At 46.2% G+C, this 56638-nt stretch overlaps 2 pseudogenes; both read left to right on the forward strand.

The window, feature by feature from the left end:
* LOC143680095 (ly6/PLAUR domain-containing protein 6 pseudogene) overlaps positions 1–367 on the forward strand; it is a 503-nt pseudogene extending 136 nt beyond the window's left edge.
* Positions 368–6849: 6482 nt separating this feature from the next.
* On the forward strand, positions 6850–30678 carry LOC143680101 (lipopolysaccharide-binding protein-like; annotated as a pseudogene).
* The last annotated feature ends 25960 nt before the right edge of the window (positions 30679–56638 follow it).

The following is a 56638-nucleotide window of genomic DNA, read 5'->3' on the forward strand; positions in this document are numbered from 1 at the left end:
TCACCTGTGAAAAGGCAGTAGACAATTATGAGTGCAACCAATGAGCTCCAGACATCTATTGTCCTCGAGAGACCAGATACTGCTATACTTAGCACCCAATGGAAGTCATGGGAAATAGCTTCTCTGTCACCAAACACTTTGTGCCGCTGGAAGAGTGCTTATCCACTGGCTGCAGAGACTCTGAGCATGAAGGCCACAAGACATGCACTTCCTGTTGTGAAGGCAATATCTGTAACTTGCCAATCCCCAGAAATGAAATGGATGCCACATTTGTTACAACGTCACCTATAAATCAGACAAATGGGAATCCTCACTGCATGTCCGTGATAGGTCCCACCTGTGGGAGTGGTGGGGACTCACTTTATAGCATCTTGGGGCTTCGTCTACAGTAGCCATCCATGGGAATCGATCTCAGTGGTCCACGGTCATGCATGAGTCCCTGGCCTGACAGTGGTCACACGTCCGCGACACAGCCCACAAAAACCATCATGGCCGGGCATCATCGCATATCATTAGGAATAAGCATGATGTCGATGTGGTCATTTCGAGTCTAGACAACACTCTATTGACGCCAACCTGCCCCCAATACAAACCTGGAATTGTATGCCACACACCTTTGTTTCGCTCCAAGAAATAGTTACATATTTAAGATCTGAGGTTCTTAATTTGAAATACACTCATGAGTTTCAGGAGATCCATCTAACCCTCTGAGATGTTAGGCGACATGTTATATGGACATGAATAAGTGTGTGTTTTACAGGAGGAAAGTAAAAAGCCACGGGTTTAAATGCACTCATAAATTCACTTATAGCTTTAGAATGTTAAAACTTCTACTCCAAAATGGGTGGACTATTTCCTTGGAGATTCTGACTGGGAAGGTATGAAGCGATTTGTCCAATTTTCTCCAACATTCTTCTCCCGGTGGTAGGATTTATATTTCCTCTCTCTGTGAGGGAAATAAAAAGGCAGTCATAGAAGTATAAAGTATGGGTAGGGGTGCTGGAGAAGGATATTCTCTCACCGCAATGGAACCAACATCCACAAAGTGGCTAGATTTATCCCTTCATATAATTAGTGAGATTTGCCTTGATTTGGCATCAAATTAAGCTCCCTGAGAGGCTGGATTTCACCTGGAACAATGGGATTAGCCTTGGTCCAAAGAGTCCCAAAGCAGGATGCAGGCTTTTTTCTCAAGGTAGGGTTTTCTTCAGGCATAGCTAATCTACCAGAGATGATTTCTGGTACGAAAGGAAGCAGATGGGTGGAGGTTGATGCTGGTTCACTCTGAAGGCTCAGGAAGTGGCTCAGCCTGTTTCTTCCTCCAACTGAAGCTTATCCTAAGACCCCTCCCCATTCTCCTCCAAATCTCCAGGGACTTTAGTGAGAAGGCTCTGCATTGAATTGCCTCATAGTTGATGGAGAAAGCAGTATGCTAGGATGAGAACAGGTGGGGTGATAGTGAAACTAATGAGGAGATCCAGCCAACTTTGTGATGGAAAATTGGTTTCATTTCAATTGCTTTTGAAGTAAATGATGAAACTTTCACCATCTTTCGTACATTTTTGGCACCCCAAGTTACTATTTTTTCTCCTTCTTTATAAATTATTATATGATATTTATTTTTGTATGGCATAACTATCAGCTAAAATATGTTGTAAAATATTCTTTATTCTGAACAAAATGATCAAATTGAGTACTTATTTTTTCAACAGTGGTCCAGCTTGTATGTTTGTTGAAAGTGATCTATTATACTTGCACCAGTATTGGAAAAAGTTAACTTATGTGGTGAGAGAGAGGAGTGTGTTTGCTTGAAGGCTTTTGTTCATGGCTTCCTCAGAGGTGCTGTCCCAGAAATAACGCAGGCCGTGAGCAACGCTGGTATGTGTTTCTGTGCGGGGCTATGGGGTGTGTCTGCATAAAACTTGGTGGAGCCAATGCTGATACAGAGACAGTGTTGTCAGGGCCCTCTGCCCCCACAGGAAAATGTCGCTGGTTCATAAAATGGAATGCCCTTAAGGACCAAAGATGAACCGACAGTGGTAATGCTGACATAAATTATCTACTTCAGACTTTGGTCACTCACAATTGTGAGGGGGAAGTGGTGGGAGAGAAAGCAAGACACATATTAAGCACCTCCTGTATGCCAGGCACTGTGCTAAGCATTTTACCTAAATTAGTCATATAATCCCCTCAAGAACCTTATAAGGTATATTCTTGGTATTAACATTCTACTGACGGAGGTACTCAGGCTCAAAGAAGCTCAAAATGCAAAGCCTTTTTAGATTTAGGATATATGGGTGATGCAGGATTAGAGAGGAAGGGGAGGTGAAATTACCACCCTTAAGAAAACTGTCAGGCCTGACTTTTTGGAAATTTACCCATCTTATTTGTGAATTTTATTAAGCCCACAAAAGCCATTCTGCGTGTGTCCCCAGATGATATTTGGGAAGGGTGGGGTGGGTATGGCTTCCTCATTCATCCCTCTTGCTGAAAGAAGACACAGAATGGTTCTGCATCTAAAGATGCTATAAGATATAATGAAATTTGATGTTGTACTTGTCTACAAGTGCCATTTTTGTGCATGGTCACCCTCCATTGACACTTTCCAAGTAGTGCATGCTATTTGAGTAAAAGACAGTATCCGAATGCTGGTTCTTAATGAGAAGGGGGCCATATCAAGCCTCTCTGGCTTTGGGGTGCAGGGAGCAGGTCCACAGTGGTGCACATTCATCCACCCCCCCGGGGGTTCCTGGTGACTCTGCACAGGTGTGTCTGCATTCATCCAGTTGGCTTGGATATCAGAATGGCTTGTGTTCAATTCCTAAACAAAGTGATGTGCTCGCCATCTCTGGCTTCAAGGAGCCAAGGAAGAGCCATTCGTGTGGCAGATCCAGGACCTGCAGTCATCTGACCTTTCCCCACATTAAACCTCCAATTAAATGCCACCACCAGTGGCGACTGGAAGTGCAGACAGCAGCAATGTGTATATTAGCCTCTGTGCCACATTTATTTTTAGGCTCCCGATAGTATTTTCGTATCAATGTGGGATTAATGCCTAAATTTTTAAAATACTGTACATTTTGTAAATCAATGAATAAAGGTTTTAAGTGTAAAAAAAATGTTCAGGTGGGAGAATGTGACAATTTTCTGGAGTTTGATAATCTTCCATTTTCCTTGATGATCTTTCAAGGGGTCTCACAACCCAGCTGGGGCATTAAGAATGAGTCCCCAAGGCTGCTGGGAAGGTGTTGCTGGTCTGTGAGAGAGGACAGGGAGGGAGGGAAGTTGGGGAGAAGGAAAGAGGAAAAGATATTACAACTTAATTCATCTTTAGAATTCTCAATTCTAAAAAGTTCATTGGCAATGTTGATGCTGCTGGTTAGGGAACTACACTCTGAGAACATCAACCTCATCCAAAGCCAGCTTGGAGACAGTGCACCCCAACCTGATAAAGTGTTTTGCTGTTGACATGGGGTAGGCAATGCTGCTACTTCCAAAGAATCCTTGTACCCAGCAGCCAGGTGCATCTGTTTGTTGCATCCTGTCAACAAGTCCCTGAGGAAGCTAATGAGCAACTTGGATCCAATTCTTTCTTGTCTGTCAGGATAGGCATCTGTGCTTGTTATTGAACTTGATGTCTCTGCCAGGCTCTGTGGCCAGAATAAAGCACCTTGTCAGGTAGCTGGCAAGAGCATTCCTTCACAGTATTGGACCAGAAAGCCTAACCAAGTGATATTTTCTTGAATAGCACAAGTGTACATCCCACTGAATTGGGAGAGCAATGGACAGTCTTCTGCTCTCAGAATCCCGTTCATTTATGTCCGTGTTGATGTTATGGAGGACAGAAGAGGATGCCCATGTCATGCAAAGGCTAGGATGTAATGGCCACTGCTCCCGTACACCCATCAGCATTTAGTCTCTCATGAGCACAGTCTGACCCTAAAAGGAGGACTAAAAGTGGGACCAGAGAACACTGATCAATGCATCAAGGACCAACCCCAAGGCTAGGTCTGTAATATTGAGCCAAGCTGGGTGTATAGTGAGGACTCAAGAAATGTTAGCTGTGATTATTGCGGGTATAAGTGTCCTAATGAAGGTCTTGGATAGAATTCTCTCGTGTCATATAATCCACAGCCTCCTTCTGGGAGGAAATTATTGCATTCCTGATAAATGCTTAAGCAATTTTCTGATAAACTTTAAAAAGATTAAGAACTCTTCATCAGCTATCTAAATATTCAGCTGGTTGTCAGACATTCTCTGTCTTCTGTTCAGTTTAATAATGAGTATCCAACCATTCTCTTTTTCTGTGAGATGTTATCAACAAGAGAAAACTATTGACTTGGCTTTGTGGCAAATTTGAAATCAAACTTTGACACATCCTTATAGCTAATTTATCTGCAAAAAGTTTAAAACAGCCATTACAGTGATAGGACATAAAAAATAGTCAACATTAAGGATTTGCTGCTTGCCAGCAAGACTGCATAGCTCAGCTCATGGACTCTTCATAATGAGTTGGCTTATAAGAGCTCCATTTTACTTATAAGATGCTCAGAGAGGTGAAGTGACTTTCCCAAGGTCACACAGCCAGTAAGAGGCAAAGTAGGGTTTTGAACCCAGATTTGCCTGAATCCTGAGCTAGTTCTAGCAACAGCTATATTCTTCTGCTTTTGCCAAGGAATTATTTGAGGAGAGGGAGAGTGGGGTAGACCCTGAGAGAGGAACAGGTGTGGGGTTGTGAGACTGCAGAGGAGGGAGGAGACCGTCCCAGGTGGGGGCTTGAGAAGAAGCCATGGGGGAAGAGCTGGCTCATCTGGGAAGAGAGACTAGGAAAGGAACACATGACAACAGTGAAGGGCAGGCTAGGAGGAGCCCCGAGATGGTTAGAGGCAGAACCAAGAAGCCAAGCATGTTTAGAGTTCTAGAGACTAGAGCTGCAGCAGTTGTTCTTGGTTCTTCAATGGGGAAAACTCTACTTCCTCAAGTGTTGTGTACCCTACGAGCTGCTAGTGAGACTTTCATGACTGGATTCAGAGAGCACATCCCAGTTCCACCTTTTACTGGCTGTGTGACCTTGGGAAAGTCACTTCACCTCTCTGAGGTCAAAGTTTCCTCATCTGAAAAACTGGGGTAATTTGAAACCCTCATGTATTGTTGGTTGGAAAGTACAGTGGGACAGCCACTGTGGAAAACAGTTTGGCAGTTCCTAAAAAAATTAAACAGAACTACCATATGATCCAGCAATTCCACTCTTAGGCATATACCCAAAAGAACTGAAAATGGGTCCTCAACCAAATATTTTTATTTAAATGTTCATAGCAGCCCTAGTAACAATAGCCAAATGCTGGAAACGACACAGATATCTATCAACTGATAAACAGATACACAAATTGAGGTATATCAGCACAATGGAATAATATTCAGCCATAAAGAGAAATGAGGCACTGATACATGTGACAGCACACATGAATCCTGAAAACATGCTAAGTGACAGAACCCAGACACACAGATGAATTGGCAAATCCACAGAGCCAAAAAGATGATTTGTAGCTGTTGGTGTAAGGAAAGAGGGGGAATGGCGGATGGTTTGAAGAATACAAGAAAAAAATGTAAAACATGAAAAAATAAAATAAAAAGATACTTCTGGCTTCTGTATGGGTAACTACTCAGCAATAAAAATGAATGAAGGGGGCGGGCCACGGTGGCTCAGCAGGTAGCAGTGCTTGCCTGCCATGCCCGAGGACCTGGGTTCGATTCCCAGTGCCTGCCCATCTAAAAAAAAAAAAAAAAAAGAGGCCCTATTTAGGGCGTGCCACAGTGGCTCAGCAAGTAAGAATGCTTGCCTGCCATGCCTGAGGACCTGGGTTCAATTCCTGGTGACTGCCCATGTTAAAAAACAAAATGAATGAGGTACTGATAGAAGCAGCAGCATGGATGAATCTCAAAAACAGAAGGCTATATGAAAGAAGCCAGTCACAAAAGAATACATACCGTATCAGACAAAAGAATCTATGATAACAGAAAGCACATCAGTGGTTGTCTGGAGCAAATGTCTGGGGAGATTGGCTGGGAAGATGCACAAGAGAACTTTTTGGTGTGGTAGAAATAGTCTTTATTTTGATTATGTGGTAGTTACACCAGTGTACCCATGTGCCAAGGCTCGATGAATTGCACACTTAAAATGTGTACATTTTATTGCATGTCACTTATACCTGAATAAAGTTGATTGAAAACAGATGCAGGCAAGAGAAAATGTGAAAGTGTCTGGGGCCTAGCGTTTCAGACTCCACTCACTGTATTTGTGACCAGACTTGAGATGGTCTTGCAAGTGACTGAAGAGGGGGGAGCATTCCAGGCAGGGGAAGAAGGGCAGACAGATATGAGAACGTGCATGATATAAGAGGAGAACAAGCAGGATTCCTGCAGAGCTAGAGTGCAGGGCTCAGGCAGGCTGGGGCAGTAGAAGCTGCTGAAGTGGTCCACTGCAGTCAAGCCTTCACTGCCAAGTGAGTGACTGGATTTCAGACTGTAGATAAGAGGGACATGAATGGAGGATGTTCAAGTAGAGAGAGGTCTTCAGGCTAGGGAAAGTTCCTCTGGCTTTCCTGGGCAGGAGAGCTTGGAGGAGGAAGAGATTGGAAGCCACTTCTGTTACTTTCAGACCAGAGATAAACCTCAAATGGCTTCACAAATAACTTTCTCCCCATCACGAGTTGCCGGAAACTGAGCTGCCCCAACGCCTTGAAAGTTTCCCCTTCCCAGCTGGCTAAGTTCCTCATCTGACCCCGGGTTTAATAAGCATCCTAGACTCCGCTGTCAAAGAGATCCTGACCACTCTTTCCAAGGACCAGGATGATGTCCAGACCATACTTTGTGGTGGTGGCCCTACTGCTGCTGGCAGAGGTCTCCAGCTTTGGAGAAGAGACCTCTGACCCTGGGCTTGTGGCCAGGATCACCAGAAAAGGCCTGGAATATGGTAAGAGGGGTTGGTCGTTCCTTCTGGTACCTATTGTTGCCCACCAGACTGGAGCGGTAACAAGGACAAAGAGCCATATATTGGGATTCTGTCACTGCCTGGCTTAGAAACCTTGGATACGGCACACCCTGGGCTTCAGTTTCCCCATATGGAGAACAGGAAAGTAAGGACAGGGCCAGTTCAGCATTTTTTCTCATTCAGATTGCTGGGACATCTCTCTCTCTAAGCCAACTCAGCAGGTGAACTCACTGCCATGCCCCCCTACATGGGACATGACTCCCAGGGGTGTAAATCTCCCAGGCAATGTGGGACAGAAATTCCAGGATGAGCCAGGACCCGGCATCAAGGGATTGAGAAAACCTTCTTGATCAAAAGGGGAAGAGAGAAATGAGACAAAATAAAGTGTCAGTGGCTGAGAGATTTCAAACAGAGTCAAGAGGTTAGCCTGGAGGTTATTCTTATGCATTATATAGTTATCAGTTTTTATTTTATGATATATTGGAGCAGATAGAGGGAAGTACCTGAAACTGTTGAGCCATGGTCCAGTAGCCTTGATTCTTGAAAACAATTGTATAAAGATACAACTTTCACAATGTGACTGTCGGATTGTGAAAACCTTATGTCTGTTGCTCCTTTTATCTGGGGTACAGACAGATGAATAAAAACATACTGATCATAAATAAATAAATAATATAGGGACAAAGGGATAAAATAAATTGGGTATATGGACATACCAGTGGTCAATGAGAGGGAGGGGTAAAGGATATGGTATGTATGAGTTTTTTCTTTTAATTTCTTTTTCTGGAGTGATGCAAATGTTCTAAAAAATAATCATGGTGATGAACACACAACTATGTGATGATATTGTGAGCCGTTAATTGTACATCATGTATGGAATGTGTGTGTGTGAAGGTTTACCAAAAAAAACGTATTTTTAAAAAATTGCTGGGACACATGTTAAAATACAGATTCTTGAATCCACCCCCAAACTGACTGCAATTTGGCCAGGGTATCTGTGTTGTTAACATATGGCCCAGGCAATACTAAAAAAACCTATAGTTTTTTTTTTTTTTACCAAAACTGTGGTAAGTGACTTCTCAAAAGTCCTAGTGTATCCTATCATTGCTTCCAAAATCTTGTTGAATGAATTAATAATGATTGCCATTTATCTAGCACTTTGAGTTCATGAACTAATTCAATTCCAAGGCTCAAGTTGGAATCGCTATTAGCCCTATTTAATAGATAAGGAATCTGAGGCTCTGAGATTTTAAGAAACGTGCTTGAGGTCACAAGAGTATGTGGCAAATCTAGTGTTCGTTCCCAGTACATGCATCCAAAGCCATCCAACTGTTAATGCTACTCTGCAGCCCTGTAAATGAGCTAACTCAAAACACCTTTACTTTCTTGCCAGCCCACCATCATGGATTTTCCATACTGAAGAATGAGCTTTCCAACAACAAGTTGCCTAATTGTTCAGGAATATACTCTATTCGTTGGATTGGACAAGTTTGAACTATGACTTCCACAGGCGAGGTCTCTGCTCTCCAACACAGGGACAACAGAGGAGGAAGGTGGGGCTCTAGGGTTGTGGGAGAGTATGATCAAGAGTTGGGATGGGGTCAACTCCTATGCTAAAGACAGAGGCATCATGGCCAGCTTGTCTGGGGCTTCTGGAAAGTGCTAAAATGTTTGTTTCATCAGGACAGAAGGGATATGCTTAGAAGCCACTCACCAGTGCATTGGTCCTGCAGAGACTCTAGTCCCGGATTTTTGTTCTCCCAGGATCACTGGATAGTCTCATTGTTGCCTAGATTAGGGATCAGCTTGAGTTATGCCATCCGTCCATCCATCCACCCATCCATCCATCCATCCATCCATCCATCCATCCATCCACCCATCCATCCATCCATCCATCCAACCATCCACCCATCCATCCATCCATCCATCCATCCATCCATCCATCCATCCATCCATCCATCCACCCATCCATCCATCCATCCATCCACCCATCCATCCACCCACCCATCCATCCATCCATCCACCCATCCATCCATCCATCCATCCATCCATCCATCCAACCATCCACCCACCCAGAGCCTGTTAGGGGTCATAATCAAGGACTTGAGAGTTTTGGGGAAGCTGGTTATATTTTAGTTGTGTACTCTGTCTTGGAGGATCGTATCCATACATATCCCCAGTAAGGAACAAAACAGACCCTTCTCGTCCTGAAAAACAAGGCCTGGTTCCTCAGCTCCCTTTCCTGAACAACTTAACTGACCTTACATCTCCTCCCTGCTTTCGTGCATTCAGTTTTCAGAGGCATCACCCTTTATTCTTTTTTCATTCATTCCTTGGTTATGTGGATTCCACCCACTCCCCATCAGAGTCCAGATTAACTGTGAGGGATAATTGAGCCATTACTGATAGAAAAGGTTGACTTTTGGAATCCTCCAAGGTCTCCTGAGACAATTCCTGAAGGTAGTAGGGAAAAAGGAACTATCAAACTCACACACACACACACACACACACACACACACACGCGCGCACACACACACACACGCAATATCCAGGCCATGGCACTTGAGGGAGTTGCCCCTCCCCACAGCCCTAGAGCACCCCTCGTACACAGGAACCACCGTAGGTTACTGTTGTCTGCTCACACATCCATCACACCTGCTGCTGACTGCGCTTCTCAAGACCAGGGACTGAGTTTTGAATCTCTGTGATCTACTTATCTGGAGGGTTTGACAGACCAGGATTGTTATGAATGTTTGCTGAGTGACTGAATGGGTATTGATCAGACTCGTCACTGACTTATATGGCCACACGGGCCTAAGGGTGATGAGGATGAGTGTATCAGGCACAGACACTATATCAGAGACCAGCCAGGAAAGCAGAGCCTGCACTAGGTATTTCCATGGAGGGAATTTGCATCAAAGCGTTAGATGTGGTGATAAGCCAAAAAGCAACCGATGAGACCATCCAGGTAAGGGGTTGTCCAGCAGCATCTGGCACAACTGCGGAAATGGAACCACAGCCAGAGACACAATTCTAGAGGAGAAGAAACACCCCAGTTTTTCCCCTCTTCCCACCTACTAATCTCCTCCTCCCGCCATGCCTCCCATCGGACAATTCTAACCAGGGCCAATTTCAGGTGAGCCTTGGAAATCTGTCCTTTGTACAGATCAGTCCCATTCAGTGTAGGTCAGGGAAAGGGATGGACAGGGAGCGGATTGGAGAGCAAACAGGCAAATGGCGGGAGGTTGTACTTACCTACAGGACACCTGCCCCACTTATAGGGGGGCTCCTGCAGATGTACACATTCTCTTTTGATTCTTTCAGAAGAATTCTGACATCCAGATTTTTTAGTGTAAATTTCCCAATTTTAAAATGTTAGCAAGTGAATCAAATTTTTAAAGAAACAAAAGCATGTCTGTAGGCACATGTGGCACAGAGGTTATCAGGAGGTAATCTCTGATGTAAATGGGGACCCAAATTTACAATTCCTGGTGTGGGACTGTGGGGTGAGGATAGGCTCCTATCCTATAGGCACTCAGAACCAGCTGTGGGGATGGACACACAATAGAATGTCAGTCACAGACCCCTCACAGATGTGAAGGTCAAGTGTCAGGGAGGACAGGAGGGGCTATGGGGGGCAGAGGTAACCAAGGAGAGAGGAAGGTCTTCAGTCTTGGAAGGTTGGAGTAGGCTTCCCAGAGGCGGCAGAGCCTGAGCAGACCTTGAAGGAAGTGGATGAGATGATTTGATTGCCCTTTGTGGTTTAGGTCAATAAATTTGAAAAACAGCGTGCGACGTTGGAGGGGACTCTGTGGACTCATTGAGGGGACTGATGTGCCCCTGGTTTGTCTGGAGTTGACAGTGTGCCTTCCTCCCCCAGCCTGACCATCCACCGCTTTGAACTTCGTCACTTGGAATTGAAACTACTCCCATCGCAGGGTGTGAGAGCTTTTCTGTTCAGTAACTTTGTGTCTCTCAGTGGGATGTGGAAGGTGGAAAAGGCTTTCATGTGAGTAGTATTTGGGTTAGAACATGTCAGCTTTGGGCAAGGGCACGTCCTCCCATCTCTGCTTGCATTCCTATGTTCTCACAGCCCAATGTATTAGCGGACACAGGTCTGACTCTCCTTAAGCCCATTCATCACCAGTAAAATGGAGTTACTAATAACCCACTTTAGTAGATGCAAATGAGGATTAAATAAAATCACTGAAGTAAGGCATTCGTAGTGTACCTGATACACAGAGAACACTCAGTAAAGATCGGCTGGATTGTGGTAAGCTGAGGCTCTGGGGGATGCACGCATAGCAGGGACTTGGGAGTCAAACCTGGGTTTGTGTTTTTTTGTATTCTCTTCCTGGAGCTTCCCCTGGTTATATAATCATTCGCTTCGAATTTCTCCCAGCCAGTTGTCTGACAAGTTCCTTTAATTTGAGCGTGGATGGCATGCTCATGTCAGTCTCATGGAGCTTGGGCATGGGCCGCTTTGGAAGACAATTGCTTCTGTGACCCCTGCAGCAGCACTGCTGGCCAGGTCAGCACTGACATTTCTGCAAGCCTAAGGTAAGTGACCCAGCATCCATGCTGTGGATGAGCAGAGCTGCCTCAGTTCCAGCCAAGCCAGATGCCCCTTATCAGGCATAAGAGCAAGACGTTAGGTCCCTCCAAGTAGGGACGGCAGTGGGAGGAGAGAAGGAATGTGTCCAGGCATATTTTGGAGGTTGGATTGAATTAGGGCAACAAGAGGTGGAAGGAATCCAGGAGGACTTGATGGAGTCCTTGATCCATGGACGATCTCTTACTATGTCAACCTTTTGAACTTTGGTGCAATATGATGGCTATAGAAGAGGACAGCTTTGGAAGCAATACCCCATTTAAACTGCCGGGGATCCCAGCCATGGTCTCTTTGGCAATGGCCAGGGAGCAAGTATCTGTTTGAGAACAGGAGCTGGGCACCAGGCACTGAGGTTTAGCCTGGCTAAACCTGGGCTTGCTCAGGGGACAGAGCCTGACACTTTCTGCAGAACCCCAGGAAATGCTTATGTCTGATTCCATCATATTAATTTCTTCAGCAGAAAATGAGGGAAAGAATCATTAGGGCAAAAAAATCCAGTTAACTTATGAGTTGAAAATTTAAAAATTCCAAACATAAGCAAATGTCTAATAAAATTTCAAAAGCAAACCTGTATTGCTGAGCATGATTGATAGAATATACACTGACATTCACTCAATTGGTCCGCACAAATGGTAAAGAAGACTTCATGGAAGAAAAAGATTTTTTTAAAAAAAATAATTCAACCAACTTAGTTCTTTTATTTCCCCACCACCTCTCGCCTTCCCTGTAGAAGGAAAAAGGGCCCATGTGGGAAGACCTGCCCTGGGCCATGTTCCCAGGGAATGGGGTTGGGAGGGGCTCAGGGGGCAGCTTCATCTGAAGTGGGCGAGACTCACATCGAGAATGCCATGAGGTTAGAAGGCAAGTCTGCCTGTTCACCGCAGTCCCCTCAGCACCTAACACAGGGCTTAGCATGAAGGAGAGGCTCAGAAAATGTTTGTCGAATGACTGAGTGAGTGAGTGAACAACTCATTGCTGGACTGCTAGATAAGTTATTAAGAGAATATGAATAGATCTTACTAATCCTTTATACATTTCAAGTTTTAAAAAATGTTTTTGAGTGGGCAATTCAATCACATAGTTCATAATTCAAAAGCTGTAAAAGGGTACAGAGTAGAAAAAATCACTTCCCATGCTTGTTTCCCCTGCAACCAGTTTCCATACCAGAAGTAACCAATAGTACAGTACCTTGGGGATTGTTTCCGAGAGAATCCATGCCTGCACATCTACATATTCTATTCTTTGGCTTTTTCACAAATGGCAGCATGCTAAATACAGTATTAGGTCCCTAGCTTTTTTCACTTAACGATGTATTTGGAAGTCCTTCCACATCAAAACAGAGGAGCTCCCTTTTCAAAATACTCCATTATATTATGAAGACATTGTGACATATATAACTAGCCCTCCATTCACAGGCTTTTAGTTAATTTTTCTTCCTAGTTTGTTTTTTTTTTTTTTTTTTTTTTTTTGCATGGGCAGGCATAGGAGACAGGCATAGCAGGCAAGAGTTCTGCCACTGAGCCACCATCGCGCCACCCTCTAATCTTTTGGTAGTACAAATAATGCTACAAAGGCTAACACTGTGCACGACATCCTTTTGCAGTTGGACAAATACATTATAGGTTAAATATATTAAGTGGAATCATTGAATCAGATAGTATGTACATTTTGTGATTTTAATATATTCTAACGAATTGTCCTCCAAGAAGGTATGAAGTCAAAACTTTTCCCTTTCCAAAATTCTCAAGATTTTTGACTTTTCAATTAATCCAAGTTGTAAACTACAAATATGAAAACCCCAATCAGCATCACTCCTGTTGACTCTTAAGAAGAGCTAAGTTCCAACTGAGTCTCTATACAGGTTTCATGCACTAGGTTCGCCTTCCTAGAACATATAATTCCTGGAGGGTTCCCAGGTCAAATGAATCCTGAAACTCAGAGGACCCAGACTCTCCAGGATTATCAATTAATTTCATCCCCCTATCCTTTAGTATGGGCACCCCTTCTTAATATGTAAAAGTCAGAACAGGCATTGCCCAAAGATCCCTATAGATTGGGAGGAAAAATTAAAGGAGAAGGAGGAGGTATAACAGACAAAAATGGGATTTAATCAATGAGTATGGCCACTGAATCACTATATTCATATTCCTTCTGGCCTCCAGCGTTTTGGAGCAGCTAGAAGGAAAAATCTGAGATGATGGAAGGGTAGCCATGACAAACTCTAGAATCTGTTCTGTAACTACTTGAAATGTGCTGTGAAAATTATTGCTTCTTTTCTTTCTTTGCCTTGTATATATAATTTACAATAAAAAACATTTAAAGTGTGAATATGAAAATTCAATTCAGATGTTTAAGCACTGAGGGACTTGACTGGCTCCCATATGACTGACAAGTCCATGGTTGGTACAAGCCTATCACTGGATCCAGGTGTTCCACCAGTGACACCGGGAGTCTCTCTGTCTCTTGGATCTGACTTTTATCTCTGTTGGCTTCAGTCTCAGGGAGTGACCCTAACTCTTAGAGTGGCTAAGATGGTCTCCAAGAGCCCATTTCCTTTGCCCTTAGTGCTTAAATCTCAGCAAAGGAGAAAAGTGGCTCCACAACAAATCCAAGAAAAGCCCTGAAAAAAGCTGTGTTGGGTCACACGCCCAGCCCTGGATCCATCATCGTGGATATAGTCAACTGAGCCCAGGCGGAAGGGCAGGGTCAGCCCCAGTGAAAAAGGACTGAAATGGGGAAGGAGTGAGTTTCCAAAGAGGGAAGAAAAGGATGCTGGAGAAATAAAATCCACAGGGGTACATCTGTAACAAACCCATCCTCAACCAGCCTATACCCACTTACTTTTCTGATTTGGGGATTACCATGGATCACCCTCCTTGGATTAAAGTTATCAGGCTGCCTCCCTTCTGGGGCAGGACGGGGAAAGGAAAGGCCCATGGCTAGCCCTCCTCACAGAAATTAAGTTAATCATAAAGTGTAATTTGACCATCTTTGCTTTTTTTCTCCAGTTGGATGCTGAGCCTCTTCGAAGAAAGAATTGAAAAGAACTTGCAAAATATGTTGGATCAAAAGGTAAAATGGATAAGGAGATTTGAAGTTACACACCATTTGCATGTGCCTGACTGATGTTCAGAAACAGCCTTTTCTATTAAGTACCTTGCCACTTGAATTTGCTTAGCAAAACCATTCTCATTTGTGGTACAAAGACAAGTTTCAAATAATTCCCGAGTTCCTGTGACTACATTGGTTAAACTAGCATTTGGAACCAATGGAATGCTATTCTATTAGTAGCTGTGGATAAAATTGGAGACACATGGGGGAGAAATGAGTTTGGATCCCTCCCTCACACCATACATAAAAACCAACTCCAGATGGTCTAAGAATTTAAATGCAAAAGAAATCTTAAGATCTTTATGGAGAAAACCAAGTAAATCTTGCTTATCTTGATATAGGAAAATACCTCTTGAACAGGACATGGTAAGAAAATGCGAGGCACACTGGGAACGGCAGTGGGGGTGGCCCTCAGTGTCACTCACCTCTGGAAAAGCCGGGAGTATGAAGGAAAAGAGGGGTCCTTGTCCATTTCCCTGTGTCTCTGGGCATGCTTGTGCACCCCCTGCAGCCTCTCCTAGTCTTGAGTGGAGTGGGGACGAGGCCCCGACCAGAAGCGCTGGTGAGGAGCAGTTAGATGCTGTCACGGAGCCGCTGGTGCACAGTGTCTGCTCAGAGCACTCATCACTGCAGTGTCAGGGCCGGTTGTCAGGCGGGTTTCACCCCCGGGACTCTCCCTGCGATGGTGAGCCCCAGGCAGACACGCTGGATGTCAACCCCAGCTCTGCCACGGGGCTGGCTGTGAGGCTCTGGTGACCGGCTCACCTCTCTCAGCCACAGGATTCTCTCTGCAAACAAGGAATAAGCATAGCGCCCACCTCATAGCTGATGTGAGGACGGAATGACGTCGTACACAGGGACACTCACTACCTGGCCCAGTGCATGGGGCGAGGTTCCTATCACTGCCATCTGTGCTCTCTGATACCCACGAAAGCTGGTGGCTGAGGCCAGGGAGGGTTGTTGTCTCTGCCCTACCAATATGGGAATGGAGGGCCAGAGAAATGTGGATTCCATGTAACTGGGGCTGGGGGAGGCTGACCCTGCGGAAGGGACAGTTCGAGAGGAGATGGTCATTGGTTTCAGGCTCCATGGGGACAATGGACAAAGCTCTCACTGGCTGTGCAGGAGAGGAGACCTGACCAGGGGGCTTAGCTGAGGACAGGTGCTAACCCCAGGGAGTCCACACACCCCAGGCCCAGGGACTGTGCTGGCAGCGCTGGCCTCGCTCGGGGCTCAGAGGAGGCCATTCGGGTGCATGTGCCAGACGTGCTGTCGCCTGCTTGGAGCACGTACTCAACACTGATCCCAGAAAGGGGAAGCTTCCCTCAAAATGAGAGCTGAGGCTAAGTGATGTGAACCTTGGTATTAAATCATGCAGAAAACAGAATCAACAAGTGATTCTTAGCAGTCCTCTTCCTCCTCCTTCTTACGTCAAGGGAAACTCTCAGTTTGAGAGTAGTGAGTCCTGAATACTTCCCTTTGTAACAAAAAGCTGGCAATAACGATCCAGGCAACAGGATCTACAGAGACATCCTTAGTGTTCCCTCAATTCCCTTGTATTCATTTTTCCAGCTTATCCTATTCATGACAAGGGATCCCAGTTTTCCACTGATGAGAGCATATAAAGTTGCTCTGTGTTTTGTCAAGCCTAGGCAATTCTTTAGAGGCTGTATTGGCGTAGAGCAAATAAGGAGTAAGTAACGACAGCAGCAAAGTGGGAAAAGATGAATCTCGAAGCTGGTATAGGAATAGCCGAGGTTAGGGAGCTGCAGGACTAGGGGCTTCCTGGACCTCCCCCAGCTGGAATCCCTGCCTTCCCCAGGAGGAAGCTAGTGGAGGCTGAGGAATGGGATACTTGGGTTGACCCTCCTGCTGGCTTTGCGTTGGCTCCCTCTGGTGGCCGCAGTCGGTACTGCCTGCAGACCAGGCCACACTCCTTGCTGGGTCCCTCATCTTCCCAGATGGCCTTGGCCATGTCGTGGCAATGGTTTCAGGCATCTGTGAGTAGGCAGAGGAGGCAAAGGGGCTGGGGAATGGGCTGGTGGACCCAGAGTCAAGAGCTGCCTCCTGTCCTCCACGTCTCCCCTCTGCGCTCTAAGAAACACCATGTGTCCTGTACCACCTGCCACGGTAACTGCCGAGACACTGAACTCAGGACCGTGACAACAGGAGGCGCTGGGCAGTATCGACTTTACCAGCATCTGCTTTTATTGTGTGTGCCCCAAATCCCAGGAGCTTTAACCAGGCCCAGCTGCGTGAGGCCAGCCCAGATGAGCCAGTGACCGGTTCGGTGTGCTGATGGGGACAGTGACCCCTTCCCCCTTCTCTCCACCCCTCCACATGTGCCTGTACAGGGCGGGGCTGTAACTATGGGTGCTGGAGTGGGAGTGGGGAAGTGACACCTTGCCAAGGAGAGAGGAGGGGCTCACCTGGTGTTCTCACCCAATTCGGCAGATCTGTGAACTGCTCAGGACAGCAGCAATCTTGGAACTGCAGCCCTATCTTCAGACTCTGCCAGGTTTGGAGCCCCTTACTTCCCTGGGTGTCATCAACCGCCGCGGTGTCCAGTGTCCCAGAACCATCTCACCTCAAGGGGCCTGGGAACCTTCCCCGTCAAATATATCCCCATCCTATAGTTAGACATGGGGTGTCCCATTCCCTGGGGGTCTGCTGTCTGGCAGTGGTGGAGGGAGGGTGGTGGGTGAGGGGATCAGAGGTTGTGACGGAGAAACCTGCTGGGAGAATGAGGATGTGGGCAGAGGATTACAAATGCATGGTGGAATCTAGTGTTGGCTGTGTCGTGGCTGCTGTGACCACACAGGGCTCCCGGTGTAGGCCTGGGAGACCTCCCACTCCTGCCCTCTGGCTGCCACTGAGACTTTTCCAATCACACATCGGGCCAGGTCAGCCCCCCTTCTTGAAACTCATGAAAAGCCCCTCTGCTTCTCAGAAAATTCAGCCCAACGGGGAGCAACAAGGCCGTGCAATGATCTGGGCTAGCCCCAAACCCATTCTTCCGGATTCATCTTGCTCCCCACCCCAACTCATCTTCTGTGCTCCAGTCACATTGGCAGCAGGAAGTTCCTCTAATCTGCCATGTTCCATAGTCCTCAAGGAGCTCATAACATGCCATTCTCTCTCCCAGGGATGCCCTTCCCGTACATCCAATCCCCTTCACCCATTCATTAACATCTATTCCTCCTTCAGTTGTCAGCCCAGCAACACCTCCTCCAGGAAGCCTTCCATGACTCCCTGCCTAGGTTAGGTACCCCCTGCCCAACCTCTGTTTTTTGCTGCTGAATAATATTGTAATGATTGAATGAATGCATGAATGAATAAATGAATGGAGCAATCTCTTTCCATGTGTAAAGGTATCATTGATCAACCCCAGCACCATCTGTACTCTCCAAAATCTCTAATTCATGTGAATGGAATTCCCTGTGATTGGGCAGTACACAACCTACCCAGCTGTGATTGGCCACCCTGTCCATAACCCTGAGTCTGTCATGTTCTTCAGTCACCTGGATGATTGATGAGGTTGCCGGCATGGACTACAGGCTGGTAGGCACCCCCATAGTGTCCTCTGAAGTCCTGAACACCCCCTTCAAGGTGAGAGACTGTAGGGAACAGACTTTGACTGGCAGGAGATCAGCTCAGGCTCCCAGAATTAACCCCTTCCTCTCCAGTCCATCTGCCTGTCTGTCCACTTTCCTGACCGGTGCCCTCGGTGGGCAGACCTGGTACCAGGCAGTGTCGGGCACACCCTAAGACCGGGTCTCCCCGCCAACGTGGTAAGTCCATCTGGAGTCCAGAAGTCCTGACTTCAAATCCTGGCTCCACCATTTTGTGCCCTGGGACCTTGGGAGAGTTACCGAACGTCTCTGACCCTCTATTAAATTGAAGTATTACCCATAGGCTTACTGCATAAAGTTGTGGTGGGAATGGAGCAAGACGATGTGTATGAAAAGCAGCTGGAACTAAGGTAAATAAGAACACGCGGTAGAAGATGGCAGTGTATGTACCCTAGAGCCTCACCTACTGCTACACCGAAGGCAGAGAGGTTTATTGTGTCTAGAATCTAAGCTTTCTGTAACGCACAATATAACTCAACCTGTCTGGACAACTCAGACAAAACAACCCAAAACTCATGGAGCCTAGATGGGAATGAGACCTTATAATTCTGCATAGCTTAATGTAATACCCAGAGACATCTCAGACTATGATGGCCTTATAATTCAAAAGTATTGGTAGATTCCCTTGAGGACCAAAGAAAAACATATGGTATTACTGAAGTTTCCCTTCTGGGAAGCCCCTGGCACCCTCTCAAACATTGGGTTTACCAATCCGGTCCAGGAACTCTCTGGAGATTATAGGAAATATAATGAAACTCAGAAGGACCAGCCTCTCCAAGATGATCAGCTAATTATATCTCCTTATCCCTTATTGTTGACACCCTTATCAACTTGAAAAAGTTAGAATGGGCATTGCCCAAAGACCCCTATAGGCTGGGAGAAGGATCAAAGGAGAAAGAGGAGTTGTGATAGAGAAATAGAATTTAACAAATGAGTATGACTGCTGAATCACTATATAGATATATCTTTTAGCCTTCAGTGTTTTGGAGCAGCTAGAAGGAAAAATCTGAAATAGTAGAATGGTAAGCCATGACAAACTCTGAAATCTGCTCTATAACTACTTGTTAAAATGTACTTTGAAAAATACTGTTTTTTCTTTCTATATATGTTGTACTTTACAATTAAAAGTAAAAAAAAAAAAAAAAAAAAAGGGCGGGCCATGGTGGCTCACTGGCAGAGTTCTTGCCTGCCATACCAGAGATCCCGGTTCGATTCCTGGTGCCTGCCCATGTGAAAAAAAGAGCTCAGGAGGGGCCTGGCACATATTAAACGTAGGAGGTAGCACTATTGTTACTACCCCCCTCAGCCCTTGTAGGCCAATCCCTGGTACCTGTGTCTATGTTACCTCATGTGGCAAAAGGGACTTTGCATGTGCAGGCAATGTAAGGATCCTGAGGTGGAGAGGGGCTCCTGGATTATCCTGGAGGAGCCCAACGTCCTCACAGGAGTCCTTAGAAGAGGGAGGCAGGAGATCAGAGGCACAGAAGTCAGTGAGAAGACAGGAGCAAGAGTAGGAGGGGAGCAAGTGAGTGGAGTGAGGAAGGGGCCGTGAGCCCAGGAGTGCAGGCGGCCTCTACAAGTTGGGAAAGCAAGGAGCCAGATTGTTGGGTAGAGTCACCAGAAAGGAACAGGGGTCTGCCAACACCCTGATTTTACACTTCTGACCTCCAGAACTGGAAGAGAGTAAACGTGTTGTTTAAGCCACTAAGTTCGTTTTAATCTATTACAGCAGCGGTAGGAAACTAATGCACCCCTCTTTATTCCTGTTGCCTCCACAGCTCCCCTTGCGCTGAGCCAGGCCCCAGAGCTGTCCTCACCACTCCACAGTTTTATTTCACCCACACTTAAGTGCCTCTTATTATGTGCCAGATGCCTTTCTGTTTGGACAAATGTTAATACATTTAAATTTCATGCCACCCTGTGAAGTAGAACCATTAGCATCGATCCATTTTACAGGTGAGGAAGTTGAGGCAGAAGAAAGCTGGTGACTCCCAGGTCCTACGGCTGGTCAGATCCAGGATTCACACCCAAGCCTTGCAGCCCAGAGCCCCTGCCTGCGCCCCCAGGCCCTGCTTCCTTGGCCACTTCCTGGGACCTGTGGGAACACAGACTCACTTCCCCGCTGCAAAGGAAGGAGCTCGAATAGCGGGATTCCGGGCGGCTGCAGGGCCTGCATGTCACGGGGAGGGAGGGAAACTAGCAGCACGCCTGGGCCCCATTCCGGAGAGGACCCGCTTCCCAGGCCACCAGCTCGGGCCCAGGAGGCGTCTCCCCAGGAGGCTGTGGCTGCCTCTGCCTGACACGCTCTGTGGTAGGACCCTAGGGTGACTGACATGTCCTGCCGTCGCCAGGGTGAATTCTTCAGCCGAAAAAGGCACACCCCAGCCCCCACGGAAGTGCCAGCCATCGAGATGCCCCAGAAGAAATCCCGCATGGTCTACTTCGCCGTCTCTGATTACGTCTTCAACACGGCCAGCTGGGTCTACCAACAGGCCAGACAGATGCATTTCAACATCGAGACGACGCAGGTACGCAGTGGGGGGGAGGCTGGGGCTGAGCAGGGAGCCCCGGGCGGGGCTGCAGCCCGGCAGCAGGGGCTGGAGGGAGCAAGGGAGGCACGTGGAATTTGGAGCCTTCCAGACATAGGTTCCAATTCAAGTTGTTCCTCGGTTTCTTTCTCTGGCCACGTGGATCCTGCTAGTCCTGGCCCTGGGATTATGTGAGATATTGTCAGTAAAGTGCCATAATAGAGGGATTCTGACACATAATGCACATGGCTGTTTTTAGCAGTATTTTTAAAAGACAGACTGGGGTGTGTCATATCAGCCCCCCGAGAAGCATTTGCCAAGGGCATTAGGCTCGCAGGAGACTGGTTAGGGAAAGGCCTGGGAAGGAGCAGCCAGAGAGGAAGGACGAGTTGGTGGGGCTGGCCCCAGCCCAAGATGTGGGTGCAACATCTGTGAAGGAGAGAGAAGGGAGTGGGGGTGGGGAAGGAGGCTCAGGCTGCACCGCTGGAGAGAGTCTCAGCCCCCTGAGATGCTCAGTTGGACCAGTGGGCAAAGACTTCTTATTCGAGGAGATCCAAGCCAGGCAGACATTGCAGACCCTGTTAGCTACCATGCCCAGCCCCGGGCTGCAACCCTCTGGGGAGAGCGTGGCTGCAGTGTGAGCGGTGCGGGGCTGTGACACGAGGCAGCTGGTGGCGTCAGCTCCCTGCCCTCCTCGTAGCCGAGCCCCCTGAAGGGTGAGCTGAGCGGGGCCCCTCCACGGCCACCACACAGAGATGAGTGCCCAGGAGCAGGCCGGGCAAAGAGGGAGGTCAGGAGGCAGGAGCTCAGGGAAGGGGATGTGGACAGGATAGACAGGGTTTGCCTGGCAGAAGGGTCAGCAAGTGATGGGTGGGTCTGGCCTGGGGGGTGGCTGGATAGGCTGACTGGGGCCCCTGTTGGAAGGGCATCAACAGCTCGAACGTGACGGTGATAAACTCCACGTGGCTCTTTAGGGACAGTCCCAAGAAATAGTAAATAACAGTGATGGTCATTTACTAAGCATTCACCATGTGGCAGGCACTGTCCTTATTATTTATATTCACTATATACTGTCTCATCTAATCCTCAGACACCTGAGAGATAAATGCCATTTGAATCTCTTTTTTACAACTGATGAACCTAACAGAGCTGTCCAAATATCGGTTGACTTAAAAAATGGCAGAATCAGCATTCGAACCCAAACTGTCTGACTCAGGTGAACACACCTCTGAGTCCTTTTCTATCCGGCATCTCCAGTAGCTTCCTGCTTCTTATGCCGCAGGTCCCCATGGGATCTCCAGTCACTGCACACCAACTCGTTCCAGGTCCAGATTCCTAAGGTGAGTCCTGGGTCTCCTCATCGTAAGGGAGAAGGCAAGTTCCTGAGCCGAACCCGGTCTGGGCTTGCATTTGGACACCAACGTATGTGCGTAGACTTTGTCCAGACAATCATCTCACCTATTAGAACAATGGCTGTGAATAAAAATGATGAAAGTATGTTTTTGCTCAAATTCCCATCGTCCTCTGACTTCTTTTGGCAAAAAGACACTGAGTCTGGATTCAGACTGCATGGGTTTGAATCCTGAATAAGCTATTATCCGGCTATCTCTACCAAGCTAGCTGGCCCTTGGTTTCTTCATTTCCAAATGGGACAATTGTACTATCCCACTGGTCTGCTGGAGAATCAAATGGGAGATGAGAGCCTTAACTAGTGCAAATGTACAAACATCCTTCCAGGGACAAAAGGCAGCACCTGAGCAGGGTAATAATTAGGAGCCAAGGCAAATGTGTTGATATTTGCTTGATGATTTTTAGAAGTATTGATGATAATTGTAGGGCTGGAGTGGAGCGGAAACATTCAGGTTCCTCTCTCTTGACCCAGGCAATTCAGCTCTGGCCCTAAACTTGCACACCAGTCAACACCAGCTGGCCTGCAGAGAAGGCAGTGTGGTGACCATCTATTGCTGTTTGAACATGCCCTTTTGGGGGTGTCTCACCTACCCCAGATATTTTCTCAAAGTTTACCCTTCCAAGCATAACAGTTCTCTCTTGAAAAAAAAAAAAGAAAGAAAGAAAAAATTCTGGAAAATGTAGCTACTTTCTCCCTGTGACCTTTCCAGTGCTGATTTAGGGTCTTTGGAGATTTGAGCCTTGAGAACCTGTCCACTTGGCCTTGCCCAATCCAGGTCATGGCCCATCTGTTTTAGTCTCCTGCCCTCCCCCAAGGCTCTGCTCTCTCTCTCTCCAGCTGGCCAGTTTGTACCTCAATACGGAAATGGAGCTTGAGGTATCACCTGAATCAGCACCATCCCTGATATTCACCCCTGGAAATGTGACCTAATGGCATTCATGGATGTACAGGCTTTCACTCTCCCGCCCACATCTGCTGAGCGCGCGCCACTCAGGGCGGGAAGTCTGGTCCTGGCCAGGGCAGCAGAGGGTCATGCGTGCCATGGGAGTGAGCCCCTCCCTCTGCAGTGCTGGTGGGGTCCTCAGCTGAGAGGCTGGGAGACTGCACAGCAGGTGGATGCTGCAGGCTACTTATGTGATGAAGATTTTAGCTTTATCACTCAATTTTGTTTGCTGTAAAATTTAAAAGCATAACCGTACTTACATTGCTGCAAAGGAAAATCGTAAATGACCTTTTCGATCAGGGTATAAAGTTTCAAGAAGTCTTAAGTTGGTAATATTCCCCCAAACTGATCTAAATATTCAGTGCCAATCCCTAGAAAAATTCTAGGTGGCTTTTTAAAAATAAATTCATAAGAGGATCTTAAAATTCATAGGAAAATGCAGGGTACCTGGAATAGCCAAAACAATCCTCGAAAAGAAAAGCTCAGTCATGCCTATGGGCAGAAGGTATTCCTATTTGAATGTTCCGTGTTTTCAGCTTGTGCTTATTTCCGTTTTCAAGTCTTTCATCAAGATGGAGATCTCTGAAACATTGGCTCCACCTTTCTTTCTTTCTTTTTTTTTTTAACTTTTTTATTCTATACTATAACATATATATGAAGCAAAGAAAGAAAAAAGCAGTAGTTTCCAAAGCACTCTTCATCAAGTTATTACAGGACAGATCCCAGAGTTTGTCTTGGGCTACTATACCATCATCTCAGATTTTTCCTTCTAGCTGCTCCAGAATATAGGAGGCTAGAAGGAATACTTTTTTTTTTTTATCATCACAGTCGACTTCGTTTTTCTTTCTTGTGAAAAATAACATATATACAAAAAAGCAATACATTTCAAAACACAGCACAATAATTAGTTGTAGAACAGTTTCAGAGTTTGGTATTGGTTACAATTTCACAATTTTAGGTTTTTACTTCTAGCTGCTCTAAGATACTGGAGACTAAACGAAATATCAAAATAATGATTCAGCATTCATACTCATTTGTTAAACTCTACTTTCTCTGTATAACTGCACCATCACCTTTGATCTTTCTATCCCACTCTTTAGGGGTATTTGGGCTATACCCATTCTGAACTTTTCATGTTGGGAGGAACTGTCAATAATATGGGGTAGGGAGATGGAAATAGCTGATGCTTTGGAGAGGCTGGGCCCTCTAGGTTTCAGGGCTTATCTGGTCCATGGACCCATCTGGAGGTTGTAGGTTTCTGGAAAGTTACCCTAGTGCATGGTCCACGGTCCATCAACACTCTCAATTTTAGATAATTTCATTGTTCCCAAGAGAAAGATAATAAACAACCCTCACCAAATAGGAAATCTAAACCTCCCCTTAACGCTTGTCCCTTCCGCCATTATTTACCTCTGCTGATGCTGTGGTAGTGCTGATGGTTTCCTGTCAAACATAGCCCGTAGCATGCAATAGCATTTTCCCCCTGTATCCTGGACTTAAACACTCTTTGTACACAAAACATACCTTTGAAGTCATTCCTGCAAGAACTAAATTATATTTCTAGTGTGAGTCAGTGGGACACATGGGTCTATACAACTCCTTTCAATCTTGTTCACCTTCAGTGTGGTGAACATACATTGCTGCAAAGGAAAATCATAAATGATCTTTTCAAAAAGGGTATAAAATTTCAAGAAGTCTTAAGCTGGCAATATTCCTCCAAATTGATTCAAACATTCAGTGCCAATCCCTAGAAAAATTCTAGGTGGTTTTTTTTTTAATAAATTAATAAGATGATCTTAAAATTCATAGGAAAATGCAGTGTACCTGAATAGCCAAAACAATCCTCAAAAAGAAAAGCTCAGTCATGCCTATGGGCAGAAGAGAACTTTATACACCCACCAGAGAACTTTTCTTAAAGTCAGCTGTGCAGCTACTCATTTCCTGTGCCCAGTCCATAAGCTTTGGGTAGCTGATTTCATATGTCCCACATCTGGCTGTGCTTTCCATTTCTGGAAATTTGTCTTCAGAGCCAACAGGATACCCGAATTGCCTGAGGCATCTGAGTCACCCTCTTTTACTTTTCTAGAAAGCCAGCATCTCTGTTGCCATTGATGTACGCTCCAGCAGAATCTTTGGTTCTGTGACCACAGGCAGGTAAGAGGCCATGGGAGAGGGGAGGAAGGAGGGTCGAGGGGGGCTTCCTTATAGCCGCCTGAACATCCAGTCTGGGTGAGGGATGGGCCTTGGAAACCAAGATCCTCACTGGAACTGGCTCATCCTCTAATCCGAACAATCCTCGGGAAAGGCATGTTGTTGGCACTTCGGGGGAAAATACAGACGCTGGGAAAAGTCTTCAGGTAGCAGAGGTAACTTTCAGGTCCTCTATCACTTTGGGCTCTTTGCTTGCCACACTCAGGTGTCGGTGGAGGAGCTGGTTCTACAAAGGAGGCACTTGGTGATGATACGCAGGCTGGGGGAAGCTGGGATTAGACTGTTTCCAAGGACTTTGCAGATAAGATGGAGAAAGACAGTCAACTGTACAAATCAAAACCTGGAGAGATTTTGGATGGAGGGTTACCGGAACCCCCAAGCCACTCCTTACTGACTCCACTGCCCAGATACCCAATCGATATGCAGGTATTTATTTAAATCAGTGAGTCAAGGGAGGAAAAGAGTTTGGGCTTTAGAGCCAGATTGCCCTGCATTTGAATCCCAGCCCTGTCCCACACCTGATTTGACCTTACTCAAGTTTCCTTATCTGAGCCTTAGTTTCCCATCTGTGAAATGGGTCAGTACGTTCCCTCACTCACTGACAGTGGCTGCCAGGGGTAATGAGGCACTGCTTGTAAAGAGCGTGGCATGTGGCTTGACACTTGGCAAGTGGTCAGTGTACTAGCGGCTCTTCCTGCGCTCCTACTAGGTGAGAGCTCCTGTGCTGCACACTGTGGGTGTGTGCTAGGGGAAGGTGCGAAGGGTTCAGAGGCCCAGCGTCCTCAAGAGGCTCAGAGATGGGGAGCAGAGGCCATGTCCTTACCTGGGGAGCCAATGCTCACCCGAGTGGAGTCTTCTTGCCGAGCCTTCCCCTGTCACCCATGTCTCAGCCACTCTGGTTCTGCCCCCACTGAGGCACACATGCAAGGGAATCATCAGATGGACTGATTCCTGGTCTTGGGGTTAGATGCCTGCTGGCTGATAGAATGCCCTGACCCCATTAAAATGAACATCTCCTTAAGAGGTCTTTAAAAAGAGAAGATACTGGTTTGCATTTGGGGCAGTGTGGAGGACAAGCAGGGAGCTGTTTTGGCACAAATGGATTCCTGGAGGCCCCTGGAGTTTGAATTTATGTATAGACCTGGCTGGGGGTCTCTGCACTGTCAGAAAAGATGGCCAAGGGTATAGACAGAAAGCAACAAGGACTTTGATGAGGCTTTGAGAGGACCTTACTCAATGACGTCACCAAGGAAATATCCAAACTAGTGTCCTTGATGGGCAGAAAGCGAAGAGATCTGTGCAGGGTAATTAGAAGGTAATTAGAGGTCCCAGCAGGCCGGAAGACGGCCTGTCGGGGGCGAGAGCAATGGGCAAATTGGGTTCAGCTTCTATAGCGACAGAGGTCAGGTACCCTGGGCAGCTCTGCCTTCCTTCCCTCCAGCGGGTGCCCATGCTTGCCAGCACGGTTTACAAGGCCTCTCTTTTCTGTTTTTGTTGTCTATTTCCAAATGATAAATAAGATGCATGCTCATTGCAAAAAAAAAAAAAGTTTGGGAAGTACAAAAGTGTGAAAAAGCAAACTAAATCATCCACAACCTTGCCAGCTAGACACCACCATTCTTTTTTAATATTTTTATTGAGAAATATCCACATACATACAGTCCAGCCATACAATACAATCAGTGGCTCACAATATAATCACATAGTTGTGTATTCCACACCATGACCATTTTTAGAACATTTGCATTACTCCAAAAAAAACAAAGAAAAAAAAAGTCATGCATCCCATATCCCTTACCCCTCCCTCTCACTGACCCACAGTATTTCAGCCTACCCAATGTTTACCCTTTATCTCCCCCCATATTTATTTGTTTTTTGGTTTTTTTTTTTTTACTCATCTGTCCATACCGTGCATAAAAGGACTATCAGACACAAGGTTTTCACAATCACACAGTCACACTGAAAAAAGGTAAGTAGTTATGTCGTCGTTTTAAGAATCAAGGCTCCTGGAACACAGCTCTCCAGTTTCAGGTACTTCCCTCTAGCCTCTCCATTACACCATAAACTAAAAAGGGATATTGATACAATGCATAAGAATAACCTCCAGGATAACCTCTCGACTCTGTTTGAAATCTCTCAGCCACTGAAACTTTATTTTGTCTCATTTTTCTCTTCCCTTTTTGGTCGAGAAGATTTTCTCAGTCCCAAGATGCCGGGCCCCAACACATCCCTGAGGTGACTGCCATTCTTAATGGTTTATATGTTTCATTCAGTCTTTTAAAACACGTTTTTATACATAATTAGAGTCATACAGTGCATGCACTTTTTCTAAATAATACATGATAATCATTTCCTCAAGTTATTAAAAATGCTCAGTAAACATTATTTTAAACAATACTGTTTCTTAAAGCCTAAGCCCACAGGCCACACACTACAGAGAACCTCTGGGTTCCCAGGCGCCAGATTGCCCTTGACCCTAAGCACCGCACACCTGACAGGGTGAACAGTGAGAAAGGACCAACCGTGGCAGGAGGTGAGCCGTGATTCTCTTTTTCTCTACACAGTCGGCTGAAACTGTGGACAATTTATTTTTCTCTGCATTCCTTGAATGTGTCCTCCAAGCAGGGCTGTATAGGCTCCAGGAGAAACAGCAAGGTCCCTGAAAGGGATGCACTGCAGTTTCAGAGGGAACAGGACACCCACATCGGAGCATTAACTATCCACGAGGGTCCCTGTCTGGGGGGGCTAACGGGGTGACTGGATGTGGCCATTAAGGGCGTGAGCTTAGGAGTAAGATAAACCTGGGTTCTTGTACCACCTCTGCCACTTTCTAGCTGTGTGACCTTAGGGAAATCACTTAGCCTCTCTGAGCCTCAGTTCCCTAGTCTGTGAAATGGGAATAATAAGAGTACCTACCTAAAATGGGGGTTATAATATGAAGAGAGGGAGTGAATGGAGAAAGACGCCTTGATGAGGCATGTCACACCTGGTAAGCTCTCGGTGAGTGGTCTTGCCTGTGACAGTGGTGCCCACGTGCACTGCCCCAACTCCCAGCCCTGGTAGGTTTCAGAATGGAGAATTTCAGAGAATTCGGGAGAACCCTGTGCAGTGCTCTGTGGTCTAACACATGACACTTCTGTGATAAAATGTATGAATATTCTCATAAACTGGAATAAAGAAAACAACAAATAGCCTTGTGACAGTTCTTGTCAGATTTGCCATAAAATGGGCCTCATGTATTTATGGAAAGTTTCAGAGATTTGGAGGCTTGGGAATTGTGAATAAGGGGCTGTAATTGTGGTTGTCAAGGTCAACCTGTATTTCGTAAATGGATGGCATGTCGTTTCCAAAGGTGGGAGACAAGTGTTCCTCCTTTGACTCCTGTCTTTATTCATGACTATATTTGATTCCTTTGCTCTGGCATCCCCTCTGCTCCAGGTGCGGCCAATGGAAACCATCCTCAATTACTATGCACAGCACACCACAGACCCCTCTCTCAATGGTAAGGAACAGCTGCTACTGGTTGCTCCATGCAATGCTGGATTCTACCCTGCTGTGGGCTTCATGATTCATTCATTCATTCATTCATTCATTCACCATTCACGAAGTTGAGCCTCTCTTCGGTCCCAGCTGGGGTACTGGCAAGGGTATTCCTTGCCCCATGGAGTGCACACTCTGTTGGGAAGGCAGACGTGTAGCAGGCAGTGACAACACAGTGTGCTGAGTGAGGGAAGGAATCCCGGGAACTGCGGGAGCTAGAAGCAAGCACTGAGCACAGGCTTAGAGGTCGGGCAAAGCTTCCAGGAGGCCTGAGGATAAGGAGCCAGGCCGAGGGAAGAGGCGCATTCCAGGTAGCACGTGGACAGCACCTGGCATTAGTGCATTAGTGCACCTGGTTGCTGGATGACCTTGAAGAGGCAATGCTCGGGATAATGAACACCTGAGAACCCACCCTCGCTCTGCCTTTTACAACAAAGAGATGACAGCATCATAACTGTTCTGGAAAAGAGGAAGCCAGGGAGATGGCGGTCTTCGGGGACGAGTCCATGTTACAAACACAGCATGCCCCCGCCCTGGTCACACTGGGGGTTGGGTAACGGCTGGATCTCAGACAGGCCGACAGAGCCCCAAGATGCTGTCCACCTCGGTCCATGCCCAAAGGGGCTGCATTTCCCAGGCCTTTACCTCGAGTCCAGCCATGGGTCCAGTCACCTGCAGCATTTTGGAGCACCTGAAATGCACCTGCAAATGCAATGCTGTGTCCGCACACATCCCCAGTTTTCTCTTTCCAATCCGCTCTCTCTGATGTTTGTCTTCCAGCAAAGCTTGAGGAGGGTCTCCCACTCCCTCTGCCTGGGGACACCTACCTCAACTGCTTGGTGCTTCGCATTCATGAGGTCAGTGAGAAGTGGGGTCTGGGCAGGAGCTCAGAGTCCTGTGGGAGGGCTGCCTCAGGGTCTGCTGGGTATAGGGGGAACACCTGACTCCCCCTTGCATCCTGAACCCAAGTTTTTTAGAAAATCATATATTTTGCATGTTAAATTTTTGAGTATCAATGCTAGGTTTTAATTGTCTGGATTCTTGGTTTTGTGTGTTATAGTTCATTTACCAATAATCAGTTCAAAAACTCTGCACATCTGCAACGTGCAAGGTACCTTAGCCATGTGTGAGGGAAGGAGACTGAGCAACAGGGCCCAGTCATGTCTAACCTGCTTAGACACACCGCTTCTGGGGTGACAAGGAGCCACTTGACCAAGTCCACAATCTCCTTGGTGTGATGGTCCCAGCTGGGCCACCGGCCAGCCCTCCTGCCCACAGCAGCAGGAAATGGTTTCTGACAAAAATCACCCTGGCCTTCACAGCCAGAATCCATGTCTTCTAGGTAGAAACGTTCTGGCAGGGACAGGGGAGTAGGCTCAGGCCACACCCAGGTGTGCACTGACCTCCTGGGAGAGAAAATTCTGGAATATGTGACATTTATGGATGTCTTTCAGAAAGCAGCAGCTTGGGAAATGCAGGTCAATTCCTGGAGGCAAGCAGCTGATAGTATTTTAAAGTCCCCCAAAGCCTAAGAACTTTGTTTCCATGCTGATCTGGTTTTCAACTGGAGTGAGAACTTGCCTCTCCCTACTTGCCTGCTTTCCAAGAAGCTCCTGGGCAGTTCAGAAAATGATGTTCTTGTCTGTCCTTTTTGTCTTCTTGCCAGAACTTCTTGCTCTTGGGAACCAACATTGATTAGGTGGAAGATGGAGAAGGAGGTGGAGGAGCAAACGACCCCACAGCGGGACCTGCCCTGCCCCTATGGAGGCACCGAGACTGCAGCCATATTGCCTCCTCCCCCTGAGCTCCCTCTGTCCCTATGCATACTGGTCACCAGGGAGCCTATGGCCCCTGAAGACACACCTGACCACTGACCACCTCCCCCGCCCTCTCTCCTCTTCCTCCTTCTCCTGCCCATGTGCTTACACATTCTCTTTGCAGCTGTCCTCAGTCTTACTCAACCCCAGCTCCTTACCAGGCAGCCACTAGAACAAACTTTGGTAAAGGAAAAAAGTCACAACCAATGGCCCATCTCCACGCCGCCCGAAGGATCCTGCCCAGTGTTAAAGCTGTTGGACGGCTTCGTTGTACAAGTCACTTGATGCCATCGTGAAGGAAACAAGCGTCGGGTGATGTGGGCCCCCGTTTTTTCTTTTCCTTACTGAGTGGATGGCATTTATTGAGATGGGACCACAAGACAATCCAGCCTGTGTACAGGTTGCACATTTATTCAGCATCTTTTGATTTAAATTTTCTGATGATTTTCCTGCCTTGGCTTCTGCCTTTGGGCTCGGTGTTGGCGGATTGAAAGGTGAATCAGCAAAACACATGGTTTCTGCCTTTGTCAAAACCAGAGGCCTCCAAACTTTCTTCCCAATGGGCCTGACAGTGCTGACTTTTTTATCTGAGCCCTGGGATCCTGGAATGGAGTGTGGATTAAGTCCCCTCCCTTTGTGGTACTAAGTTGGCCTTAGCTTCCCTTTAGCTTGACAAAACGTTAGACAGGCTTCTCCTTGTCTCTAGGCCCCTGGTCTTGGGCCTTTCAGAATCTCGATGCGCACCCCCCCCCCCAGGGGCTCCATGTAATCGACACGTCCAGTTGTTTGATTTCTCCCTTCAGTGTCTCCCGTTGACTCATTCCAGGTCCTAAAAGCTTGCCTGCCCTTCAGCAGAGCTGTGTCCTCTGTCTCTCCCCATTGTGGTGGCGCTCTGGTCTCTCTCCCTCTTCCCTGTGAATAAACTCATCCTTGCTTCTTTAACATTGCCTGGTGACATTTTCTTTTCTTCAACATGATAGGCAGGTTTTGCAGTCTGTGTGGCCTCGCTCACAGCTACTCAGCTCTGCCGTCGTATCAGGAAACAGCCATAGACAGTAGATGAGTGTGGCTCTGTCCAATGACACTTTGTTTGCAAAAGCAGGCACCAGGTCTGATTTGACCCATGGGTTATACTTGCCAATCCCTGGTCCTAGGACAAAAAGTAACTAGCAATGGCCTGGCACCTAAGTGCTCCATGAAAAAGCGAGGCGTTGCAGTTTTAGTGTGGAACTCAATTTATGTGGCATTATTCTCTCAGACAATGGACGGTAAAGATGCAGTTGCTGTTGTGTGTTTGGGAGGGTGCTTGTGAAAAAAATTTTGCTCTATAATGGATGTGATAACGGGGGAAGCCCTGGGTCATCTGCACAAGAACACCCTGGACTCAGTAAGCACCAGATCACCCAGACTCGCTCAATCAGTACCTCTGAGAGTGTGGCCTGGGAACCTCCTAGATTACCAGCATCCTAGGTGACTATTATCTAGAATATTCCTTCCAGCGGAAACATTCTAGGATGTGACCGGCAGATGGCACTGCAGTCTGCAGTTGTCACTATAGCTTCCCTGTGCCGGGAACTATCTCAGCGAAGGGCTTCCCTTGACTTCAAGTCAACGTCTGCCGGGTGCACTCGACCGCCGGAGCCGCCTGCCTCCTCTGCGGCCCTCCTTGGAAGGGCATTTCCCCACTGCTCCCCTCCTGTCCCTTCGCATGGTCCCAGGGCCTCCCAGGGACCAAAATTCCCTTGGGGGTTCGTAAACCAGAAGACGATCCATTCCTTGGGGTGAGAGCGGCCACCCCCCCCCCCCCACGAGCTTTCTGCAGAGCAAGCCAAGAATTGCTAAAATGAGAATAGTAGTAACCCCCACAGCTGGCATTTGCTGGGAGCTTACTCTTGTGCCGGACACTGTGACAAGTGCTTCCCATTCACTTTCTCGTGGAACATTCCCAACAGCCCTGAGGGGTGTGCTGTAATCTTCTAGGGAAGGTCGCTACCCAAGGTCACTCAGCAAGCCAGTGTCACCCCCTCCTGTTTCCATGTGGCTGGCCCTAGTGCTTGAGGTTGGAGGAGAGCTGGGCAGCAGTAAAGGGCACGGCAGGTGGGGGGCGGGCAGGCCTGGGCTCTGAGCTCTGGGAGGGAAAGGAGGGGATGCCTTTCCCTGCTGAGTCAGAGGAGAGGTGGGTGGCCGAGGGACAGATGCTGGGTCAGCCCCCGTGTAATGGGGGAGCTCAGCAGGTCAGAGAGGCAGAAACAGCTTGGGTCACAGCGCGTGGAGGGCCTTTGGGACTGCTGTCTAGTAGATTCTGAGAGGCTGCAGGTACTGGGGGACTCTGAAGACTTGGGGAACATTGTGGGACACTCAATCTGTGTAATGCCCATTGTGGTAGTTAGATTCAGTTGTCAACTTGGCCAGGTGAAGGCACCTAGTTCTGTTGCTGTGGACATGAGCCAATGGCACCTGAACCTGATCTGTTGCTAATTACATCTGCAGTCAGCTAGGAGGTGTGCCTGCTGCAATGAATGATGTTTGACTTAACTGGCTGGTGCTTAAACGAGAGAGCTCAACACAGCACAGCCCAAGCAGCTCAGCATTCCTCATCTCAGCACTCGCAGCTCAGCCCAGGCCTTTGGAGATGCAGAAAGAAATCACCCTGGGGAAAGTTGTTGGAACCCAGAGGCCTGGAGAGAAGGCCAGCAGAGATCACCCTGTGCCTTCCCACATAAGAAAGAACCTCAGATGAAAGTTAGCTGCCTTTCCTCTGAAGAACTAACGCAATAAATCCCCTGTAATTAAAAGCCAATCTGCCTCTGGTGTGTTGCCTTCTGGAAGCTAGCAAACTGGAACACCCATTATGGGGCAGATTACATTTGTTGAATTTGTTGCCACTTATTTAATCTTTTTCTAATAGATTGCATTAAGGGAGTTTTCAGGGGAAGGGGAGGGTACCAAATATCTAGAGGATGGTGTGAAGCGAGCCTGAGAGGTGGGCAGGTAGGAATTTTCACCAATGGTTGTGGCCAAGAGAAGCGGCCTAGAGAACAGGGAAACTTGAATGGAGCCCTGGAAGGCATCCTTCTCGCCACATACTGCTGCTGAGGCGGACACTGTCAGTTGCCTATGCGAGATCTAGTTTCTCCTTCCTTATTAAGAGAACTCCGGTTTTGTTGCACAGCTACACAGCTGCGTTTCCCAGTAACACTTGGAGTTAGTGCTGGCCGATGGGTTCTAGGCCAACAACGCCGGGCAGGAGTATAAGTCTGGGTCCAATCAGGAGAGAGAAACCACATGGTAACTGGAACAGAGAAAGTCTAATACAAAGAACTAATAACTATAGCAGGGAATTAGAGTAATGAGGGATTACTCTGAAATAGGGAGGAGCAGCTGACATAAGCCACTACTCTTAGGGCTTTAGTTTCCAAGGACGAGTTCCCCACCACCATTGCACCCTCCAGGGATAAGATCCAAACTTTGTTGGGAGGGTACAGCTGGGATTCACTCTACAGCAGAGAATTCACTGTGATGTCACATTAGTGGGACTTGCTAGATATCTTTCCTCCAGAACTTGGTGGAAACCGTCCTCTCTGGTGGCAGGGAAAGCTGTTCACAGGGAGGTGTCTCACTGGAGGTACTCCACTACAGAACCACTGAAGATGGGATGCTGGGGAAACTGAAGGCCGCTAGACGCTGCTGACTGCTGTGCACTGCGGAAACTGGGTGCTGGGGAAGCTGCCTGCCTTGCAGGAGGCTGCTGCGTGAGCTCACCAGAAGCAGAAAGGGATGGACTCCTGGGAAAACCCTTTAAAAGGGAAAGGACTTGGCTAGTTGGTCCCATTTGCACTTTGATCTTCCATTTCTTCCTGCCTGGAAAATGGTTATGATGGCTGCAGCCACTGCATCCATCTTGTGAGCATGAGGAAGAAGGCTATATCCTTAGGCTTAGGAAGATGGAGAGAAAACCTAGAAGGAGGCTTGGCACCTGGTGTCCTTGAGGCACAGCCCAATTAGCCCTGGACTGCCTTTCTCCATACTCCTCGTCATGAGAGAAAACCAAATCCCTATCATGATTGAGATGCTTCCACCTGGGTTTTTAGGTTCCAGCAGTCGAATTTAATTCCTAGTTGATACAATAATGTTTAACTGAGGCTCAACTGGGCATGATTTTCATGATATCACTTTAGCCAATGAGCAAAAAGCTTCCAGCAATCATGCAAAATTGGTTTTTCCACTTTGCATACATTGACTTTCTCAGATGTTTGAGGGGTGCTGACTATTTTAAAGAAGAGTAAGTGTTTCTGAGCATTTACTTACTTAATATTTGTTAAATTTTTTATTGACGCCTAACACGCATGCAAAAGCGCACACGTCATATGTTGTGCAGATAGAAGAATTCTCACAAGGTGGCCACAAATACGCAACCACACAGATCGCATAAAACACAACCTTCCTTGCAGCCTGGGAGCCCCTCTCATTCTCCCTTCCAGTCACCACTCCTGCAAGGGAAACTGCTATCCCATCTTAGATTAGTGACAAAGGTTGGTTTTGCCCGTGTTTGATCTTGACATAAATGGCGTCACTCGACATGTGGACTTGCATGGCTGGCTCCTTACTCTCAAAGTTATGTCTGTAAGATTCATCTGTGTCATTGCCCTGGGAAGACTCAGGCCAAGCTCAGGTCCTGAGCAGGAGCTGGAGGGCGGTGAGATGGACAGACATCCCCTGCTGCTTGGCGTGCTGGGAGGGAACTGAGCTAGAGGGTGCCCTGGGGGCAGAAGTGCAGGGCCGGGCTGAGCAGCCCATCACACTCATCAGGAAGGCGGCGACTCCATCACAGCAGAGCCCAGGTTCCGGGGCTAGAAGGACAGCTGGGACACTCTTGACAGCACGGAGTCACAGATCTCTTGAATTCTCAAGAAATCATTTTAACACTCCTTCCCCCTGTACACACTCCCCTCGCCCACACATGCCTTTAAGCCTTTCACTGATCATAGACACACAATAATCTCTTCTTTTCAAAGGCCTCGTGAATCAGCAGTCTACAAGTGTGTGCTCTAAAGGTTTAACCTCTACCCTAAATCCCTCCTGCTATGATATGTCTATTTTGTAATTGTCCTCTCATCAATTCCTCAAGAATTGTGCCTCCTTAATCACAGGACGTGAGCCTGGACCTGCTGCCATCGCCTTGTCATCACAATGTCTAAGAGTGGAGCCACCCCAGAGGAGGTGGGAGCCAGGGAAAAGGAGACACTGAGCCCTAAAGACTTCATTTGAGGCCCTGATCCAATGGAACTGCAAGTCTAACCTACTCCCAGCCCTGTCGGTGACATGAGCCATACAATCCTCTCTCTTTCGCTGTAGCCCCTGTGGTTGGGTTTCTGTGATTTGCACCTGGGAGCTGGTCGTGTCCGGCACACAGAGTGATGAACCCATGGGAGCAGCAGAAAGAGCAAAGACATGACCTTCCAAACTGCTTCTGACAGACTGTTTGGCCTTTTGCAATCCACTCCTCGTCTCCAGATCTCACTCGCAAAACGGAAGGGTCTCCCAGGACACCCTTTCGATGGCTAAAATTCTATAAAAAATCTTCAATTTTGTATAGGCGATTCCTTGACCGAAAGCAGTTAGAAAGAGGGACTTGTAACTGCCTCTGGGTATGTAGTGACCACCTGGGACTGCCTAGCATCCTTTCCTGGGAATGGCAACTTGTTTTCACTTGGGAGACCTGCTCTTCCTCCACTCTATGAGATCCCAGTGGGGCTGCCAAGCAAGGGCCTCCATCTGGCCTCATCCCAAAGGGGATGGGGATCTAAGTCAGGCCATCGGGCTGTCCTGACTGAAGACCTATTAGGATAGGAAATGGAGCTGAGATGTCCCCAGTGGTGGGGCTCTGATGGGATTGTCCACAATTGCCCGGAAACTGCTGTCCTTGATCTCCTTGGGTCCACCTGCTCTTACTTTCCCCGGGCTCAGTTATGCTGCTCTTCCTTCCATAGCTTCCCCTGTTTTGGCTCAAGATCAACAGGTTAGTTTCTGTGGCTTACACTCATCAAACTCTGCACCCTCATTTTTCCTGAGCATTGCATCCCACGTAATTAAAGACTTGAATAATTCTAGGCTAATCCTGAAAAAGTTTGGTGATTATTTCTATTTACAGCTGAAACGGTACTGCCATGTGGTAACTACACAAACACAATTCACCAGATTTGCCAATATATGATCCTTGATCACCTTATGATTTGGGGTTGGGGTTTGCATGGTGTTGTATCTATAATTTGACTTAACTATTCTCTATAATATTTCAAATGTGCACAGTTCAAAAATCACGTAAAATGCGCTACATTGCATAAGGTATATGGTCAATGCTCAGTAGATGTTGCCGAATGAAACAACAAATTATTGAATTCTATGATCCTTGAGCCAAACTTAACGAGCCATCTGTGCTTGTAAATAAAGTTTTATTGGAACATGGCCACACCCATTTGTTTACATATGGTCTGTGCCTGTTTCTGTTCTCTAAGAGCAGAGTTGAGCAGTTGTGACAGAAACCACATGGCCTGCATAGCCTAAAATAATTACCCTCTGGCCCTCTGTAGGGCCTGATCTGGGAAATGGAGCCAGGTAGATTAGACACTCTAAGTGCTCTGAGCTTAGATTACTCTACCTCCAGATGGATCAGCCTTTTAAGTCATTCTTTATCCTGTCTTAGTATATAGCTATTCTCTATAATGAGGTTTTATGCGTTTTTCTGTGTGCCTGTAATATTTCACAGAAGAAAGAAAACTGTACACACACAAGAGAAATTTAAGATGCTTAAATGAATGAAGAGGACGGTTAAAGCAGAGACTCCCTGATATTGCTCAAGAAAGAAAGAAAAAATCTTTAAACCAATAGTCCCGGCTGCTGCTCACCTAGAGGCCGTGGAGAGTTGCCAGGTGAGATGAACTGGCACATCTCTGTCCTTGTGACTTGTGGTCTGAAGCCGCTGTGTTCTCTCTCAATCACTTAACCCACAGGCCTTGTCTCTCCTGAGCAGCAGGCACATAGGTCTCCTGCTGAGCCCCGACTTCACAATGACCTTTGAGGTGCCCCCTGGGCTCTGCAAAGTTAATAGCTTTTATTTTGAGCCAGACAATTCTGAACATAGCCTCTCCATTGAGTGGAGATCCAGCCATCAGCTTTCACACGTTGACAGACAGAAGCAATTGATAGCGATGGGTATGTGGAGGGGAAGCACTGACAAAATGACAGCAGATTACAGAAGAACACGTCGCCTATGACGAACCTGGCAGATATGAACAAATCAGCACGGATGACCATGATCAATTTAAGAGCTGGTTCATTGTGAAAAACACCACACCGAGCTAGACGAGTCACGAGCTGGTCTAATCAAGGGGAAACCACACACAGAGAAGGCACAATCAGGAAAGAGAAAAGGAGAGAGAATCACAACACAGGGGATATTTTAATATGCATTTTTAAATTACATAAATAATGCATGGATCCATGTGCAATATTAACAAAATTCAAATAATAATAAGAAAATAGAGCAAAAATTGAAAGCCCCCTTTCACCTTTCCCTGCCTGTGCCACCCCTCTGTCCGGAGGTGACAACGGACCAGGCCCACCCTGATGCTTGTGGCATCCAGGACGAGCATGAAACAGAGGCCCCCACACTGTAAGGCTACATGGATCTATTTGTAAATCAACGTCAAGAACGGGTCAACAAAAGGGTCCAATTCTCCTACCTTCACGATGGCCTGGAAGATAAGATTTGGGTTTAGAATGTCCCAGTTCTCCGGAGCTCCCGGCCAGGATGCATTGGGAGGCTCCTCTTCTTTCCCACACCCTGGGTCTCCTGTGCGTGTGGGTGGAGAGGCTCAAACCCGACGTCCAAAGTCTTCCACCCGCCTCCCACCTCGCGCAGCCACCCTGTGTTCCATCAGGCTCAGCGGTGGCCAGACATGGGTGTCCCCCACCTCGGGAGCATGTCCCTGGTGGAAGGGATTCCAGGACCCTGGGTACATGAAGCCCGGCCCAGAAGAGGGGCACCGGTCTGGGTGGCCGCGTCCCTGGGGAGGGCGGGGCATGGAGGGGCTGGAGCGGAAGTCTCTGCAGCACAAAGCAGCACAAAGCTGTCCGGTGTAGACGGAGATCATTTAAATCTACAAGTGGGATTCTAACACCAAAATGAGCAATATGTTTTTAAAAACATATATGGCATGTATGAGTGTTTTCTTTTTTTCTTTCTTTTACTGGAGAGATGCAAATGTTTAAAAAATGATCATGGTGATGAACACACAACGACGCGGTGATACTGTGAGCCCTTGATTGTAACCACGTCAAGAATGTTCATAGGTCAAGAATGTCTGTGCGGGGTGGGCCACAGTGGCTCAGCAGGTAAGAATGCTTGCCTGCCATGCCCGAGGACCCAGGTTCGATTCCCGGTGCTTGCCCATGTTAAAAAAAAAAAAAAAAAAAAAAAAGAATGTCTGTGTGTTTGCTCATTGTTTTATAATAAGAATATATTTTTAAATGGCTTCTCTAATGGAATATCATGCAACATTTAAACAAAATGATGTTGATGGATGCCTTGAGGACATAATGTTGAGTGAAATCAGTCAGCTACAAAAGGACAGAAACTGTGTGATTCCATTATTATGACTCTGATAAAGCTGCCAGTGTTTTGGAAAAATCTGAGCTGAGGGTGTGGTGGTCTATGAAAAAGTCTGCTTTGAAAAGTATTTCTTTTCATCTTTCTTTTCTTTGTATATATGTTATATTTTATGACTAAAAACAGGTTAAAGAAAAACTGTAGGTAGTTACAGTAATATTAGATAAAATAAATTCTTGAAATAAAAAATCTGAAAATATTTCGTAACATAGCTCACTACTATAGCAAAGTTAATCTTTGTAATGACTTTTTACTTGATATTTTGAGAATGCACAGTTTTGATAGTTAATCAAATGGTATTTAAGATACTGTTTAATGTTTAGAATTCAAGTAACTGAAATCTGTATTTATAGATTTTTTTCCTTCCTTGTTTTAATTTTAAATTGGTTTATGAAACATATTGTACAAACAGGCTTTGCAATGATTACTTAGGGCTTTTTTTTTTTAAATATGCCTATGAATAAACTAACTAAAGTACCCATTTTAAGTGGTTAAGATTTCCGTATGTTAATTGTAAAAATATTTGTATGTTCAATATTTTCCTGAAATAAGGAAAATATTTAGTAACATAGGGCATTGCTATAGCAATGCAGATATTTGTAAGAACTTTCTACTTGATATTTTAAGAACATTCACAGTTGTGACAGCTAATCAAATGGTATCTAAGTTAGTTTTTAATACTTAGAATTTAAGAATTTTGCTATCTGAATATGTATAGTTTTTCTTTGTTGCCTTAATTTTAAATTGGTTTATGAAACTTACTGCACAAACATAGGCTTTACAATGATTATATGGATACTTCATTTAAATGTGCCTATGGTTAAGCTAACTTAGATAGCCATTGTTGGTAGTTCTAAGTTTATTGTTTGTTTTCTTAAGTAAAAAATATGTATGGTGCACGGGTGGTTCAGTAGCAGAATGCTCACCTTTCATGCGGGAAACCCCGGTTCAATTCCCAGACCATGCCCCTCCCCCAAAAAAGGAAAGAAAAAAATGACTTCTTTATATTTTTCTGTGCCTGATTTTGAGACTTATTGTTAAGGAAGTGCAAATGAAAGTCATGATGAGATGCCATCATGTAACTACTAGAACGGCTAAAATGAAAAACAATGACAATATCAAGTGTGGATAAATACATGTTTTTTGTAAAGCCCTAATGCTTTGAACCACAGTTATGTTGCACATACCCAATAAACAAATAGATAAATAAAATTAACCGAGATATGTGGTAGAAACACAAAATGAAATATAAGCCGTAGCAAATGAACCCAACTGTGTTACAAATGAGTAAGATAACTTAGTGAAGGGTGCAGGGAATCAAAGAATGAGCTTAGGTAACTTTGGGAAGCAGTATTTTGACCAGATACTAAAAGGGTAAAGGCAAAAAGAATCATATGCAGCTATTTGCTGCGTCTGCTGTGAGAGTGGAATCTGTCTTCAGCAACCAGACTGTCAACATACCAGAAAATGTTGTCACTCAATGCTAGTTTGAAACTGTTGTGTACCCCAGAAGAGCCATGCTCTTTAATCCTAATTCAATATTGTTGGGTGGGATCTTTATTAAGTTGTTTCCGTGGAGATGTGACCCACCCAATTGTGGATAGGACCTTTTTATTAGGTGGTGTCATGGTCAGGTTCAAATTATTCAATATTGTTGGGTGGGATCTTTTGATTAAGTTGTTTCCATGGAGAGGGGACCCACCCAATTGTAGGTAGGAACTTTTTATTAAGTGGTGGTACCTGTTTGTCTGTTTGGGCAAGTGTTGGCCTGTCTGTTGCGATAAGGACATTTCATAGAATTAAATCATGATCACGTCAGCTGCATCCACAGCTGATTCCATTTGTAATCAGCCAAGGGGCGTTCCCATGGTTACATGAGACACTTTTATAAATTTTATATTTGTGAGTGTTTCCTGTTGATTCTGTTTTTCTAGAGAACCCTAACTAATACAACTTGGTACCAGGAGTGGTTCTTAAGAAACAGAATCTTAGAATGGGTGTTTATGAATGGTTTTCTACTCTGACTGGACTTAAAGGCACTAAGGACTCTGATTCCCATAATCAGAATGACACTCCCAATCCATGGAGTGAGTTCGCAAAAGAGATGGTCAAAATATCACTATTCAATTCTCTTAATGCTTTGCTTGTACAAACCCAGGCTCTGGGAGATAATGTTTTTGATACCTTTACAGAGTTTTGTGGAAATAAGAGGTATAGAGATGTTGGCTGGTTGTTGTTAGATACACTGGATACATTAAGGAGTGAAAGGGATGGGCTTAAGGCTTCAAACAAGAAGCTTAAGCACCGTCTAACAGATGTAGAAGTTTCTATGAGTATCCTGAAGGAAAATCTTATTCCCTGTAGCCGTAGACTTGAGATCTCTGAAAATCAGACTCAGAATCTTATTGTTAGAGTAGCAACTTTACAATGTAAACTGAAAACTCAAAGTTGCATGACGTCTGCCATTTGAAGTGAGGGCATTGATTGGAAAGAAGTGGGACCCTGAAAAATGGGATGGTGACATATGGATTGATAATGATGTCAGGGGTGAGGTTGAAACCCTAGGTCATGCTGAGTCTTCTCTAGATAACCCTGTAATAGTCTGCCCTAAGGACATAACCGCCCCACTTCCAGCCTGCCTTGAGAAGTTGGCCACCCAACTTCCTCCTGAAGGGATTAGCCCTAGAGTGATTAATCCTGTTTCACCAGATGAAACTGCAAATGAATGCCCTGAAGCAAATGGCTTGGAAGATATTTCTAGTTCTTTTCATGACCCACCCCCACCATCCCTCATTTCTTCTAGACCTATAACTAGACTAAAGTCCCAACAGGCCCCTAAAGGTGAGGTACAAAGTATCACACATGAGGAGGTACGTTATATTCCAAAAGAACTGTGTGAGTTTTCCAATTTAAATAAACAGAAATCAGGGGAATATGTGTGGCAATGGATTTTAAGGGTGTGGGATAATGGTGGGAGAAATATAAGGCTAGATCAGGCTGAATTTATTGATATGGACCCACTAAGCAGAGATTCTGCATTCAATGTTACAGCTCAAGGGGTGAGAAAAGGTATTAACAGTTTGTTTGGATGGTTGGTTGAAACATGGATCAAAAGGTAGCCGACGTTACCTGAGGTTGAAATGCCAGAATTGCCCTGATATAATGTGGATGAGGGGAAATCCTCCCAGTGGGCAGAACTTCGAGCAGTGCACCTGGTTGTTCATTTTGCTTGGAAGGAAAACTGGCCAGAGGTGCGTTTGTATACTGACTCATGGGCTATTGTTAATGGTTTGGCTGGATGGTCAGGGACTTGGAAAGACCATAATTGGAAAATTGGTGACAAAGAGGTCTGGGGAAGAAGTATGTGGATAGACCTTTCTGAGTGGGCTAAAAACATGAAGATATGTGTGTCCCATGTGAATGCGCACCAGAGGGTGACTTCAGCAGAGGAAGGTTTTAATAATCAAGTGGATAAGATGACCCGTTTTGTGGAGACCGGTCACCCACGATTCTATCAATCCAGCTGCTTCTGGATGATGGGGATCATGGTTAGACCAGAGAATTTCATGAGAATGTGCCCATTCCCGCACTTGATTTGCTGTGAAGTGTGTTCCTTGATCAGAAGCAATGCTATTCCACAGGAATACCATGACGATGGATAAGGCATTCTGTAAGCCCACGGATGGTAGTTATGGCAGAAGCATTGTGTACGTCCCCTTTCCCCAGGAACTCCTGTTATTGCCCAATGGGTTCATGAACAAAGTGGTCGTGGTGGTAAGGATGGAGGTTATGCATGGGCTCAGCAACATGGACTTCCACTCACCAAGGCTGACCTGACTACAGCCACTGCTGAGTGCCCAATCTGCCAGCAGCAGAGACCCACACTCAGCCCCCAATATGGCACCATTCCCCGAGGTGACCAGCCAGCTACATGGTGGCAGGTTGATTACATTGGACCACTCCCTTCATGGAAGGGGCAGAGATTTGTTCTAACTGGAATAGACACATACTCTGGGTATGGCTTTGCTTTCCCTGCACGCAATGCTTCTGCCATAACTACCATCCGTGGGCTTACAGAATGCCTTATCCATCGTCATGGTATTCCACATAGCATCGCTTTGGATCAAGGAACACACTTCAAAGCAAATGAAGTGCGGGAATGGGCACATGCTCATGGAATTCTCTGGTCTTACCATGTTCCTCATCATCCAGAAGCAGCTGGATTGATAGAACGGTGGAATGGCCTTTTGAAAACTCAATTACAGTGCCAACTAGGTGGCAAAAACTTGAAAGGCTGGGGTAATGTTCTCCAGGAAGCTGTGTATGCTCTGAGTCAGCGTCTGCTGTATGGTGCTGTTTCTCCCATAGCCAGGATCCATGGGTCCAGGAACCAAGGGGTGGAAATGGGAGTGGTACCACTCACAGTTACCCCTGGTGATCCACTAGGAAAATTTTTGCTTCCTGTCCCTGCGACTCTGAGCCCTGCTGGTCTACAGGTTTTAGTTCCAAAAGGGGGAGTGCTTCCACCAGGAGAAACAACAATGCTTCCACTGAACTGGAATCCAAGACTGCCACTGGTCATTCTGGGCTACTTATGCCCCTGGATCAACAAGCCAAGAAAAGGATTGCATTATTGGCTCAGGTGGTTGACCCTCACTATCAGGGGAAATAGGACTGCAACTACACAATGGAGGTAAAGAAGAGTTTTCTTGGAAAAAAGGAGATCCCCTAGGGTGTCTTTTAGTACTACCATGCCCTGTGATTTAAAATCAATGGAAAACTGCAACAACCCAATCCAGGCAGGACTACCAATGGCTCTGAAACTTCAGGAATGAAGGTTTGGGTCACCCCACCAGGCAAAGAACCACGGCCAGCTGAAGTGCTTGCTGAGGGTAAAGGGAACATGGAATGGGTAGTGGAAGAAGGTAGTGATAAATATGAACTGCGACCACTTGATTAGTTACAGAAACGAGGACTGTAATGCTGTTTTGTTCATGTATACTATTTAAGTTGTAAGATAACAAGTTTAAGAATAATATTACCCAAAGACTTGCACCCTATTCTGGAGAGATTTAATGTGTTTCCGGTTATATGCAGGACAGTTGAGTATTGTTAAATGAAAGAAAAAAATGTGTATTTTATTGTTTTTTATTTTATTTTTATTGTTTATTTATATAGGTATGATTTAAGGTGATATGTATAGCTGCCAAGTTGACAAAGGGTGGACTGTCATGGTCAGGCTCATGTGTCAACTTGGCCAAGTGGTGGAACCTGTTTGTCTGATTGGCAAGTGCTGGCCTGTCTATTGAGATAAGGACATTTCATAGAATGAAATCATGATCACGTTAGCTACATCCTCAGCTGATTCCATTTGTAATCAGCCAAGGGGCATGTCTTCTGCAATGAGTGATGCTTACTCTAATCACTGGAAGCCTTTTAAGGAGGATTCGGAAGAGACAGACTCTCTCCCTGCTTCGGCCAGCGAGCCTCTCCTGTGGAGTTCGTCCAGACCCTCCATCGGAATCATGAGACACTTTTATAAATTTTATATTTGTGAGTGTTTCCTGTTGATTCTGTTTCTCTAGAGAACCCTAACTAATACAGGTGGTTTCCAAGGAGGTGTGTCTCCCCATTCAAGGTGGGGTTGCTTACTGGAGCCTTTTAAAAGAGAACCATTTTGGAAAGAGTAGACAGAGCCCACCCAGCCAGGGACCTTTGAAGATGCAGAAGTAAAATGCCCCCCTCCCCCCTGCCCCCGGGGAAATCCTTTGAAACCAGAAGCCAGGAAAGAAAGCTAACAGACATCGCCATGTGACTTTGCAGCTGAAAAACATGTTCTGGACCCATCAGCCTTTCTCAAATCAAGGTACCTATCTCTGGATGCCTTAGTTTGGACATTTTATTGGCCTTAGAACTGAAAACTTGCAACTTCTTAACAAATTCCCTTTTTAAAAGCCATTTTGCTTCTAGTGTATCACATTCTGATAGCCTTAATGAACTCAAACCCATGCTGAAGGGGACACACAGATACCACGAAGGGCTCCAGAGGAGCCCAACGGAGGGACTTCAATTATATCAATGTAGGACTCAGTGTCCTTGGAAAGAAATAAAAATCAGGCTTCAGGCGGAACAAATGGTGGGAAATGGAAAGGAAGTGGCTGCAGTCTGTTCTCTCTGGTCACATGCTGACGAGGGTGTGGCACTGGCTTCCATTAAAAGACAAGGTCTGGTTTGCTCACCTCCCATCAACTCCATTGTTCAGGAGATGGGACTTTGTTGAAATTTGAAATCTCTTGTGTGAAAAATATATCTGCAGGGTGAGATGAGATCAGACATTGCTTGTTAGGTATCTTAAGCCAAAGAAGATGAGTTAATTCTTGAAGAAAATGACATTGAACTTGTATCAAATTCGTTGCTTGTTAGGTATCTTAAGCCAAAGAAGATGAGTTAATTCTTGAAGAAAATGACATTGAACTTGTATCAAATTCAGCTGCTTTGATTCAGCAAGCCACAACAGCTGGCAACAAGACTTCCAGAAAATTTGGGGCTGGGATCTCAGTCTCCGTAAAAGGAACAGTTCAGAGTTCTCCAGCCATGGAAGCAACAAGGTGCCAGAGGATTCCTAAGACCTATTTGTGACATTTTAAAGATGCAATAAAACACATCTGTTGATATAGAATTGTACACAAATATTTTATTTTACTTAATAAATGTGTGTACACTAGGATTAAACAAAAGAGTGCATAAGTTGTCAATAATGAGAGCCCATTTCTCGATGTCAGAAAAAGAAGTTACAAGTAAGGATAATCCCGTGGTGTTGGATTGGAATCAGAGATGTCAGCATGAACTCATGTTTTTGTTGTTGTTGATTTATTAGAGTTGTAGGTTTATAGAAAAATTATGCACCAAATTTCAAGTTTGCATATACCCCGTATTATTGGCACCATGCATTAGTGTTGAACACATGGTTTTAAATATGCACATAGATGGATAAGCATAAGGTGTATAGCACACATGTATAAGTAGACCCACGTGTATTTCCCTGCTCTGCCCTCTATGGAGGCTTGGAGGCAGTGACACCCCAGTAGCAATAAGCACATCTAGTTACCATTTTTCAAGAAAAGGAGCTAGAGCTCCTTGGAGGAATGGCTGATTCTGGGACTGTGGCAGGAAAAATACAGAATGATCTTGGGATATATTGCAGTGCTAGAAAGTAAGGAAAGTGCTTAGAGAGCAGTGAGCCACAGCCAAGACACAGCAGCCAACCTGAGAAGTTCCTAAGGCTCCAGTTGGGAGAATTGGAGCAACAAAATAAGAATTGGATTAAAACCCGTTTGTATTTTCTCCCATGATCATTATCATCTCTTTATCTGCTCTATTATTAACCCATTGATTATGGGATTTTTGTTGATTGCCTCTTCCCAGGAGAATACAAGCTTTAAAAGGTGAGCTTTTTGTGTGTTTGTTTTTTGTTTTTGGCCTGTTTTGTTTCTTACTATGTCCCAAGTACCGTAATAGCACCTGGCATACTCATTAAATATTTGTGGAATGAGTGAGTTTTTGTTTTTGCCTTTTCCCTTTGGCACATAGATTAGGGAAACTGGATATATGAATGGAAACAAAAATAATTTATCCAAGCAATTGAACACCAAGACATCAGCCGCCGCCACCAACTGGTTCTTTGCCTCAGCACAACAGAGACTCAAATGGGAGGCAGAGACAGTCCGATGGGACCTGAGCAGTCTGGGACATTCCATCCAGGAAATCGTGTGACAACATGGGAACACATTTCTCAGGAAACACTGCCAAAGGTTTTCCTCTCAAAAGGATAATCTGCTGCTGCTATCTTGAAAACTCAGTGGGAGACTGATTTTTTTTTCTTATTACAGAAGTTGTGGGTTTACCGAAAAATCATGCGTAAAATGCAGGGTTCCTGTATTTATTAACACCGTGCCTTGATGTGGTGCATTTGCTGCAATTGATGAAGATACTTTCTTTTTTGCGCTTGTACTATTAATCATAGCCCATGGTTTAATTGAAAGCCCACTGAGCTCCCGTCCCCATAGCAAACTTTCCACCCATGAAATGGACCATGGGTGCCCTTTTCACAGATAAGGGAAAGGAAGTATGAGAAAGGTATGTTACTTCAAATCATGCAATGTTAGAGTGAAAAAGGTGCACTTTTGATTGGAACCACCTTAAGTATGGCATGGCCCCTTGGCTGGGCATCAGGCATCCTTGACACTTGTGCTGGTTTGAAAGGAAGTATGCCCCCTAAGAAAAGCCATGTTTTGATATAAATCCCATTTCATAAAAGTAGAATAATCCCTATTTAATATTGTATATTTGAAACTGTAATGAGATCATCTCCCTGGTTGATGTGATTTAGTTAAGAATGGTTGTTAAACTGGATTAGGGGATGACATGTCTCCACCCATTTGAGTGGGTCTTGATTAGTTTCTGAAGTCCTATAAAAGAGGAAACATTTTGGAGAATGAGAGATTCAGAGAGAGCAGAGAATGCTGCAGCACCCCAAAGCAGAGAGTCCACAAGCCAGTGACCATTGGAGATGAAGAAGGAAAATGCCTCCCGGGGAGCTTCATGAAACCAGAAGCCAGGAGAGAAAGCTAGCAGATGATGCTGTGTTCACCATGTGCCCTTCCAGCTGAGAGAGAAACCCTGAACTTCATCAGCCTTCTTGAACCAAGGTATCTTTCCCTGGATGCCTTTGATTGGACATTTCTATAGACTTGTTTTAATTGGGACATTTTCTCGGCCTTAGAACTATAAACTAGCAACTTATTAAATCCCCCTTGTTAAAAGCCATTCCGTTTCTGGTATATTGCATTCCAGCAGCTAGCAAACTAGAACAACACTGTTCCTTGGAGTTCTTCTCCCAGTTCTCTCTAGTTACTCCAAACAAACCAGAACCTTCTTTCCTCCCTCCCTCTCTCTCACCCTCCCTTTCTTCCCTCTTTCCTTCACTTATGGTCTCCCAACCTCTTCCCCACTCTCTGTCAGTTTCCCCTGCTAAATTTCTTGCACATTTAACCCCATCTTGGTGTTGACTTCCCAGAGAACCGGCCTTCCTTGCTGCTCTCTTTCAGTCTTCTCCTTGAGGGCCTTTTCTTCTACCACCGTTTAGATGTTGGGGCACTCCTCCTCTTGGGTAGCCCTCTTCTCCCTCTGGGCTTCCTCTCTAAATGACCTCAGCCATGCCCAAGCTCTCCTGAAATGGGAGGTTGTCAAAGTTTTTGTGGAGCCCCTTCCCATGAGGAAATTCACCAAAATATTTGACTATGGTCAGGGGAGCCTCCCATCACCAGGTCCTGGACGTACCCTCCAAACGGCAGGGTGGTTTCCGCCTTCCTGACTTAACATTCCATGGCTCACCAACACCCAGAGCACCCTCTGGGGCCCCAGTCGGCAGCTTAGAACCATCAGAAAGAGGCGTGAAGAGCCTTTGGGGGGCTTTTGACCAAAACAGGAGTGACATGAAGGGGCGTGGAACACATGTGGCACGAGCAGAGGCCAGGGGAGCAAATCCTTGCCAGCTGACATGACTCGGAGGAGCTCTGTGATAAGGGCCCAGGACAGTCCCCAACTGGGGAGAAGACTTCAAATCAAAACGCCAGGTACATATTAAGTGCCTGAATCAGTACTGCAGTGAGCCACGGGTGATGCCAAGACTTATCTGTTTCCTGCCTTCAAGGACATTGTAATCTGCTTAGGGAGGTTAGACATAAAAATCAGAAGGTAGATAAAAGATTTAAGTGGCAATTCCTGACACCACATCATCAGCTGCCGAATGGACTGGAGAGCCGATAACAAGCTGTAGTAGGAATTCTGAAAAGTGAAAGATTATTTGGTTATTTATGGTGTGGATAGGTACATCGTTTCTTGTTGGGGAAAGGAAGGGTTAACTGGTCAGGCCAAAGTAGGAGGGCTCTGGGCAGGAAGCTGGGGAGAAGCCTGATGCTCCAGGGCTTTTATAAGCAATAATAGTAACTCCCGTTTATTGAGCATTTACTACAGACTCTGTGATTTACGTACCTTAGCTCATTTAAGTCTCATGGGTTGCTGTTGTTACCTTCTAAACCAATTCAAACCAGCATGAGCTGCTGTAACCAATAAATCCCCAAATCTCGTGGCTAAATTTGATAGAGATTTATTTCTGCTCTTGCACAGTCCGAACGATGGCTGGAGGTGGGGGGAGCTCTGCTCCAAGGCAGGCGTCAGGGACACAGACTGAAGGAGGCACTGCCGTCTCCAGCACGTTTACCCCAAGGAAGGAGAGAGGCAGAGAGAGAGCAGAGGCAGAGGGAGCACGGCCACACCTACCCGCGAGGAAAACAGAGTCTGGCTGTGTGCCTGGGAAGAGAGAGAAATGGTTTGGTGAATCTCAAATAAGTCAGCTTTCTCCACATTGGCTTTTTTTTCAATGAGAAAACTCGGGTTCAGAGAGGTTCAAGGTTACACGGTGAGTAAAGAGAGGCACCATCTATACGGAGTCAAGGGAGCAAAAGATAAATGTGTGAATATATTATCTCAAATTACACACTTACCAACGTTCTTACCAAAAATGTTAGTTACATAACTATTTTGGAAGCAAGAGGATAAGTGGGGGCAGGTTAATGAGCTAAAGCCTCGTGAAGTCAGAAAAAATTTTAAATCAGTATATATATATAAAAAAAAGGGAGACGGGAACATCATTTGAGATTTAGAAATACCCATATAAAGAACAAAAAGCACAAACACTTAAGGAGTAAAATTGGTTCCCTCAGAGACCATTGCTTCTTATTATAAGCCCTTTTGCACATTTTATTTTTTTAAAGTATGTGCCTGAATTACTTTGATTTACGTCTTTAAAATTTTATTTTTAAAAGGTATTGTTTGCTCATGTAAAAAAAAATCTGAACAATACAAAATAATGCCCAAAGGAAATTAAAAATTTAGCAGCTTTCCTAACCTTGCATTTTCACGCTCCAGCAGTAACCTCTGTTCGCCGTACTAGGAAGTTCCTCTACATATTTATGCGTGCATGTATGGGTTAATTTCATTTTGAATAAAAGGAGAAATCACCGTACCTCCTCCTCTGCAGCTTGCTCTTTCTACTTAACCTCTCACACCTGTCCGTGCCTGTACATAGAGGTCACGTTCTTCATGGCAGCAGAGTCTCCCTTTGCACAGTGCATCCTAATTCATCTCCAATCCACTATCGAGGGCACGCTGGCTACTTTCAGCTTCTGCTTTTCGTTGTGTTTTATTATTGTTCTGCCGCTGAAAACAATGCCACAATAAACGGCCTATACAAGCTGCCCGTCTTGGTTTATTTGGCAGAGTCAATCTAGAAAATGCAACTTTGTTGTGAACCTAAATAACCAAAGACACGATAAGAAGTCTCATAAATACAGATGGAGTCTTCTGTATAATTTTTGAAGCATAGCACATCTTCAGAAAAGCATTCAGACGGCTGGACATCACCTCGTGAACTCACCCAGGCGACCAGCACACAGGCTGGGAATCAAGACATCACTCCAACCCCAGGAGGCCCCGTGTCCTTTTCTAGCTGCCCCTCCCCCCTCGCAGCATGGCCCCGCCCCGACTTCTATCTCCGCGGATTAGCTGGGTCTGGTTTTGCACTCTGCAGAATCGAGATCATGTCGCCTGCGCCTCTTTGGCAGGCTTCCACTGGCAGGATCCACTCCCCCCCCCCCCCCCCCCCCCCCCCCCGGCTGCATGAAATTCACTCTTCTGCTCACTGCTGTTCAAAACTCCACTGTGGGAAGGTTCCACAATTTGTTTATCTGTCTACCGTGGATGGACATTTGGGTGGTTTCCAGTTTGGGGTTATGATGAAGGGTGCTCAGTGAGCATTCCAGTATGTGCCTTTTGCTGAACACCTGTGGGTATTCCTTGTAGGGTATGGGCAGAGGAGTGGAATTGCTAGACCACGGGACACGTGCTGTGGCTTTAACAGGTCCTGCCAAAGGGTTCTACCGATGCACACGCTTACCAGCGGGGTGAGCGTGCAGCAACTCCACGTTCTTTCAAATACTTTGATTTCATCCGTCTTTTTTCATTTTAGCCATTCCACATTGAGTCTAAAAGTGCTTCTGCACAGGGAGAATTCTTGATGGAACCGCCGGACCTACAAACCCAGCAGGGCGGTGGCTGGGGCTGGAAGAAGGCTGTGCTTGATTGGGCCTGGGGGGTGCAGATGACCTGTCAGCCCCAGCGAGGTGAAGCCCAAGCCCCCACCCCAAGATGAGACAGTGGTAGGTGAGGGTGCCCACCTGTTCCTGGCATTTCTGCCTGTATGCCTGTGCTAGGGGCCCCAGGAGATCGCTCAAGACAGGAAGAGAGCCTCTAAGGGAAAGGAGAGAATGCAGCCCTGGATTCTTTAGTGGCCCCAGGTGAGACATCGTTTTCTTCCAGCCCATAAAGCAGCCATCTGCTCTGCTGTGTTTTACCACCGGCGTGCCTCTGTGGGCCGGGAGAGGCAGGCGCAGGTGGGTGTACTGTGGGGGAATTTATGCACCAAACTCCAGGAGAAATCCTCAGACGCCTTGACAGACAGGTCTGGCACAGAAGCTGGGCACAGGCCCCCCAACCCAGCCAGCCCAAGGGGAACGTGAAGCCTGCAGTCAGGGACAGGCCGGCATCTCAAAGAGGTCTGTGCTGGGGACACAGACACAGGAGTCATTGCAACCATGCATCTGGGGAGCTGAATTCCCCTCTGTTGAGGGTAGAAAAAGAAAAGAGGGTCCAGGACGGAGCTCAAGGGACTGCGACATCAGAGGCCGGGGAGGGACGTCTGACGGGCTGCAGCCAGGAGTGCAGGGAAGTCCAGAGAAGCCAGCACCAGCCAGAGGAGTCCAGCGACCGTGTCTGTGGTTATTTTTACTGGGTGTGGGGTCAGTGTGTTGTGGGGTGTGTGTTTCTCTGGCAGAGACTTTGGCCAACCGCAGCATTGTGATGCTTCCACTAGTAACTGCAAGTTCTCAGCCACCCGCTAAGGTGTCAGACCAGCTAAGTCCGTCCCAGGGAGGACACCTGGGGGGGAGCCCGAACCCTCCTCCAGGGTCTGAGACCCGACTTCAGTCTGAAGGCGATTCTAAACCCTGCTTAGCAGATGCCACTGGTTCCCACGTCCAAAGTCGCCCCAGCAGCCACCGTGGCCAGCTGCGGGTGGAGGGCTGCACGGACGCCCTGTCGTCATGGCCCCGGTCTCCAAGGTGGACAATTGGTGACTTCTGATTTTTCTTTTCTTTTTTTTTTTTTCCACATGGGCAGGCACCAGGAATCTTACCTGGGTCTTCGGCATGGCCGGTGAGAACTCTGCCTGCTGAGCCACCGAGACAGGCCCGACTTCTGATTTTTTTTTTAATATTTTTATTGTCAATCCTTAACAAATGTTCTTGACATACAAACATTCTATACATGGTGCACAATCAGTGGCTCACAGTACCATCGCATAGTTGTGTATTCATCACCATGATCATTTTTTTGAACATTTGCATCACTCCAGCAAAAGAAATAAAAAAAAGAAACAACTCATGCATACCATACCCCATACCCCTCCCTCTCATTGACCACTAGTATTTCAATCTACCCTATTTACTTTAAACTTTGTTCCCCCTATTTTTTATTTTTTGTCCATATTTTTTACTCATCTGGGTGACTTCTGATTTTACATGTGCTCCTACTCAGTGGAAAATTCTTTACAAGTGCTTTTTTAAAAAATAAATAAATAAACGTTTAATTTTAGAATAGTTTTAGATTTACAAAAAAAGTTGCAAAGATAGGGCCAAGAGTTTGCATCTCCCCTGCACTCAACGTTAGCATTTGGAATTAGTATTGCATTTGTTAAAACAAAATGAATCCTTGTGGATACACTATTATTGTTAACTGAACGCCATACTTTATTCAGATTTTAATAGCCTCCCTCCTTAACACCCATTTTATTTTCCAGGGTCGCGTCCAGGACGCTGCTTTACATTTAGCTGTCAGGTCTCCTCTGGCATCCCTGGCTGTGAGAGGGGATGTTCAGATTTCCCTTTCTGTTGAGGACCCTGACTTCCCTGGGAGGGCCGGCAGGTGTTTAGCAGACTGTCCTTCCTTTGGAGCTGTCTTACGCCTTCCTGGTGGTTAGACGGCCATAGGGGGCATGGGGAGGGCACCCCGTCTGCAGTGCGCGCCCCAGTATGTCAGGACCCCCACCGTAAACTTACCTGTTCCCTCCTCCCTACTTCCTCTTTGGGAGCCGGTCAGGAAGCGCTGCCCACACCAAACGGTGGGTGACGTGCTCCACTTCCCCGGGGGAGGGGGGAATGGGGAGAGTTTCTATTAAATTATTTAGAACTCTTCTGTGGGGGAGGTGTGTCTCTTCTCCCTACCTTGGGGCTTTCCACTGAGACCCTGATCAAGCAAGGCGGTAAAACCTGGCCCCCCAAACCAGACAGCTGCATTGCTTCCTGTTTCCACTCAGCTTTGGGGCAATTTTCAATCCATTTTCCTTCCTGGGACCCAGACGGCAGTGAATGCTGGAGCCCGCAACGGACAGTCTTAGATGGGTGAGAAAAGCTGGGCCGAGTCTGATCTATGGTCTACATCCATTTATTTGACAAATATTTGCTGTGTGTCTTCTCTATTCTAGGAGATTACTGGGTCGGCGTAGCATCCAGCAAAGTCTTACCCCCAGAATTGGTATTTCAAGTCCGGTCCCAGGACCAGTAGCATCAGCATCACCTGGAACTGGTTAGAAACGCAGGCTCTCAGCCCCAGCCCAGACCTACTGGATCTAAATTTGCACTGTGTTAAAATACTCAGAGTATTCACAGGCGCTTTGAAGTTCAAGAAGCACTGGGCTAGTAGGTATGTCACAAGCAGATAATTGAGTGGTAACTGTTGCATTTATAAACTGGGTAAGACAAAGGATGCTTATAAGCACGTGTTATGCGTGTGACATGGTATATGACAGAATACCTTACAAAACACCAAGAATGGATTCTGAAGTTTGCAGTTAGGAAGCGTGATTAATGCAGGGTTTGTAGCCCCGCCAGAGCTGGAGGCAGGAGGTGGAGTCCAGCCCACAGAAAACTACCAGGCCATGGAAAATAGATCTCAATTGTCAACTAGCCTCACAGCCAGCATCGGAGGCCAGCAGTGTGTCTAGAGACTGAGGGAACGGGAGAACAGCTGAGCCCTCTACACCATTGCCACACTGCCATGCAAACACTCTCCCCTGGATGTGAGGCTCCACCTCTGAAAAAGGAAAGCATGTGGAAGGAGGAGAAACTGAGCCAACAATAGCTAAGTTAACCGGCTTTAAATTAATGAATTGGATTTCTGGACATTTATTCTACAATATACTTGCACATAGATGAAATGAAGTATGGATGAAATTATTCATCGAAGCACTACTTATAAAAGCAAAAGATTGGAAACAAACTAAAGATCCCTCAGTAGGGGAAGGGTTCAATAAGCCAGGGTGCATCCCTAGCAGGATGCCAGGTTGCCACGACAGATGCCACAAGCGAGTGGCTTTAACAACAAGCATTTCTTATCGCATGGTTTTGAAGGCTGGACGTCCAGCATCAAGGTCTCGGCAGGCGGTGCTTTGACCCTGGAATCTGTAGTGTATCCTTGAAGTTCCTTGGCTTGTACCTCTCTGCCTCTGTTAAATGGTCTTCTCCTATGGCTTTTTCTGGCTTCTGGTTTCTTGCTTCAACTACTGACTGCTTCCCAATTTCCCACTTCAAAGGCTTTCAGTTTGGCCACATCTTAACTAATAATATCATCTTTAAGATGTCCTCTTTACAAACGGGTTCACACCCACAGGAATGCAAATTAAGATTAAGAACATGTCTTATGTGGGGCACATGAATCATTCCCCAACTCAGGAGATCCTATGAATTTTAAATAAGAATGAGAAGTTCTCTTATATATTGACAAAGGCGGAATACTCTGGAGCTTGAAACAAGCAAAAACCAATGCAGATGCTCTCCATGTACTAATGTGGCTCTTTCCAGTGGAAAAAGAAGTTCAGTGCCTGTGAGTTCTGCCTTTTGGCAGTCTAGCCCCCATCTGGTTTCCTACTCTCTGCCACACAGTGTTATGCCTGGATTTGTTTTCATTCATTTTGTTTTCTTTGTCTTTCCTACACATGCAGACTTCTTGACTCCACTGGCTGCCCACCCCCATGACACTGGAGGCAACAGCTTTCGTCTCTCCATCCACTCAGACCTGCGGCTCATCCTCACCTCACCACTCACCGTGTGGGGCTTCTCTGGGGTGACCTACGACGTACAACAAGATGTCGCCCGTGCAGACATGCTAGTGTCGCTCCTCCTAAGTTCCATCTTCAGCTCCTTAGACAGAAGAAATGCATGTCCCCACACTGAATAGGCTCCGAGTCTTTACCTTAGACTCTAATCAGAAACCTCATGGGTTCTACTTTCTAGACTGTTTCTGCTCCTTGGGCCATTTGGCTAGAGCTGTGGTTTTGGCGATGGAAGAAGACCTCAACTGCCTGTTCTCTGCCTCCCTGCCTTCCCCTCTGATAATTCTCTTACGTAACCTAGGCCCAGGGCTGGGGATTGCCAAAGCAGGATGGTCAGGATAACAGAGGATTCTGCTGAAGAGGCTGGATGGTGCTTAATTCTACAGAGACAAATGAAATCAGAATATTTGGCTGGAAGATACTGGAGGGGCTAGAGATCTTGGTCAAGTCAAAGAAGGGAAGCTGGGAAGACAATGAAGGGTAGGGTAGGAAAAGCAGTTGTAGTCAAGAGGAGGCTCTCCGAGGTGGACCTTCGTTTCATTGATGATGAGTCTATTTGATGTAGAGAGACTGTGGCCTCTGGATGATTCTTTGACACCCCAGGGTGTCATTACTATTCATTAATATTAATGATTCATTAATATCAGAACTGCCTGTCCCAAGGTCATCATGATTCATTAATTGGAACTGTCTGTCCTAAGGTCAGTCCTCCTGTACAGTTCTGGGCTGTTTAGGATACTCAGATGCCTACATGTCGGATTTTAGGGTGTCAGAACCTACCACGGGCTCCAGCATCAGCTGTGGCTCTCCTGGACCTATCCCAGCAAGATGGAGTGACTTGAGTCTGTTTCAAAATGAATATATTTAGTCTCATAGGTGAAATATGAGT

The sequence above is a fragment of the Tamandua tetradactyla genome, chromosome 1 (genome assembly GCF_023851605.1).
Source record: "Tamandua tetradactyla isolate mTamTet1 chromosome 1, mTamTet1.pri, whole genome shotgun sequence".
NCBI classification, from domain to species: Eukaryota; Metazoa; Chordata; class Mammalia; order Pilosa; family Myrmecophagidae; genus Tamandua; species Tamandua tetradactyla.